Raw genomic sequence first — 60,948 nt, forward strand, 5'->3', positions numbered from 1 at the left:
CCTGTGTTGTTGCTTTCACACATTCAATTAGATGGGAGAGAAGAAACTAAGGTGCATCCTACAGGTAATGAAGGAATTCTGTGTTGACCACCCAACCATTACTGAACTCACTCAATTAAGCAACGCTGGAGCTTTGGAATGGTAATTTTATACTATATATAGCATGAATGTGTCTAGGACCTTTTAAAGTTTTTTTCAATTAATCAATCTTTATATATTGGTACAAAACAACATGGCAAATATTTATTTTTCCTTTATTACCATGAAGAAAGAGAAAGTTAAAAGTGTAACAATTTACATATACCAGCACAACTTTTTCTAATCCTTTTATAAACAGATGAAAAAATCATTACAAAATGTCCTGCATTTCTATATGTGAACTGTACGTACGTTCAAAAGATGGTATCTATTAAAACATTCTGCCTGAGGCATCAATAAAAAAAAGAAGCTTCCATAAGAATACAGTGCCCTCTGGTGACCAGGTGTGAAAGTGCATCACACATGGAATTAGCTAAATGAAGCACCCAGAGAGCTGATGAGAGACCTTGTCACATGTGACTTTTTTGATCCAAAATTAGTAAATAATTAAATAAAAGTGAACTGTAAACAAAAAGTTTCAATTCGCAGAATATATTTAGGCAAGTTTATGAAATGAATTACAAATATGTGCTTATGTTATTTTTTCGATATAAACTTACCAAATTGATAAAAGTCATAGATGCATTCAGGATCGTGAGGCCACACAATGGCAGTTAATGAATGCGTACAAGCACATAACAAGAGTATACAACTGAGCGTACACCTTCTTGCTCCATTACATGACCTTCTATAAACTGTAAGTGCGGGAGGTCTTATTGTTTGTAGCTCAAGTTCTCCATCCCAGACTTCAGTATAACAGAGAACTATCAGGCTGTTCCGATACCAACCAATTCAAAAGATAATTCTTGTAGTTGTACTTCATTAACATCCAATGTTACTTTTAACACATTAGCCAAAGGAGCATGTTTCATGCAAAAACAAATAGGTCTTTTTTTTTTCTTAATAATGACATATAATGATAATAAATTTCATAATTGCTCTGGAATTAGATACATTACATTAATTTGTAATTTATTACAAATGAATTGCTCAAAAATTATTTAATACTATTAATAAATCAGTCTTAACACTCAACTAATTTAAGAAGAATCTGTCGGATGACAGAGGACACTAAATTCGCTGCTGTTCAATAAAAGGTATACGGTTTCAATCCCAACACAGCGGAGGATTTCTTAGTCAACCCAACAAGCCAGGGTCTGATGATGCTTGGAAGGATTCTGGCTCCCTATCACCCTTAATTGTATAAATTCACACTTATGAGCTGATGAATAATAAACAGGGAAAAATGCAAACAAAAAGTTTGAAAAATATGATAACTTGTCTGGAGGCTTAAGGTTTTACTAGGCACTTAACTCCTTTTATTTGAAGCAAATATTTGCCTATGTACAGAGCAATGCAGATTTTTTTTCACTTCATTACTTTCATTTATCTACGTAATCACTGTTCTGTACAATTATTACAAAGGCTGAGTGGTTTGGGTTTTTTTGTAATTTATCTGTGCTATTTCACTTTCTCCTTATATTGGATAATTAACTTATTGGAAATCACTTTGGATAAACAATGTCTGATGAATGAATAAATGAGTGCATCTGCAGTTTAAACATGCTGTGAGATTTGGTCTCAAATTAAGATTTTTGAATTTAAAACCAAAGGTGTTGGCCACAAAAATCCTTTAAGACGTAGAACCTATTGGACCCGTGTTGTCATCAGTACATAATGTTGATGCAGTTTGAACACTGCACTGCAGAGTGGTGTACAAGAGGTCACAGAAGTAAACACAGTCTTTTCATGACAGCCTTAAAATATAATGCTTCTGTTGATATATAACATAATTTTAAACACTATATGAATATACAACTATATAAACACAAGTTTTAATTTCTTGGATGATTATACAGGCAATATATTTTAAACTTGCACAGGATACTTGCCACTCTGAACCCTTGATTAAGTTTCTGGCCCATGTCTCTGTTAAGTTTGCTCTTTTGAGCACTGGAAGAACGCCTAGTTTTGTTTGCACCAGGATTGATAGGTGACTTGTAATTAGACGGATGTGAGTGTGTTTGGGTGTGTGAATGATTGTGCCCTGTAATGAACTGGCAACATATTTAACATGGATTTCAGGCTCCATGGCTTCTTGTGACCCTGAACTAGATAAGTAAATTGAAAACAAGTTGATGAGTTGTAAATTGGTGGGGAACATAAGGAGTTAAAGTGTATCTAAACTACCAGAACCCTCCGTCTTACTTCAAACAAGGTTGACCAATAACTCTAATACAAAATAAACATTTGCATTAACTGAATTCATTTTATTATTATTTTTGTGATATGAAAACTAACTGAAGATGTAGTTAAGTGTATTGAGGTCACTTTCAAGGAGAATGTTCTGGGCTCAAAATCTCAACAGTAAACATGAAATGTTCTAAATAGGTTATTTAAATATCAAAATATTAAATAAATTTATCTTAGGTTTTTTTTTATTTATAAAATAATATGTATATGAGAAAAAAAGATGTTAGGTGATGAATCTTAGGAATGTTGTTTAATGTACAGTAGTTAAAATATGTTCACAAGAAGAAATGCTAAAGAATCATTACTAATATGATGGAATGTTTTTGATTCAAAATGAACAATGATTTGGTGTAATAAAAACTGCATGAATTCATAATATAAGGAGAAATCACAGAATCTTAATAAAAAAATATCTAAAGACTTAACGGTATTCTATCCTGTACTATTATGAGAATACTATAATTCTCATTTGTTATGTGCTTGGCATCTACAAGCCTAAGTTTTTATATAGTTTAAATCATGCAAGAAGTTACCTGTGTGTCTTTCTTTCTTTTTTTTTATGCTGAAAATATCAAATGATGAACAGATTTCTGCCTATAAAAAGTGTGTAAAACTGCATGCATGCTTTTTTCATAATACTTTGTACATAGGAAATTGATAAATACATTAAAAGTACTTTTAACATGTGTTGCTTTCATTTGAATCTATTTAAAAAAAATCTTTAATGCTTACATAAATACAGCTACATGTGTAAGGAAAAATCATTAGATACACAACTAACACACAAGAAAGGGAATTGTACTGGTTACAAATTGAGAGATTATATCTATCTATCTATCTATCTATCTATCTATCTATCTATCTATCTATCTATCTATCTATCTATCTATCTATCTATCTATCTATCTATCTATCTATCTATCTGGGTTGAGTATAGGGTACAGCTAAAGCAACTAAATAAATATTAATTTGGATGGATGGTTTTGGGAGTTTTAGTGAGTTTACTTCATTGTAAATCTTAAGTGTCTTCTGATTCATATTCCATCCTGCCTGCTTATTACAAAATAACACATTTACAAATTATTCAAAAATGAGTGACATGTTTGTGCAGTACAATGCTGAGATTAATGTAGTGGGAGCCATTCCCATAATGTTCACTAAATTCCAGGAGATGAGTGCGAGTGAGAGTGGGATGTGAATGTCTGGCATTTCATCTAGAAAGAGTTCCTGCCTTGCACCAGGATATTGCATATGGTATATGCCTTTCTGGAGGTCTTTCTGCCAGAAATGCCTGTAATTTTGTTCCCTAGGTTTCTGACAGAAATCACAATCCATATACATAAATGGCAGCAAGATGACGGAAGTCAAGTGTGATTTATTCATTCATTTTTCAAATTTACATATTCCAGTTCACACGTGGAAAGTTATTTTAATACAGTTACACAAGAGTTTAACTTTTCAAAAGGTGTCTTGATGCACCTTACATTCACAAACGCATATTTAACAAATGAGCAGCAAATACAGTACAATATGATACAAAAAATATCAATCCAAGAACTGGCATATTACAATTGTGTTGAAAGTGTATGTTACAGCTTTTAGGATTACAGGGAGTCAGTATGAGACTATCCAGCTCGCACCCGGCCAGTTTAGAGCCAATTATTTATACACTGGTGGGATATGGAAGGAAAACAAGTGCAGGAGTGAGGAGAATGTGCGCACAGACAGGTATTCAAGGCCAGTCTCTTGGAACCGTGTGACAGCAGCACTCCTCACAATTGACTATGTCCCCTTTGTATAAAGTAATTTGTTATTTATTTCTCTTTCTCTTAGTTTTTGTTAAGCAGGATTTCCTGGCAAGGGCCAAGGTCACAAATTTCCATTTGAGACTAGTTGGGAATCTGTATGGGCTTGTGGTGAAGGGGGAGTTAAATGTGAAAGGGTTTTTAGGATGAATCCTCAATATGCAGTTTAATTTCACACATTGTGTACAAAAGACAAGATTTTGTTCATTTGTTATTGTTTAAGGGAAATATCTCAAGTGTGAAAAAGAAGCAAGGCTTTTTATTTATTGTGAATTCTCACAATAAAAAGAGCCACTATTGTACAAATACATGTTTTTTTATGTTTTGAAGATCTAAGACACTGTGTAAATGTTTCTAGTTAGTTCAAATGTTATTCTTTACAGTAACTTTCATGATTAAAAACCATACTAAAATGTATATGAATCCTGTAATAAAGTTTACAGTGATAAATATTGTGATTGAAAATGATCATACAATTTACACTGGCAGGTTTGTATCTTTGTTCACAGAGTTAAAAATTAACATATTTAGCCATTAAGCCACAATTCCACATGTTAGTAAAAGGAGGATTGTTAACCTCTGCAGCAGTGTTTGTTAAGCATAAAAAGTACAGGCTTCTTATTGGGGAAAAAATGGCACTTGAAAGTGTATTTGTCTGAATACAGAGGCTTACCTATCAGCTTCTCCTGGGCAAGATAAGTATACTGTTTTAGGACACATTTGTCTGGATATCTTGTTAGTATTCATACAGATATCTACTGTAGGTGATAAATCCAGAATGTAAAAAGCATATTCAAAGTACTTTTCTAAAGTGGCCTTCAGGGGCCATAAACTACTGATCTTATGATTCTTATTAGAACAATGTTTTCTTCACGCTGAATTAAATTGGACCTGAAGATGAACTATGATATTTCATAACCGCCTATCAGCACCACTAGGACTGGGAAGGCACAAGGACATTCAACTCCAAACTGATGGCCAGAATGTACAGTATACTTAATGTACAAAAACTTTATGAAGTATTGCTTTAGAACATTTCATGTCTCAGTATATACAGTATACTAAGTTATGATAACAGTATGTAAAATACATATTTTAACCCAGATTGTACTTTGAGAAAAATGCCAAAGGTATACAAGTTTTACTAATGACATTTCAATAAAAGAACAAAAATCAATTCGATTTATATCAGTTTGTTTAGAGGGAGCATTAGCTTCATGAGTGGGCCAGGTTCAACACCAAGAACTGCACCGTGGAAAGGTTATTCCACATACAGTACCTCTGCAAAGATACAAAAGTGATAAAACAACACGAAAAAAATCATGGAAAAAATATATACGGAATATATAAGGAATTAGCACACAATGCCATGTCAGGCTCTGCTGGGAGATCCCCATTGTGTATTCTCAGGGTGAAAGCTGCTGTAACAGTTAAGACCCACACTATCTGCCTGTCTGTGTGTTAGCCGAGGTTCACCCATTACTGTAGCCATCATCTTCTCCAGGTGCTGCTGGGGCATGCAGACGTTGGGATGATGGTATGTTACTCGTATGTTCCAGGGTTGAGAATGTCAGGGGTTGTGGTGCTACAGTGTACCTGGAGTCTAGTGGTCGTGAAGTTCTTCAAGTGCTAGGTTAAATCTTTTTATAACCAACATTGTTTTGGAAGTATAATCCAGCCATTCTTTAAAGTAAGAACTTCACCCACATTTGCAAGAAATTTCTGGGAACACAGAAATTTCTCTGTATTTCTCCTAGAAGCAGAAAGGAAATACTTCTGCTACTGACTAATAAAGCATAATGGATAAAGCAAAACAAGAATGTATAATAATGAAGGAAAAGAAACCAATGTAACATTATAATAAAAACAATAAAAACAAGTATATTGCATACAAAACATAAATCATAAGCAGGTTATGTACTGTATATAAGTGCAAAGCTTAGTAAATACACAGGCCATAGTGATGCATGGAATATTGGTTGAACTTGACTACTGCCTACATACTGCATTGCAAAAGAATTATTTAACATTAACACAGTATAATATTACAACCATCACTTAACTTGTAAATGTAATAATGTTGTGGTTACATTTAGAACCTTCAAAGTACATGGTCAGGATATGATATGTAACTCATGGAAACAATAGTGGCATTGCTAAATAAAAGTAGATAGTTCAGCAGGTCTGTTGCTTAGAATGATGGAAACATTGTTTTTATTTATGCAGTCTAACCCAATTGCAATCTTGTAAAGTTTAAGTAGAGAAATGACAAATGTGTGCTGCACTGTCTTTATACAAATGAGGCAAAGGTCACGTGAATTCAGAGACACTTTATCCTCATTTGTGGCTTCCTGCATTGCATCTCTCCGTCAACAGCAGTTTCCCCACTCAGTCAGTTGATTGAATTCATCACAGGCACCCTTAAGGTAGAGTGAACACTAGCTCCAGAAGTCACTTACAAAGTATAATTTCTGTGGGAAAAAATACCATCATAAATATTTTGTACTCAAAAATACTGCATTATCATTGGCCTTAAAGAGAACAAGAACAAAGGAGTTGGACCTTTACTGGGCAGTTTATAAAACACAAGTTTAAAAATAACTTCTACAGATATAATTAAAATCAAATGAATATCTGAATTTGAAAAAATCACTTTTTAGTTTTGGTCTGAATCAGTAAAATACATTTTTGTTAACTGGAGGAACACCAGTTTAAGCAATTTTTGCTAAACCTTTTTTTTGTTTTGTCCATTTAGGCGTAAAGTTTACATATGCTCTTTTGCTTATAAACAGTGATGGTAAATATAAATTAATTAGTGAATCAAATTCAACTTAGCTGAGATAACAATGCTTTTTATAAGGAGTAAGAAAAGGACTGCTTCAGTGCGTATCTGATAAAAGGAAAAACAGGTGTTTTTTCCACACTGAAAAAATAAAAAGGATAGAAATTTATTTTGCAATATGGAAAAACCTTTACTGATTTTTTTATTTATGGATTTTTAAATATATATTTAGTACTGTACAATACTTAAATTAGAAATATTCGGAATTTCACTTGATTATTTTAATAATCATATTTAAAATGAAAAATATGTGTAATATACATATATTTTGTGCCATTACAAGATGCAACTGTCTATATTTGATTTAATGGTCTCTTTAAAAAAAACATAAAAACATCAAATTTTTCCCCCTTTTCTTTCTCAAAAATAACAGACTACAGAATATACTCATTGAATGATCAAAAGAAGGTGATAATACTTGTGAGCTTTAGTTGTATAATTCCCTAAAATACCTACTTTATATCAATGTTTGTACAGCTCTTAAGTGTCTTAACATGCTACACCCTGAAATAGTGATGAATGAACCCCATAGAGTTTGCTTCTCAGTGAGTTTGGCAAAATCACAGAAATGTTCAACATGGTAGGAAGCCTGGGGTTTTGCCACTCCATTTATTGATTTACTGTGTGTATATTTGTTACATTACAATAACTAAGTCAGCACTAAATCAGAGAAAATTAGTCTTTTGCCAGGAATGTTAAAAGATGCTAGTATGTAGAACAATTTGCAGACAAGTTCTACTTGTAATTATGAGTCTTCTCACAGACAAAAATATTCTTAGAATGTCCACTAACAACTACTCGGTACATGCTGATCTTACAACAGTTTGCCTAAATACAGCACTCACTTAGGCACTATATCGTAATCAAATATATCTCTTGGCAGTAACAATTCTGCAGTACTGTATATGTTTTTAGACAGAAGGTTGCAGACTCCAAGATTAAAAAGACTTCTGAAAAAAGATTTCTGTTCATTATAATCTTCTTTTATTGGGAGTTATCTAACTGACCCAAGTGGTCCCTAGACAAGAACAAGTATAATTTGCCCCTTTAAATAATTTTTTAATCACAGTTTATATCGTTATTAATACTTTTCAAAATTATATTGCAGGTTTTATAGCAAAGCTAGAATATCCAAAAACTCATTCTGGGTTTGCATCCAGCAAAGTTAAGAAAATGTTTCTTAGCATATCTTTATAAACAATATGGAATTTCAATATTTCCGTGAATTATTTTTTTACTTAAGATATGATGTGGCCCAAAGTTTTGTATACAGTCCCCTCTCTCATCATAAATAGGCTGCAGTATGCAGAGCATCAAAACAAATTTATTCTCGACTGGTTTAAAATCAGCATAGGCTGATAAGACCAATTTCTTCTTTTTAGACCCTTATTTGGTATTTCATTATTATTTTTTTATTTTCTTTTACTCTTCTTCTACATGATTTGCCTTTTTTATTTTTTTTTCCCCAAACCCTAGCAACCAGACAGACCGACAGATACACAGGCACAAACATAGACACTTGGATGGATACAGGGTGGATAAGGATACATATTATTATGCCATCATTTTGTAATTTAGGTATAAGTAACTGAAGAACTCTGCAATCCTTATTTACTATCAGACCTTATTTTGTTTTTCTCAATTGGACTCATAAGGCTGTCACAGTAAGCACTCTTTAATCCAAACTGCATCAGGAAACATACATTTAAATGCAATAGACATTTGAAGAATTTAATCAATGAAAATACAGCTCAAGCCTTTGACTGTGCAGACCGAAACAACAAAATAAGGTTCAATTGTATATAAACTACCACTTGGTTTCTAAATTGTAAATCTATCTGTCCTTGAAGTAGTGCTATTAACAGAAAACAATATAAAAATCAGTTTACCAAAATAATGTTGTAAAGTGGGGAGATTACTTTAAAAAAATGAGAATCTATTTGTGTATTATGTGGAAAATTGTGGAAAATCAGCTGGCATATTGAAGTGCATAGTAAAAGTAAATAAAAATAGCTGATCTGAAAATAAAATACAATTTATTTTAAGAATATGTGGAAGTCAAACCTTTTAAAGGTTGTATCAGTTGTATTTTTTTTTCCTTTTTCTCCAAAAATATGTCTTAAGTTTTAACTAAAAGAAAATTCATAAACAATATTATATCTGTCGAGTTATTTCTAAATCTCCTCATAACAACTTTTCTTTCATCCTGCACTTTTAGTAAATTTACTCTTTTCTTTGCACCGATGCAGAGAATACTGTTATTTCATATTAACCATCATTCTTGTACTATGTATATTTTCCTTGACTGTTTTGGGTTTGTTCTATACACATAATATTCTGCTACATACAGTATATGTGGTATATATACTTTAAATGCAGCTGCACAGTAGTCACAGGGATGAATTCCACCTTAATAAAGCAATAACCCTATTACAAACATATGCACATTTTACAGTTGAGGGTCATTCTCCTGTTATTAGATTAAGTCCTTTTGGATGACATGTTGGCTTCACTTATCTTTTGTTTGCTGACAGACATTACTTCTGTATGAGGAGTGGAGACAGCTGCTTATAGAACTACAGTATGCCTCAAAATCTTCTAAAGGCTGTGGGCAACTTAACAACAGCCTGCTGAGACTGTATGCCTCAAATAAGAAGCATCTCTTGGAGATTGAGAAGGTGTTTTTGTGGAGACCTGGAATGCATATATTTGTGGAAGTAAGTGCACAATGTTAAGCATAGTGGAAGTGTAGAAGTCATATTCAAGTATGTGTTGCTGCTGGTCTAATCCATTTATCTCTATGGATTCTACGGGGTGCTCTTGAGACATCCCAAACACAAAGTACACAACAATATGGTGATTTACCAACACTATAACAGTATTTGACTACTTAACTTCTTGCTATTTGATTACATTTCTGAAGCTAGGCTTATATGTAACAGCTTTAAAAAAGAAAATGAAAGCATACCGTCATTAACTAGAATTGAGTTTACTAAAGGGATACTGAGAAACTGAATGGGGGATGTTGGCATTAGAAAATGTTTGTGATAACTGGCCTGATCAAAAATGTGAGAGTTGCCCGTGCCATCACTACACCATTTAAGTGTATATACACTGCTCAGAATAATTAAGAGAACACTTAATTATCACAATCTTAACACCAAGTCAGTTAAGCTTCAGGGATCTCACTCTGTCCAGTTAGGAAACATAAACAATTGTGAATGAGCTTCACCTGCTTTGGTGCAAATGAAACTGACAACAGGTATAATGAAGCGGCAACAGCAAGACAACCCCCAAAAAGGGAATAGTTTTGTAGGTGGTGGACACAGACAATTGTTCTCTCCTTATCCTTCCTGACCGATTCTTCTCTAGTTTGCTACTGTCCTTATCACTACTGGTAGGATGAGGCGGTACCTGCAGCTGTTTCAGGTTTCATAAGAAGTTCAGCTCCTCCAGGATGGCACATCCATATGTGCTTTCACAAGAAGGTTTACTGTGTCTCCCAGCACTGTCTCAAGAGAATGAAAGAGATGGGCCATTACACAAGAAGGAGCTGAACAGGACCATAGAAGGACATCAACCCAGCACCAGATCCAGTGTCTGCTCCTTTGTGTGAGGAGGAACACTGCCAGAACCCTACAAAATGATCTCCAGGTGGCTACTCAAGTGTATTGTTCTGACCATACTGTCAGAAACAGACTCCATGAGGGGGGCAGGAGGACCCGACATTCTTTAATGGGACCTGTGCAGCTCAACTGACATTTATTTGCCAGAGAATACCATAGTTGGCAGTTCTGCCATTGGAGCCCTTTTCTCTTCTCAGATGACAGCAAGTTTACAATGATAGATAGATAGATAGATAGATAGATAGATAGATAGATAGATAGATAGATAGATAGATACTTTATTAATCCCAATGGGAAATTCACAATGAGCACATGTGACAGATTTGAAAGAGTCTGGAGATGCCGTGGTGAACATTATGCAGCGTGCTACATCATTCAGCATGACCGGTGTGGCTGTGGTTATAGATGGGCATATCCAAACCACCATGTGCTAGGCAACAGTACACTGACTGCAGTTAGGTACCAGATGAAATTCACAGTGTCATTGTCAGATCTTACACTCGTGCAGTGGGCCCTGGGTTCCTCCTGGTGCAGGACAATGCCCAGCCTCATGTGGCCAAAGTGTGTAGGCAATTCCTGGATGACGAAGACATTGATGCCATTGACCGTTCCACATGTTCCCCAGACCTGAATCCAATGGAGAACCTTTGGGATGTTATGTATCAGTGCAGCTGACAGCCCTAAGTAGCACCACACACTGTCCAGAACCTCACTGATGCCCTGATCCAAGTCTGGGAGGAGATCTTCCAGTACACCATCCACCATCTCATCAGGAGCAGATGTTGAGTTGCCGTGATGCAATTCACACAAGTTGGATCAGCCTGTACTTTCAATTTTTGACTTTGATTTTCAGGGTGATGCGGAATTCAGCCATCCATGGGTTGGTGTTGTTGATTTCCATTGAGCATTGTTACATCATTTTGTTCTCAATGAATTACACAGTATTACTCAGCAATGATTTTCCACTTCATTATTTTGTTCATCCAGATCTGATATGTGATTTAAGTGTTCTGTTAATTTTTTGAGCAGTAGGCCTATATACATGGGAAAAGAATGCGTTGGAAATTACCTTCATTATTTTGATTTTTAAGAATGCAAATATGTTAAATATGCCGTTCCAAATATAACCAATTCGTTATTTACCTGCCATGTAAACCGAAATTGACGTCCTTGAGTCGTGTTTGTCTTGCATCTTTGTACTGTATATTGTTCGCACAGACTCTTGTTGATTCCACAAAGTAGGACCCAGTATTCCCTGGTTGAAGCCACTCATCTTACTGATGCCGCATGACGGCAGGATCTTGATATAATTGTATGTGACGGTGCTCTTTGCTCCACGCAGCACTCAGGTTTTCTAGCGGCAGAATCGAGCGGGAATCTAACAACTCCGTTCCCATGACAACGGCTTGGCAGGTGCCACTTATTGGGTACGTTTAAGCAGTGGTTTTACTCACTTGGAGCTGAAGATGAAGCAGAAGTGCCTGTGTCATGTTTGCACCTGCTCACACGCAGCTAAGTCACACTTCCTTAGCCCGCCTACCACCTCCACCCGCCTTGCCTGGCAGGTGGACCTGCACCTGAGCACCGCGAGCACTCAAGAAAGTCATTTCCTTGTTTGCTCGCGAGCCCGCAGACTCCCATCTCCTTCGCGGCAAGTTAAGTTGTATGCTTGAGGGATGAAAGGCTATTGGTGGCTGCTGCGTTTGCCTGTCCGTTGTGGTTCTGGCTCGCAGCGTTATCTGCGTTCGGGATTTTCGCTCCGCAAGCTAGGTTTCCTGTAAGTATACATTATTAAAAGAAACTTGTACGATTGCTGCAGAGACGCTAGGTGTGGTTGCTTTTAGCAAAACGACCGACTTAGGTGCTTATTGTCAAATCAGAATCCCCGGTAGTTTTCTATTTTAATCCGTTTTGTTTCGGTCGGGTTCAACGCCTTTCCCAATAAAGTCAAGTGAATGAAGTTGTCACCGGCATTTTTTTTTTTACAATAACTGTAATTATAAACCACATGCATAGGAGGCAACCCACTGAATTCGTTGTAGGCACGATTCTCAAACTAAAAAAGTGTTTCAGCTATAAGTTCCTATATTTAATACACGACAATGTCTGAAATCAAATAATGGAAAAAGAAGTTAATCCTACTTTAGGACTGTCTTGTTTGATTGTATTGATCAGGGGCTTTCTAATCATACATGTATCATCCAAGGGTGTTTGAAGCCTAAAACGGATGAGTAATTTTTGAGTTCTTCACTTTTTCTTCAGTTTCCTTGTGAGCGCTTAATTAAACCAAATAGTGAATGATGAATACAAACAGGTGGACATGAAGACAAGCTGTATGTAGAAGTGCTGCTTCCTTTGTTATTTGATTCTTACTGCTAATAAGGAGCAGTTTAAACAATGAATTCAGCTGTTTAAGGCTAAAGTAAGGAATTAAAGGTTCAAAATCTTCACAAGCAAGACAACTTAAATGAAGCAGAAATACTGTAAGTCACTTGAGCAATAAGCGCTTCATCGGCAATGAATGATTCCTCATAAAGCAATTGGTTTAGAACAAAAACCTGAAGCCACTGTGGCCCTCTAACACTGACGTTGCTCAGCCCTGATTTAAAGGGTCTGAGTCTTAAATAGCAAATAAATGAAATGAAGTTAATTAGCAGCAAAAACTAAACACTAATTAAGAAAATAGAATGAAAACCTGTAGCCACTGTGGCTCTCCAGATAGGATCGGAGTTGGCCATCCCTGGTATTGACATTGTGCAAAGAGTAGTCCCCAGCAAACATGAACACAGTGACCCCAGTAGGCAGTGTGGGCTTGGGAAAACCCAATTAAAAATATCACACCGGTCCAAGACTGGGGCTGATTCAAGGGTCCCCAGCAAACATACATAAAGTGGCCCCGTGTGGGCAGACAATGGGCAGTGTGGGCTTGGGAATAAACAATTAAATACCACACTTCCTGACTGTGTGGGGGATGCTACAAGTTGCCCCATAAAGAAAGTTTCCCAAGTGGCAAATCATTGGCAGTACAAGTTCAGTAAATCTTTCATTGGCACACTGCTGGTTTGGTAGCGCTGGACCAATGTAATCACTACCCCTATAGTTTTCGGCTTTTTAATATTGTCGCAGAGTAAGCAACGCTGAAAATTACTATTGTTGGTATGTTTTAAATTTTGATTGTAGTACATCTTCACAAAATATTGCTTTTATATTGACTAAAATTGCACAGTTTATTATTGGTTATGTTTTCATGTTCAGGGTTGTAACACTGCAAAATAACTGGTCTAGTACCAATTAATGCACAAGTATTTTGTGTTTTTTAAGAATAAACTGTTTAAAACCACATTAGTGTTGTGTTTCCTACTCTTTTTCATATTAATTAATACCCTGTAAGTTTTCAAAATTACACACAATTCAATTTATAAAAACAACTGAACTCTAGAAAAAAGTTTCAAGGAAGGACTAGCAAGAGGGGGCAGCAGGGTGGTGCAATAGTAATGAAGAAAATGGGGTTCATGTCCTGGGTCCTCCCTGCACCGTTCTTTCTTTGTCCACGTGGTTTCCTCCCAGAGTCCAGCCATGCTGATTATGTGCACTTGTGATGCTAAATTTTCCATAGTGAGTATATTTACCCTGTGCTGGGTTGGTGCCTTGTCCAAGAGTTGTTTCTACCTGTTTCCACTGCTTTCTGGGATAGGTCCCAGCTGCCCTGCAACACCACCCTGGATAAGCAGGTATAGAAAACAAATAAACAAATTGAGTAAGGTATGAACTTTTTCAGGTTCATGACCAAATTTGGGCTCCCTGTCTGTTTGCTCAGTATTTTTGAGCCAATGTTGCTTCTATGTGCAAATCCAAACTGTATCATTGTTGGCTGTCCACATAGGGGCCAATATGTTTGCCCTAACAGGGCTTCCTTAATCCAACCATTGTCGTGCTCTCTAAATCCAATTCAGGTTTCTGGTCACTGGAGCATAGCTTTGCAATAGTTGTATGCAAAGCAGAAACTAATGCTGAGCAGGAAGTCAGTTCTGTGCAGGGTACATTTATGAACATGTCCTCATTCTCTCACATCAGACCAATTTAATGTCTTCAGGTCGCTTCATATTCATGTTCAAGATGTGAATGGGAATGATTGTACCCAGACAAAGTAACCCACAGTGGGGTCCTGGGTAAACATATAAACCTGATCATGATTCAAACCCAGGACATTGGAGTTATGAGGCAACACCAGCAACCACTTCTGTTTCAGCCCGTTTTGGTCCTTTCTGCTTAATTATACTGATTATTCTGCTGGGCACATTTCAACCGTGCTTTTTCTAAAATGTGTTTCATTGTGTTAATTTTGATAGTGATTTGGAGTTCTCCTTAACAGTGTAATGTTAATTTCTCTCTAAATTTAACTGAAAAAGTGAGGTCTTTGAAGGGTACTTTATAAAATACACCCTATCTAATACCCAAACCCATTTGTTTCAGTACAAGGCCACAATAAATCAGTCTATTGCAGCAATGTCAAATAGAAGGCAGAAAGCAATCCCAAATTAAGTTCTATTGCACTGTAGGAATGTATCGACTGTGAAAAACATAATGGTAAAGTTAGTAACTTTAGTGACTATAATAAATACAATTAAAAGTTTAGTTTTTACTAAATTTTATCTTACTAGTTTATACTGCAAAAGATCTCTATCAATTTTGTTTTAGGAAATTATATTAGCCAGAGAGGACAATTTCCAACTTTAGCTGATACCACTAGTTTATACACAAAGGATGTGTTTTATTAACAGGAAACTAATTAAGTTTAAAGATATTAAACAATACTGAGCACCACTTAACAGAGTATCTAATACTGAATTCAATGCTTGAGCATTTGAGCACAATTAAGCCATTCTGTGTTATTTGTACAGTAACGTCTTTCGTAATGATCAACTTTGCAAATTGTCTTACTCAGTTCAAGTTACAATGCAGTAGGGTCTTGTGTTTCATGTTTTTATAGTTTAGTTTTTTTTCAGTAAGTTCCATCACAAGGTGCTTTACAGGTCAAGGTAATAAGGTTGGTTAAAAAAAGATCAGAAATAATAAATTAATGTCCAAAAAATGTAAACAAATGTGATTGACAGTAGGAGCCAAATAGACAAGATGGAATTTAAAATAGGAACAGAAAAGCTAAATTCAAAAGATTTTAGTAAAGAAATAAGACAGAGGGACATATAAATAATTAATCGGTTAAAGCAGACACAGTCAAGTGTAATTTTTGGAATGTTGCTATTAAGCCGTGCTCTTTATCACCAGAGACAACGACCTACCCAAAAAATTTTACTAAAGAGCTGGTCATTTGTGACTGTACTACTTTTCTCATGCACCAGATAATGCAGTCTGCCAAGTAACCTCTACTATATATAGAACTTTGCATGAAGCACAACATTTAAAAACACTGGCAGGCAGTTTAGTATAAAGAATATGGAGATTAATTATTAGTTTGTGACCGATGGCTTAATGTCATTCTCCTTAGCAAACCATCTAACCTGCCTTTGTTTAAGCTGTATATGAATATGATAAAGAAGTTGGTGTTTGCTTTGGTTTCAGAGATACATTTTTGCTGAGGTACAGTCTATATGGTGTTTGCAACTTCTTTCTCCATGTGTTCAGCATTGTCCTCACTCTGTCCGATATTCAATCATGTTGATGATCTCAAGGCAGTCTGTTATAAAATGACCTTCTATCAATGGGTGTCTTTTGTGACTCTGAATTGTAAACTTAATTCAGGACTCACTTGATGCAAATTAGGAAGCAGCTTTGGCCAGGGAGTTAGTCAATCATAGATCACATTCCAACAGCACCCATACATTCATTCATTAGAGTTTTTGATGTTTTGAAATTATATTGTAAGTAGGATAAAAACCATAGACATAGCCATCCAGATTGTCAGAAACAGACTCCATGAGAGTAGCATGAAGGCCTGATGTACCTGTGCTCACAGCCCATCACCGTGCAGCTCGATTGGCATTCGCCAAAGAGTACCACAATTGGCACCTTCAAGTGCTAGGCAACATTGCCCTGACTACTGTTAGGTACTGGGATGAAATCCTCAGAGCCATTGTCAGACCTTATGCTGGTGCAGTGGGCCCTGGGTTCATCCTGGTCCAGGTCAATACCCAGCCTCATGTGACCATTGATGAAATTGAATGGCCTGCATGTCCCTCAGACCTGAGGGGACTGGGCGGTCTCGTGGCCTGGAACCCCTGCAGATTTTATTTTTTTCTCCAGCCCTCTGGAGTTTTTTTTTGTTTTTTCCGTCCACCCTGGCCATCGGACCTTACTCCTTTCTATGTTAACTAATGTTGTCTTATTTTAGTTTCTTATTTTGTCTTTTATTTTTCTTCTCTTCATTATGTAAAGCACTTTGAGCTACTTTTTGTATGAAAATGTGCTATATAAATAAATGTTGTTGTTGTTGTTGAATCCAACTGAGAACCTCTGGGACATTATGTATCGGCCACAGACTGTTCAGGAGATCACTGATTCCCTTATCCAGGTCTGGGAAGAGATCCCCCAGGACATCATCTGCCATCTCATCGGCAGCATGCCCAGATATTGTCAGGAGTGCATACAGGCATGAGCGGTCCATATGTACTACTGAGTCACATTATGAGTTGTCATGATAAAATTCACACAAATTGTATCAGCCTGTGTTTTTAATTTTTGACTTTAATTATTGGTGATGTTGAATCCAGCCCTCAAATTGTTGGTAATTTTGGCTCCCATTGAGTGTTGTTATATCATTTTGTTCTCAATGAATAACACCGTGTTACTAATTTTCCACTGAGATCTGATGTGTGATTTAAGTGTTCCTTAGATTTATTTAAGCAGTGTATATTATAGTACCTTTTATTTTTGGTAAATTAAACTGAAAGAACATTAAAAACATTTCATATTTAAACTGAAAATTAATACTTGTCTGTCATACACTGATCTGTTTCTAGGACAGTAAATTTAGAATAAATACGATAGTTCTCTTCACTTCAGAATGTGTCCTGACTATGACTGCTATTTGGCAGAATGATAAACAACATAGAAGTCTGAAATACTATCGAATGAGTTGTGAAAATAGTACAAAACAGCATACCATTACATCCAAATGCTGACCCATAACAAAGTATCACAATCACCATCATCAGAAACTGTTATCAAGTAGTAGCATGATAAATGACACCTGCAATTTTAAAAACTGTTTTTACTACCATGTAGTACATGTCATGATGATCTAAATACTATCCTTTAACAACTTTACTTGAGTATATACTGATAATGTTTGTACAGTTTTATATATTGTATTGCTTTATTTTCTTTTTTTTTTAATTTTATTGATATTATTGGTGGCGCAGTGGGTAGCGCTGCTGCCTCGCAGTTGGGAGACCTGGGGACCTGGGTTTGCTTCCCGGGTCCTCCCTGCGTGGAGTTTGCATGTTCTCCCCGTGTCTGCGTGGGTTTCCTCCGGGCGCTCCGGTTTCCTCCCACAGTCCAAAGACATGCAGGTTAGGAGGATTGGCGATTCTAAATTGGCCCTAGTGTGTGCTTGGTGTGTGGGTGTGTTTGTGTGTGTCCTGCGGTGGGTTGGCACCCTGCCCGGAATTGGTTCCTGCCTTGTGCCCTGTGTTGGCTGGGATTGGCTCCAGCAGACCCCCGTGACCCTGTGTTCGGATTCAGCGGGTTGGAAAATGGATGGATGGATGGATGGATGATTTTATTGAAATCACAAAACATTCCATACAAACAGATCAATTTTACAAAAATAGGATTGAAAACAAATCAACCCCCACCCGTGAGAAAGAGAGAATGGACAGCAGAATAAAATTTAAACTAGTAAAAATAAGTAAATAGATTAATTGATAAGTGAATAAAGATAAATGGAGAAGAAAAAGAAATGGGGAAAGAATCTGCTTTCTCAGTGCTTTAAAAGATTATTCTAAAATGTTATTGATTAGATCCTGCCAGGTTTTAAAAATTTTTAAAATTTCTGCACAGATCCTATAAGTGAGAATTAGATTTTTTCCAATTTCAAATAATATACTGTATAACATCAGTTACCCACTGACTTAAAAGAGGAGAGTTAGGATTCTTCCAATTTAGCAAGATAAGTCTATGTGCCAATAGTGTAGTAAAGTTAATCACAGTTTGTTTGTCCTCCTCCACTTTAAGCCCATGTGGGAGTACACCAAAAACAGCTGTTAATGGGTTAGGAGGGATTGTGACACCAAGGCTGTCTGAAAAATTTTTAAAAAAAATTTAAAATTTTGGTCCAGAATGATATTAATTTGGTGCAGGCCCAAAACATGTGACCCAGTGAGGCTGGGACTTGATTGCAGCATTTGCAGGTTGGATCTTGCCCTGGAAACGTTTTGGACAATTTTAAACGAGACAGATGTGCTCAATATATAATTTTGAGTTGAATAAGTGTATGCTTTGCACATATAGAGCTTGAGTGAATTCTCTGTATTGCTACCTTCCACTCCTTTTCGGAGATATTGAGTGAGATATCCTTTTCCAACTGTCCTCTTGGACCTTTGAAAAGGGAGCCAATGTAAAATGGTTTTATATATTGCAGAAATGCTGTCTAAGTCCTCAAAACTGAGCAATATTTTTCCAGCATAGAGGGAGGTGGGAGGTGAGGAAAATTGGGCAGGTTCTGTTTAACAAAGTTTCTAATTTGAAGGTAGTGAAAGAAATGTGTTGCTGGAAAGTTAAATTTGGAGTGTAATTTTTCGTACGATGCAAAGACATTGTCTTTTCTATGCTTTAATTATATTACTTTATTTTCATTTTTACATTTTGCATTTTTGTTGCTTTTTTTGCTGAGAGGGAAAAAATGTAAAAAATCCATTATATTATCTGCATAAGAAGAATAATTCTACCCTTTTCCTATGAATTAATTTGAAAGTTCTCATCTTTCAAAACTCCCTAATACTTAATACTTTAAAAGTAAGTCCAAATTTTAACTGTAGTTGCATCATATCTCTGCAGCACCTCAGAGTTACAGTTAGATCTTTTTAACTTGATTTAACTTACAAGTAGTTATCACTAAAAACTTATACCATACTATTTTCCCAACCCCCTGAATCCTAACACAGGGTTACGAGGGTCCGCTGGAGCCAATCCCAGCCAACACAGGGTACAAGGCAGGAACAAACTCTGGGCAGGGCGCAAGCCCACCGCAAGGTACACACACACACACACACACACCAAGCACACACTAGGGATAATTTAGAACCGCTATTACACCTAACCTGCATATCTTTGGACTGTAGGAGGAAACCAGAGCTAAAAATAAAATTTAAAAAATTGTCTATTTGTACTTTTAAATTTGGATTTTAATTAATACAATAAACTGAATAAGAGTTAAAGATGACTGTAAACTTTTAGTGTAGTATCATTTTTTTCTCCAAAATACTCTTGTGAAAGTCATATCAAATCAATTTTTTTAAAATGATATTTTAATAAAAAAGGGGGTGGCATAGTGGCTCAGTTGTAAATGCTGTTGCTTCACAGATTCAACATCATGGATTTGTATCTCGCCTCCAGTTATTTTCTTAATAGAGTCCTCCCTGGTTTTTATGCAAATGGGTTCAGCCTGAAGGCAAGGAAAAGTAGTTAAGCAGCATAGGATGGTGGTCTGTACAATGATGTTGGAGATTAAAAAGAGGAGGAGAGTGAGGGCACAGCCAAGAATCAAATGTTGGAAGTTGAAAAGGGAACATTGTTAGGTGGAGTTCAGGGAGAAGGTAAGACAGGCACTAGGGAGTGTTGAAGAGTTTCCAGATAGCCAGGAAACTACAGCATAAGTAAGGTAGACTGGTAGAAGGGTGCTTGGTGTGACATCTGGACAGAGGAAGGAAGACAAAGAAACCTGTTGGTGGAATGGGGAAGTACAGAAGAATATACAGAGGAAGAGGCTGGCTGGCAAAAAAGAAGTGGGATACTCAGAGTGATAAACTAGACAGGTGTACAAGGAGATAAGGCATGAGGTGAAGAGACAGGTAGTGAATTAGTGGTAAGTAGTGGTTAAGGCTTTGGACTGCAAACCCTGAGGTTGTGGGTTCAAATCCTGCTACTGACACTGTGTGACCATGAGCAAGTCACTTGACCTGCCTGTGCTCCAATTGGAAAAAACACAAAAGAAATGTAACCAATTGTATCATAAATGTTGTAAGTCACCTTGGGTAAAAGCATCAGCCAAATAAGTAAATATAAATGAGAGGAGGTGAAGGCAAAAGAAAAGGCATATGATGAGTTGAATGAGACACAAGGTTGGATGATGTGGAGAACCAGGAAGTGCAACAGATTAGCAAGAAGGAAGTAAAGACAGCTATGAAGAGGATGAAGAGTAGAATGTTGATCCAAACGACATACCTGTGGAAGCATGGAGGTGTTTAGGAGAGATGGCAGTGGAGTTTTTAACCAATGCCATCTTGGAAAGGATGCTTGAGGAGTGGAGAAGAACTATACTGGTACAGATTAAGATTATGGGTGATGTGCAGAACTGTAGTAACTACAGAGGGATAAATTGATCAGCCACAGCATTAGGTTATGCTAAAGAGTAGTGGAAGCTAAGTTAAGAAGGGAGGTGATGATTAGTGAGCACCAGCGTGGTTTCATTCCGGGAAAGAGCACTACAGATGCAATGTTTGCTCTGAGGGTTTTGATGGAGAAGTATAGAGAAGGCCAAAAGGAGTTGCATTGTGTTTTTGTGGACCTTGAGAAAGCATATAACAGGGTGCCTAGAGAGTAGTTGTGGTGTTGTATGAGGAAGTCAGGAGTGGCAGAGAAGTATCTAAGAGTGGTACAGGATAGGTACGTGGGAAGTGTGACAGTGGTGAGGTCTGCGGTAGGAATGATGGATGTGTTTAAGGTGGAGTTGGGATTACATCAGGGATTGGCTTTGATCCCTTTCTTATTTGAAATGGTGATGGACAGGTTGACAGAGGAGATTACACAGGAGTCTCTGTGGACTATGATGTTTGCGGATGACATTGTAATGTGTAACTAGAGTTGATAGCAGGTTGAAAAGACCCTGGAGAGGTGGAAATTCTGTATGCTGTAGAGAGGAGAGGAATGAAAGTAAGTAGAACCAAGACAGAATACATGTGTGTGAATGAGAGGGAGGTCAGAGATATGGTGAGGATGCAGGGAGTAGAGCTGGCGAATGTGGGTGAGTTTAAATACTTGGCATCAACAGTACAGAGTAACGGGAGTGTGGAAGAGAGGTGAAGAAGAGAGTGCAGGCAGGGTGGAGTGGGTAGAGAGAAGTGTCAGGAGTGGTTTGTGACAGATGGGTACCAACAAGAGTGAAAGATGGTAGTGAGACCAGCTATGTTATATGGGCGGGAGATGGTGCACTGTCAGAAAGACAGGAGACAGCTGGAGGTGGCAAAGTTAAAGATGTTAACATTTGCATTGGATGTGACAAGGATGGACAAGATTAGAAATGAGTACATTAGAGGGTCAGCTCAGGTTGGATGATTTGGAGTCAAAGCCAGAGAGGAAAGATTGCGTTGGTTTGGACATGTGTAGAGGGGAGATCCTAGGGCTGAAACTACCATGCAAGAGGAAAAGAGGAAAGCCTAAGATGAGGTTTATGGATGTGGTGAGAGGAGACATGCAGGTCGTGGGTGTGGCAGAGCAAGATGCAGAGGACAAGAAGATATGAAAGCAGATGATCTGCTGTGGTGACCCCTAATGGAAGCAGCCGAAAGAGGAAGTATTCCTTGTATCTGTATGTGTTTTTTTGAAGGTACTGTACTACAGTTTTCCTTCTATAAATATGTGGTAGATTCAATTGTGACTTTTAATTAGCCCTATGTAAGCGTGTGTGTGGGTCTGAACTGGATTAATAGGTTTGATAATGTTGTGCATTTAACTGGATTGTCCTGGTTGACCAGAATTATGCAGATTATTTTGTGACTTTTACATTTTTTTAGTATTTTATCTGTAAAAATCTTTAAAATGTCAAATGAATATTTGGACATAAATATTTAAACTGCACAGACTATGTTTATACTCTCTCAATTGTTCTGTCCATTTTTACACCCATCTCAACCCATCTTTGGTCGACATGCCTATATATAGTATTCTATAATTTAAATAATCAATCATTAACCATATTGTAAGATATAAATAAGTATTTGATTATTATTTGTGTTGATCTTATGAACATTGTGTATTTTAATTAATAGTCTGTGAGATTTTCCAGAAGTTGTTTGGTCCTTGCTAAAAGCTGCCTAAAGCTTTTGTCTTTTGATCACAATGTAAGCCAAATGGTGAACACATTGTTGGTAAAAGGGAGGGGCATATCCATTGTGTATGTTAAAAGATACATTTTTTAAATCTTCTCTAAATTTGTCTGGATGCCAAATTAAGAGCAAGAGGTATGTGGTTACATTTCCTTGTTCTAACAATGGTCCATGAAGCAGCCTTCTTCTTTTAAAAGCTTTGTTTTCATACTCTGAATTCTCAGATTCGAATTTCAATACTTTTGTCCTCTCGCAATCCAACGACATACAGGTTAGGTGGACTGGTGGCCATACATTGGCCTTAGTGTATGTATGTAGTGTGTGCTTGTGTTCCCCCTTTGGTGGACTGGCACCCTGTGCAGGGATTGTTCCTGCCTTATTCCCTGTGCTTGTTGGATAGACTCCAGCCCTTCTGTGATCCTGCTCTGGATTAAGTGTGCTTAGAAAATGTATGGTGTGGTATGGTATGTAAGGCAGCATTATAGGTTTAGTAAGTTACTTATTTATCTTAATTGGAGGTAATGCTTGGAAGACTGTCAGCTTTAAAGACAGATAATTGACTCAAGCTATATGTTAGTGCATTCTCACTGAGCTTTCATTATGCATTTGTATATCCATCCATCCATCCATCCATTGTCTCCCGCTTATCCGAGGTCGGGTCGCGGGGGCAGCAGCTTGAGCAGAGATGCCCAGACTTCCCTCTCCCCGGCCACTTCTTCTAGCTCTTCCGGGAGAATCCCAAGGCGTTCCCAGGCCAGTCGAGAGACATAGTCCCTCCAGCGTGTCCTGGGTCTTCCCCGGGGCCTCCTCCCGGTTGGACGTGCCCGGAACACCTCACCAGGGAGGCGTCCAGGAGGCATCCTGATCAGATGCCCGAGCCACCTCATCTGACTCTTCTCGATGCGGAGGAGCAGCGGCTCTACTCTGAGCCCCTCCCGGATGACTGAGCTTCTCACCCTATCTTTAAGGGAAAGCCCAGACACCCTGCGGAGGAAACTCATTTCAGCCGCTTGTATTCGCGATCTCGTTCTTTCGGTCACTACCCATAGCTCATGACCATAGGTGAGGGTAGGAACATAGATCGACTGGTAAATTGAGAGCTTCGCCTTGCGGCTCAGCTCCTTTTTCACCACGACAGACCGATGCAATGCCCGCATTACTGCGGATGCCGCACCGATCCGCCTGTCGATCTCACGCTCCATTCTTCCCTCACTCGTGAACAAGACCCCGAGATACTTGAACTCCTCCACTTGGGGCAGGATCTCGCTACCAACCCTGAGAGGGCACTCCACCCTTTTCCGGCTGAGGACCATGGTCTCGGATTTGGAGGTGCTGATTCTCATCCCAGCCGCTTCACACTCGGCTGAGAACCGATCCAGAGAGAGCTGAAGATCACGGCCTGATGAAGCAAACAGGACAACATCATCTGCAAAAAGCAGTGACCCAATCCTGAGCCCACCAAACTGGACCCTCTCAACACCCTGGCTGCGCCTAGAAATTCTGTCCATAAAAGATATGAACAGAATCGGTGACAAAGGGCAGCCCTGGCGGAGTCCAACTCTCACTGGAAACGGGTTCAACTTACTGCCGGCATTTGTATAGCACTAAGAAATTGGTCCTATTAAATGTATAGTTATTCTGAATTCCTTGTATGGGAATTGGTTGTAGTTTTCGGTTCATCTTTAGGTTCCAATGGTCAACACACATTCTTTTTGTGTACTAAGAGATGGAGCATCCTCTTGATGACATTCAAACTAATTGCCAGTACAGCAAATGGTATGTTGTCTTCGAGCACACTAAAAGAGTTTGCAAAAGTGAGGACACAAAGTAAACAGATAACAGAAGTAAACACTTGGTGGTTTTGTCTGTGTGGATCTTGACCCATCTGTACCCAGTAAGGTAGCTCACACACACCCTTATCCATTTTAAAAGTAGCAGCAAAGCTGTCCTTTATGCATCCCCCCACCTCATCCCCTTTTCTCTCTCCCAATTATGTTCCTGACTTCTTCCCATTAAATCTTTGTCAAAAAGCAGCTGTCTTTTACCTCATTGATCAGGATTATTTCCAACCTCCTGCCAACCATCTGTTGCCTTATTCTTTTTATTCATATAAGGCCAAGTATGCACCCCTCAGTCTACTGTACTGATACCTCTGAGTTTTGTGCCTCTTGGATTCTCAGCATATGTGAAATGGTATACTCTACTAGTGGCTCCAGCTTTATCTCACTACCTTGTGCAAATCCTCTTTTCCTCATTGTATGTGTGTGTTTTTCTTTCTACAAAAGTTATGTGGGACCCACCATGTACTTTGTCACCTTGGTGGTCTGGTTATTCTGGTAGCCTCCTGTTAATTGAACAAATATTCTGTTTAGACTGTAGTTTACTCTAAATTAATCTAAATTAATGCATGATAAAACAGAACTCTTAATAAAGACTAAATTGAGATTTACATTTAATTTCAACCTACATCTGAAAAAGGTTAATTTATCAATTCATTCCTTCATTTTCTTTACTCAATATCTTACTTACCTGATTGTCAGTGAGGGGAAACCTATACCTACAAAAATGGGAGTAAGACAGGAACCACCTCTGGTGTAGTATGCATAATTATACTTACTAATTATGTAAGGTTTAGAACATTTCTGATATCATATTATATTTGTAAATCATCTATAAAGCGCCCTGAAGCTATACTAGGTGAAGAGTGATATACAAGAATAAATTGAGCTGAACTGATTTGAACATGTTTAAAATTGGTTAATTCAGAATTAGTAATTCACCTGGCCTTTCTTTTGACATGGTGGAAGAAAACTAGCATTGATATGCATTTACTGTAACTGAAATTATCACACTTTTCTGTTATTTTTTCAGAAAGCTGAGAAGCTGAAACATGATAGTTATATATTTTTACATTACAACATTTGTCTAGATATAAACTATATTCTTTTACTTGTGCATTTGAATTCAGTTTGTTTTACTGGACATTTAGTTGTGTTGGTAATTTACATTCAGGGCTGCACTGAAAGAACAACAAAATGAAAAGTGATATTTGTACTAAAGAAAATGTTTTATTTTATGCAGGATTTGCACCCAAGTTTTAATTCTGCTGTTCCTTTGGAAGTGGGGTTCCTCCTCTTTATTTTCAAGGTACAGTGCATTCTCAGATAATTTACTTTAGTTGCAATAAAATTATAACTTTCAACTATATTCTTATAGGATGCCCCCAAGATGACCAAGACCCTTGTGAAGATATAGTCATTTTTGTTTTTTGTTGTTTTATTTTTTTTTCCTTAATCATTTGGGTTAATCTTTACTATATGTAAGCGAGAAAAATGTCACAATCAGAAACCTAGTTGTTCTGTTTAGGGCTAGAGGTGTAGTCAGCTTTATTGTCTGCTCATATACTCAGGTTCCACTTTAAACAAAAATGTGCTGTTCTTATTGAATGTTAATATCTCTTTGCCTTGTCTTTGAATGTTTCTCCCTGTGATCAGCCTGAAATGTTCTTTGGCTTCCACACCTGGGCACCAAAGTCTTTTACTGTCTGTGAGCATACTGCACCCCAGATCCTTGGATCATATTTATATTACCAGGAGCACAGGAATAATTCAAGGGTGCCTACCTTGTGTCATACTCTGCATATAACCCTTGCTGCTCTCTAAATGAAAGAAGGCACTGGAAAGACAAAAATGACTTCTCATCAGCACAATAATTTCATTGCTTATTTAAATAATATAAAGTGAACTTTATTTAAAGAAAATTGTGTTCCTTTGATATAATAAAATATTTGCATAATTCTATATCTATCCTTAACTGTAACCTTTAATATAGAAAAGACTGATTAGTAACAGCAGTATAACATTGCAAATGTTTCCTGTTTTAATTTTCATTATTTATTTATTTTTTTTACCTTTTTCCCTGAAGCGTAGCGTCAGCTGAGTCTGATTTTAAAGAGAGCTTAAATCCTCTACTTGACACATCTGGACTACCACATTTCTCTGCTATCTCAGTAGATCATATTGTGCCTGGCATTATTAGAGCAGTGGCAGAACAAGAAAAAGGCCTACAACAGTTGGAGCACAAGTTACAGTCATCAAGTAAGTTAATCAGTAGATATGACATTTAGTTATACTAAATTGATTAATTGTTATACACATTAGGTATTACTAAAACACTAAGACACTAACACTAAGACACTGGCCTTGGCTTGGCAGGAGGACTTGTTCCAATGAATCTTAGAATTATGTTGAAAGAAACCTTTGCTCCTGTGAGGGTTAATCTAGGTAAATCAGTGTAGGAGAAGGAATCATGCAATGGATATGTTTTAAGGTATGCTGGATCATGATTATTAATTTCCATCACAGTATGTGCTACCCTGACAAAAAACCTGAAGTTCATAGTTCGTAATAATTCAACTGAGATTACACTATCAACCATATTCATATCCATCCTGAATAATCTTGAGTGGCTTTGCACGTTCTGCAAAATTGAAAGCCCTTTTCTGCCAAACTGTAAAGTCTTTTTACCATAGACCTTGATGTTTTTTGTATTTCAAATTCTTGCTCCCCATCCACTTCAATTGTGAGCTTTTCCTGTTAATCGGCTGCAAACAAGATATGTGAAACAGTTACGAATCTTGAAATGGACTGGCATTGTCAGCTTATGAGTCACTGGAACTATATGTTTTTAGACAGTAGTTGTATGTGGTCCAATTAACTTAAGTGCAGTTTCCAAAAAGCAACCCTCAGGATGATATCCTCTGTAACAAATCACACCTGCTTTCTGACCCTAAAATCTTGAGCCACCTAATACAGGTATTTACTTTCCATAAATTCTTTAGCAGAGGTTTTTTTCAATTGACAACTTCCTCCAAGGATGTCCCCAAGCTTCTTTTGGATGTGTCGGGTATTTTCTTAAACTAGAAATCGAGGAGCCTACTGAAGATAGATTAAGGCAGAATTGTTTTAATCCATAACAACACTTGAATGAAAATGTTTTATAGTGGAATTATGAAAAGCATTCCTTGAAAATTCCGTCAAAGGCAGGACTGAATACAATTAAACTGGAAAGTATCCCCAGTACATCTTAAAAACTTTTTAAAAATGTCTTTAATACCTCCAAAAACATTAAACAAGCTATGGCCCCCGAAAAGAAATTTCATCTTTTGGAATACCTAGAAATTAAAATACAAGTTAATTCAACTCTTACCTTGATTTAGTGGAATTGCATACTTCACAGGTTAATCATTAATTTTTTTAATATTTACCAAGACATGTTGTCCCCCCAAAATTGCCTCCTTATTCATTCAGTAGTCTGGGTAATGCTAGGCTTTCGAAACATCACCGAAACATGTGAACATCAAAGAGCATTCTCTAGAACAAATGAAAGTACAAATGATTTCCTTTCAGGTGTATCATAAGGAATGTTAATATCAGAGTTTGCCTCCTCAGCTAAAGACAAAATATCATCTGAACCTTCTTTGGTGTCAGTTAAAAATGTCTCTGGGAAAAGAATAATTTTAGGTTCACACTGTTCTATATTTGTGATATTATCAAAAAAGTGTGTCCTGGCTGATAAGAAATTAAAATGTCTGATAATGAATGACTGGAAATGTAAACATTTAGCAGGCTGTAAATATTCATTAGAACCCTGATTTTGCCTTTTTGTAGGGACTAAATCAAATTAAAGTGTTAAATGTGGGAAAGTGTTAAATGAGGAAAATTGTCACTGATTTGGTCAGGATCCCATTCATATAGGTCTGGGCTAACTGAGTTTTTACATTTTTTTGTAGTTCCACTGCAGTTGTTTTTGTAATAAATTGATATAATCTAATTTGAATGCATTCTCATTTATTATGGTTTATTTATGAAATTATTATTGTCCTCCTAGGTTTTGTTCAGCAGTGGTCATTTTTTTTAAAAACTAAGCATATTGATGCAACCTCCTTACTATGAAAATCTCTTGAGATAACACTGCCCCCACACAGATACAGAAGGCATCAGCCTCCATTCTGAATTGTATTAAGCATTTGGATAAAATAAAACTGACACAGAAGTGAAATTTATATTTAATATGTTAAAAGATGTCTGAGCATCTTAAGCACATATAAATTTGAGAGAAAAATGTTATAGTTAAGGAAGTAAAGGAGAGGTGGAACTTGTATAAAATTTTCTGGTATCCTTTAGTTCCATATGGTGGTAAATCCACTGTATGTGTCTTTTGGATGTGTCTTTTGGGATACCTCATAATTCAAGAAAGTCATGGAGGGCTTATGAAGTTAATTTCTAGTTTCACAAAATATTTTTCATTTAAAGTTTTTATCACCTCTCATACATAAAGTGCATGTTGTTCCAGATCCTGAGAAAGAACTCAGTGTGTTGTCAATATAAACTACAACAAAAATTCCCATTGTGTATTTTAAAAATTATTGTTAATGAATGACTGGAAAACTGTAGGCACAATAGCCAAACCATAGGGGACAACATGGTTCTCAATATGTCTATTAGCTGTGTTAAATGCAGCCACATCCAAAATCTCTAAATCAAAACGTGTGCACATTTACTGAAATATTTTCTCCTCAAATGAGCTACAAATAAAAGTATACTACAGTACTATAAAAAATTTAAACTGGATTTGCTCTGATCTACCAAAAACTCTATCTGACTCCTCTTAGACTTTACCTGAGATCTTAATTCAGAAGATTAACTCAGAAAAGATTTTAGTAACTTCATACTAATTGAAAAAAAAGTCTTGATGCTTTCTCTCTCTGACTGTAATCTGAACACTGATCTTAGTCTCTTATTAAAGCTCATATATCAGTCATTGGAGCAAAAGGACAGGAACAGTTTTAAAGTCTATTGTGGCCTTTGACGTATGGTACTTACTTGCAATAACTACACAGACAACACCAAGTTAAAAAGAAGCAGCAATATTTGATAACAGGATAATATACTATGACAGACATAGATGTGAGAGAATAATTCAGATGATAAATGTCTAATTTAAAAAGAATTTGCATAATTAGATTCTCAGTAAATGTGGATATTTTTGGAGAAAGTTTGTGAGTTTGCAAGGCATACTGTGGCATGAATCATCGGAAGTTTTACACCTGTGTCTGAGACAGATTTGTTTCAACAGTGTCAACCTGATCTGCTGTAAATACCTGAAAAAATACAGATATTCAGAGATGTTTCCTGAGGTAAAGAAACCTTAGGGTTTTTAACTCTGGAAATACGCTATAGACAAATTCATAGTCAAGGGAGAAGGCTTATAACCAGAAGAAACAAAACTAAATTAATATACAAGAACCTAAAACACATTGTGAGAATGAACACAAATACAATAATTTCAATACAGAAATCCTAATACCATCTTGGGTGTCTATCCTCTATTATTAACATAATATTTGTTTTTAGAAAGAATCCAGTGCTTGGATATAGAGCTTCTGCTTGCTCCACTAATTATAATGGTTGTGGCCTTTAGAAAAAGATCACAAGTTAGTTGCGACCAAAACTGTCCAAGATGGTGCTACAGGGATATAACAATCATCACTGAAAATAAATCTGACGTGTTCAAATAATAATACTGAAACTATGGAGCAGCCCTCTAGGTCCTATTTTTCCAGGTGAACTATTTAATCCGTTCATTAGGATGATATCCCAAATGACTACAGATCCATCACCTTGGTGTCTATCAAAATAACCATATTTCAGTCACTTATTTTTTATAATATGGAGTAGGACCTGAAATCAGTTTGCTAATGTAATAAATGCATCAGTGGACCACACAATTTTTCGGAAGTTTTCTAAAATTCCTCAGTATCTACAGTAACATAGCATATATGTTTGGATTCCTTTTAATCTTTAAAATAATGTAATATACATAGATATGTATCTGCCCTTGTGTTTTTGGCTGTTGGATTTCCGTTTTATCAGGAAACTTAAACCATAGGATGTCATGTCTCTAAGCCACCCAACTTGACTACAGGGCTATATCTTACCATCACTATTTCTTTCTGTGTAAACAACAGCTTTTTACGTAAAGAGGTAAATTGTAGGTTAAATAATTCCAAAATAAAAGTGAATACAACATAATAATTGTGATTTTTATGAGAACAATCTCCTTTATAACCATATTGTAGAGGTGATGAAGAAGAGTCTGTTCAGGAAAAGCTGTGTTATTAGCTAAGTGGCAAAGTCTGCTGCTGGATAACAGATATTTTCTTTAGCTAAGCAATAGAATTAATGATCTGTGATTTCACAGTCCCATGTTGATATCCCTCCTCTGTCATCCTAAGAAATTCTACACTGCTGAAATTGAGAATCAAAATTCTAGCATGGTAACTTTCATTTTGGAACAAATCTTTATTGAAAGGGATAGAGACAAACATCTTAGAAGAACCAAAAGCAAGTTACATATAACAAAATAAGAACCTTCTACATGATGTCCATCCCCAATCCACCACTAAAGAGATCAGAATTCTAAATTGCAACAAATGAGCCTGAGTAGATCAACAGGTGAGACAAGCAACAGCACCAGATCCTCACCACTGAGAATTCTAGAACAGTCAAATTAATTAAAGGAACATTTCCAACTGGAGAAAGAAAGGTAAATAAGATTTCCAGCAAGAGGCACAGCACATTTTGCAGTAATTGTCTCTAAGGCAAAATCCTAGCAGGAAGGTGAAGCAAAAAGATGTCTAGATGGGGGGTACTATTGCACTGAACTACTGCACAGAAGGCAGACACTTACTGTATTTTTATAAATACAGGAATAAGTTCTTTCAGACCTTGATGATTGCCAGACAGGAGGCATTGTATTTCTGCACCCTGTGAGAAGGTAGTTGAGATCTGCCTTATTAGTCCTCTCTTTGTGAGTGTATATCCCTGTATTACTTGGGCATTAATCTAAAAGCACAAATAGTTTAATTTGCAAGCAAGTGAGTCACTATGAATATATGCCAGTTTATTACCTTTAAAGGCATTTAGACACAAGACATCAGCCTGGGTGCTGGGGAAAGAAAAATGGAATTGCAGAATAGAAAACAAAGCCACACTTTTAAAAATACACAGAAAATACTTATGTGGTGACAAAAGTTAACTAGTGACTGTTCTGCTCTGAAACAGATTCTTTTTCACAATGTGTTTTGACTTTGTCTATTTCTGTGAGTTATGCCAGTATCTGTACCTAGGATAAAAAACAGCTAGAGATTTTAGATGCTTCTAAAATCACATACTGATATCTCTGTAGAATCAATCTACTGTTCTAGATGAAAGCATAAAACCTTAAAATTATACTCTACCTATCCTTTGTTCACTTCTCTTTTCATCTTTTAAACAATTTAGATCTATAATGACTAGAACTGAAAGTTTCATAGCAGTATTTACCCTCAAGATGTGAGCTTCATTAATTTAGTATCTTTACTATAGAATCTTGCAAACTAATATAATGAATATACTGTACTTAAGTGTTTTTTGTTGAACTGGTTACTTGTAGGGTATTTAAAAATGATTATGACTGTTGTCCATATGTTTTATGTTTGCTTTGATATTTTGTTTATATGAACTTCATCAAGTTAAAATCCATGCAATTGGTGTTATGGCAATGAATTAAAGTATTAAATTGTAGTAGTAGTTGCATTGTCACATGTATATAATTCAGTGCAATTCCTTCATGCATGTGCAAACACAATGTAGCACTTTGCCACTCTCTGGCACCTTGATAAACAGGGATATACCAAAATACAGAGGCTGCTATTACATTTTGTCCAATAATGCACACCTATTAGCAATTCAAGCATGTCCATACATTTATTTTGTGGTCAGCTTTCTGTTTTTTTTTTTCATATTTCAGCAGTAGTTATATTGTCTATAGCAAACACAGTTTTTGCATACAAGGTTGTTCATAAGTGAACTTAGTACCAGACCTTGATTGTAAGTTCACCATTTGACTTTATCAGACACTATGGTGAAATGGCTTATACAGCAGGAATGTTAGTTGGCCAAGCCTTTTAGACCGAAATGAATAATGAGGGTGCCATGTAAAGGCCAGGTACATAACCCTATTCATTTTCAGACCAGCTTTCACCTTTGAAAGGAGGCCGTATATTTTATGTGAGGTATTCTCAAAGACTCATGAATGTTTGGCAGGATGACCATCACATTATTTTCAGAAAGAGTGGATTAATGTGTTATTTTTTATTGAAAAGCTTCTCTTGAAAGTTCTAATTATGCAAACCACTGTATAAAATGCACAGGTACAAGTACACCTTTTCACATACGTATGCTCCTCCCATATACAGAAATTGATTGCTCTGTCATATGTGCATGCAGTATTATTTAAAGTAGGCAGGTGGCTAAAAAGGAATTGTGTGTTTACAACTTAAAAGTGAGAATGAGCAAGACACATGATTTAAATGGATTTGACTACCCCATGGTAGTAGATACCGGTCTAGACAAATGTAACAAGATGAGCAAATCTATTGAGAATTTCATTCTTGACTGTGGCTGAAGTGTATCAGTTATTTGTCACCACTCAAAAATAAAATTCAAGATAGCTGTTATGTTTTCTGAAATAGATTGACAATATTGACAGTGAAAGTAGGTCATAGAGGCCATGGAGACTTATGTACTGTTTATTAAGAAAATGGCTGGCTTCTTGATCACTTAACACCTAAGTAAAATAATAATTCTGTTGAAGAGATATTGGAACGAAATATGAAGATGCAGTTGTGCTAATTGAAGTTCGTAATCAACTAGAAAAATATCACCTTGTTTTATGAATCCTGCTACTTTGCAGATTCATGCTTATGAAATGGCCAGGATGTACTGAAAACTTCACAAGTGCTCGGAAGTCTTGGATCAGACTGATAGAATGTCAGCAATACAGACTGGTGGTGGCAGTGCTATAGTTTCTGCAGTTTTTTTGGGTCTCCTCGTACAAAAATAACAAATATATAAGTGTCACTGATTTTCTAATCATTACTGCTAATAAGGATTTCCCTTTATAGCAGCAGTGTACCCACCTCCAAATAGGCCTTTCCATAACACCTGACTTAAAAAAAAAAAGTTTAGAATGATTCCAAGGATATAATAGTGAATCCAGTTTAATGCAGGGGCATCGCTAATTACCCGATCTCAATGCAGTCAAACATCTGTGAGATGAGCTGAACTTTAAACACTTTGTTAAGTCTAAACATTAAAAAATGTAAAGTGTTCTTATTTGGATAAATTGATTCTCTATTAGATAGGTGTGCCTAATAATGTTCTCCACGTAAAAATGTATAGCTAACACATTATGCAGGAACACTGTAGTCAGACTGTTGAAAGAATTTAAATTGTTCCTATGTTAGATTCTAACTATTCATTGAGAAACATACATTTATAAGTACTAGTATGTTTCTATTTTTTTCATTTCACTTTTAATTTTAACTGCTTTAAAATACTGCAATTTGAAAGCCAAAAAATGTTTTGCCAAAGTGCTTTTTGACATTTTTTACAGTTTTTCTTCTGAATGTGTAATCATATATATAGAACTGATTTCTTTTCCTAGCTTCCTGGTTTTTGCTATTAGAAGACATTTGACATTATTCAAAGAATTATCATCTGTTCTTTCTTTTATTCCAACAATTGCTAAATATTTTATGGGTTTTATTTTATTCTCCTCGAAAAGTATAATGCTAACACATTCACTATTTCCTTGTTTATAGATTTTCCCACGTCATGGGCCTCTATTGTAGAATTCCTAGAAGTATTATTAAGACCCCTGGAATACAGCTGGAGTGTTGTAACCCATCTAGAAAATGTGAAAGACTCTCCACAACTCAGACATGCCATAGAGAAGGTTGGTTATTTTGCATGTACAGCATTTGTTTAGCTGATAAAAATGTATTGTCTAAGATATAATGAGCAGAAAAGCTTTGAATGTGATGTATGCTATCTGTGCTTAGAGTTATTCATTTTCTATAGCAGGTACTGTAAGTCTATCCAATGTCACTTATAAAATATCAATGTACATCCAATACGATTAGCAAGAAAGTACAAAGAGAGCTAAAAAGAAAAAAACAGATTATCCTAGAGTACTAGAAAATAGTTTTAGGACTAAAGCTACACGAAACCTTGAAGTCTGACAAAGCCACCATTTGTTGATAATTGATAGGGTCATTAATATCCCTGGGGGCGGCACGGTGGCGCAGTGGGTAGCGCTGCTGCCTCGCAGTTGGGAGACCTGGATCCTCCCTGCGTGGAGTTTGCATATTCTCCCCGTGTCTGCGTGGGTTTCCTCCCACAGTCCAAAGACATGCAGGTTAGGTGGATTTGCAATCCTAAATTGTCCCTAGTGTGTGCTAGTGTTTGTGTGTGTCCTGCGGTGGGTTGGCACCCTGCCCGGGATTGGTTCCTGCCTTGTGCCCTGTGTTGGCTGGGATTGGCTCCGGTAGACCCCCGTGACCCTGTGTTCGGATTCAGCGGGTTGGAAAATGGATGGATGGATTAATATCCCAAGATAATCAGTGAAATTGTGTGTATTCAATATACTTCATAGCAGCATTTGGATACCATTTGAGAGAGCAAAGCAGAGGAACAGTATGAGTGAAATAAAGAACAGAATATCCTGGTTTGACAAAAAACATTCTGGAGTTTTAGAGTTCATATAGCAGTTGATGGAAACTCTCTATTAAAAAGTAGTATAGTTTGCTTTAGAAGGAGAGTAAGGTAGTGAGGAAAGTTCTTATCTTTTAAAGAAAGAAAGGTCATAACTGGGTTATTTAAAAATATTTTTATTAAAGGAGGAGTGAATTATCCAAGGTTACACATATAGTATATTTCTGATAGTAACCACTTAGAGAATGATCTGAGGATCGTAAAGCAGAAAAATAAAGTTATAGTGTATAGAGCTAGACCTAGAGGGACACTCAAGTCACCTATCTCTCTTTCCCAGGAATAGAGTGAGAAATCTTAAGCCAATGGTGACCTTAGAACCATTAAAATTCACTTCAATCTCTAGGCGTAGCACATGGTGATACAGGTTTATAGGTCCTGAATACCTTTTGGAGGCCTAAAACCTAGTCATCTCCAATCATACAAAAATTTCCCTGTAGGGTTTGGTTGTTGGGATCAACTTATGAGACAGAAGAATAGACTAGTTCTTTAGACAATGTGTTATGTCCCATGCCCACCACCCAAGGGCACAACCTTCTACTCTGGGGACATCAGTAGTCATAACTGAGATGGACCAGGGTGAGTGAATAGGCAGGCAAGAATTTTTGTTCAAAAACAAGGCACAGTTTATTAAACAATAAGAATTAAAGTACTCAATAATTCCATAATAGTGCATTTCAGTAAATATTTTTTTTAAATCCATGCCACAAAATAATGAGTGCCCTCAGGTGTTCCAATAAATAATGAATAAATAAATAATTTTAAAATCAAATCACTCCTGCATGACATTATCCACTCCTGAGTACATCCTTATAAATCCACACATGTAGTCTGTCACACCCTGGTCCAGCACAAAGACCCAAACTGCCACCTCTGCCAGTAACCTACAGTTCCAGGGCGCCTCACCTTTCTCTGGATGCTGCCACATTGTGGATCTACCTCTTTTCCCGTACCTCTCAGTCTGTATCTGCACCTCAGTTTAGCAGATTAAAACTCCACCACACATTGTAACCTTCACTCAGCCATCGATCCTGCTCTCTTTAAATTACTCACAGACAATGCTGCCTGTTCTGTACACCCACTGTACAATACCCACACCCACAATACTTATGCCCAAAAAGTCAAAAGAAGTGATCAGTTTCTCTCTCTTTCATATTTTTCCCCAGCAAATCTTCTGTCATTAGCATATCAATGTGAGTTAAGCTGCTGGGTTGTACTAAAAACTGTTGAAAACACTAATTAAGCGAATGCCTGTATAAGACTCACCATACTGCTGTCTCTGACAGATTTAAAAATTGTGTAACATACGAGAGAGGAGGGGACATAGAAGATAGATCTAGTTTAGAAGAGAATGCCAGGCACAAAAAGAATTTTGATTTTACATGCTTTGTCAAGTGGCACGGTGGCGCAGTGGGTAGCGCTGCTGCCTCGCAGTTGGGAGACCTGGGGACCTGGGTTCACTTCCCAGGTCCTCCCTGCGTGGAGTTTGCATGTTCTCCCCGTGTCTGCGTGGGTTTCCTCCCACAGTCCAAAGACATGCAGGTTAGGTGGATTGGCGATTCTAAAATTGTCCCTAGTGTGTGCTTGGTGTGTGGGTGTGTTTGTGTGTGTCATGCGGTGGGTTGGCACCCTGCCCGGGATTGGTTCCTGCCTTGTGCCCTGTGTTGGCTGGGATTGGCTCCAGCAGACCCCTGTGACCCTGTGTTTGGATTCAGCGGGTTGGAAAATGGTGACGCAGTGGTAGTGCTGCTGCTTTGCAGTAAGGAGACTGTGGAAGATTGTGGGTTTGCTTCCCGGTTCCTCCCTGTGTGGATAGCGCTTTGAGTACTGAGAAAAGCGCTATATAAATGTAATGAATTATTATTATTATTATTATTATTATGGATGGATGCTTTGTCAAGGCTTACTGTCAGAAATTTCTTAATGAATTAAGCAGGTGTTTGCTTAATTTTTAATCTTTAACTAATATTCCAGTAATTTCTTTATTCTATATTTGGACCTTGTTATGAGCTGAATTTGTTCTTAGGTTTAAGTTCTCTCTAGTGGGCCAAGGTGGCTTGTCTTCTTGAAAACAGACCTTGGAGAGGTCACATTTATATTAAGATTATTATTCATGTATGATTAGGTGCCAGAGACTTAGAAAATAAGAAAATATATTTTTCTTATCCAGAAAAAAATTGCATTTTATGGAGGAAATTCAGTAAAATTTTGATAATGTTGATCCCTTTTCTTGTAGTAGAAAGAAATGGGGGGAAAAAAGCCATTTGCAACAAAATTTTGTATTTGACTTTGTGGTGGAATGAAGAAACGAGGCAGTTTAAAAACAAATGTAAAAAATGCAAACAAAGCCAAAGTGATTCTTTTTAGTAATTTATAATCCATAGTTTGTTGTCTTCTTTCAACATCTAATCATAAATATATGTATATATATGATTTTAGACACAACCTCTTATTCTTGAATTGTCTTCAAGACTGCAGCAAAGCCTTCCAATCTATAATGTATTTAAGGTAAGGAAAGACCTTGAATACAACGTTTTGCATACAAAACTTTTATCATTTTATCCAATGTTATCTTTTTTAATGCAATTTTATGTCTTTTTAAATAAAGGAGCTAAGCTTAAGTAATGACCTGGATGCATCACAACAAAGAATTATTGAATTTACTCTAAGAAACATGAAACAAAATGGTGTTGAATTAAAGGGAGAGAAGAGGCATCGTTTTAACTATATTAATCAATGTTTGACAAACTTATCTAGAGCATTCAGGTAAATATTTCATATTCTGAATCTTTGACATAACCTTTTCATGATTTATCCATTCTTACTTTACACAAGGTCCACTATAACAGACTTTAAATATTTCATATTCTGAATCTTTGACATAACCTTTTCATGATTTATCCATTCTTACTTTACACAAGGTCCACTATAACAGACTTTGAAATCTGGCCATATTGATCACAGTACTTATTATAATCAAAAGGTATTTTTACTTTCATATTCTTTAAACTCATATCCTTACTATACTGCTGTGCTTCTCATTCAGTCAGAAAAGAAAAGAGCAATACATTTCTCTGTAACCATGAAATTCAAAAAAAGTTTACAGATGACTTATTATATTTTAATTTCAGTAAAAAGTACTTTGAATATTCCCAACTCAGTAAATTGTATTATAATATGCTATATGTGAAATACCTATTGTAGATTTGACAGAACATGTGTTGCAACTGCATAACATTAAATGAAGAGCTTTTTTGAAAATACTCTTCCTTATGTAAATGAAGAAAAAAATTTATTTTGTCATACCAGGCAACTAATATAATTAATATCTATTGTACTGTAAATGGCATGCTAACTCCAGTGTTACTTACAAATAGAGTATTTTTCATGTTTTTGCTTATGTTATCTATTATCGGTTATCTCCCATACTCTTTACTTTGCTAGTACTGCAAAGAGCATGATGGCTCAACTATCCCAAATGAGGTAAAAAGTGACAAAGTAGTTGAAGTAGGGGACTTAGGGTCTGCGGTGGGCTGGCGCCCTCCCCGGGGTTTGTTTCCTGCCTTGCGCCTTGTGTTGGCTGGGATTGGCTCCAGCAGACCCCCGTGACCCTGTAGTTAGGATATAGCGGGTTGGATAATGGATGGATGGAACTTAGGGTCTGTTACGTTTATGGAATGTGGCTCAACAATTGAAGCAGAAACCTTTCATGATTGCCAAAACACTGTCTTAGAAATCCTGTTTGAGACTTAAATAAAATAAAAAATAATTGGTTTTCAATGACTGAGACCCTGGATTAAAACTTCTATTGCCAAAAAAAAAAATCAACCTTTGAATAATGTCTAATGTAAGTCACTTGACATACATGTATTTGAAATAAGTAAAAAGTAATCTTTTTCTCATGTTTCAGAAACAACATACTGGATTCAGCTTCAGAATTTTCCATTCTACTTAAAGAAAAGAAAAGTGTTGAAGAGCTCCCAGAAACTACCCTCAGGTTTATGGCTAATGCAGCAGCCATGGATACAAAAAAACGGTAACAATCAGAGATTGCGGTTAAAACCTTGGCTTTAAAAGAGAGTTAATAATTGGCATAATTTAATGATGCCTTGAATAGATTTTTTCTATTATTCGTCTATTTGCAATTCTAAACTTAATTTTGCATACCATTGTCTTTACCATTACATTTCAGTGAAGTATGTAATATTCATGCCAAATGTTAATGTGGGAAACATATGTTTAGTTATGTTCCACCTTCTAGCTCATCAAAATCACTGAAGGCTGAGCCTGCACACTTCAAGATAGTTTGCACATTACAATTGTAAGGTTTCCTCTGATTACTGTCTAGAGCAAGAGTAGAACATGAAGAATGAATCCCTTTAGGTTCTGTCTTGAGTTATATACATTTATTTCCAAGCATTTTTCAGGTAATTAAAGTAACTTATTTAGGGAATACATCTTCTATTATGCAATCCTGCTATGTCACATATACTAAAAATGGTGTGCTGCATAATTTAATCATGTGTTTGTCTTTCTTTGCAATCATATGAAATCAGTCCTGACATTGAAAATGGTCCTTGGAAAGTGACTCTTGATCAAACAACATATGAAAACATACTGATGTACAGCAGTAAGCGATCACTGCGTGGGATGCTTTACAAAGCTAAAATTGGACTGGCAGCATCAGCAAAATATAATAATGAACTAATCTTGAATGAAATTCTGAAACTCAGGTAACCTTGTTTCACCTATTCACCTTTTGCACAAATTTTTGTATCAGATGACAATTTACTGCTTATTAATATATTATAGTATTAGCAAATACCAATCAAAGTTTCCTGTAATTCTACCCCTTTGGGGAAATTCCTTGCATGATTAATAGATGTTATGTACAGAAATGCAGTCATAATTTCATCATAATAATTGCTAATATGTAGAAGTAATATATGAAATATAGTACATGAACATGTACAGCAGGTCCTATTAATAAAGGTATAAGGTCAATGCATCAGTCTTGTTTGGACATTATCAGGTCCATTATTTTCATGATGTCCAAAACAATATCAGTAGGAGGCAAAGGCCATTCCAGTACCATTAGGCAAAGGGCAGGAACCAACACAGAATGGTGTTTATTTCATCACTATAAACACTCACTCACATACTCACTCAAATTCATATCAGGCCAACTTTAGTGGCCAGTTACACTAAAGAGCACATCTTTGAAACTTAAAATGAAACTGTAGTACATGGAGGAATAATCTTGAAAGTGATAAATAAGTAAAATAGGTCTAAGCAAGGTGAGAATATGACTGCACAATGAGGGTGTTCCAATCAGCTTCTGTGAGCCATAACTTTTGTACACTTTAGCAGAATTTATGTACTGCAATTATCCAAATGAGTTGACAAGAATAAAGATATCACTCTTGACATTATAGCTTTCATTCACCAGAAAACTCTTTAGATCTCATTTAGTAAAAATTCCCTTTGTAAAGGTAATTATAACCCTAGCGAAAAAAAAAAAAGAATACATTTTTATTAACAAACTGATGAAGCTGTTCCCAGTCCAATGGACATGGCTTAAATCTCTGTTCCTTCATCGTTTTTGTGGAGTTTGCATATTCTCCTCGTGTCTGTGACATTTTTCTCTGGGCATGTCTAACTATGTCAGTGAAGAGTTTAATAGTGACTCTGAATTGGCTCCATGTAAGTGCAAGTGTGTCCTGTAATGCTTAAGCCCCAATGGCCATTCTGAATTGGGCTAAGCAAGTGGTAATGAAATTGGATGTGTAGAACTCGAATTATAACTATTATTAGATATATAATCCCAGATTAATATTCAATTTTTGCATTATGTCATCTTTTGAAAGACTCATTTTCTAAACATTACAGAAAAAAGTGAACTGAGTCTTATTTAGCATTCAAAGACATGTTCAATTTAAATATTGTTCATCTATTTAATAACTATTTGAAGGGGAGGGGGGGTTGTTGTTTATTATATTTATTTATTTACTTATTTAGCTTCTGTAAAAAGCCAAATGTCACCCTAGGACAAATAAACTGACATCCATCTATACAAATGCTATTCCTCTTTGCAAAATAGGCCTTCTTAGAATAATTGAGATTTATAGTATGTATAAATAATCCAATCTGAACTTAATTAAACAATACAACTGCAAAAGTACAAAATAATTATTAAAGGGTGCTGTCCATTAATACTCACCAACATAATTTTATTTCTTGTCTTTAGGCAAGAAAAGGCTCAGATTTTGGACTACAACAACTATGCAGAGCTCTCCCTCTCTACAAAAATGGCCAAGACTGTCGACAAGGTGTGGAACTTGATTGACTTTCTTCATAATAAGACTTACGCAGGTGGGAATTTGCTGACACATTTTTATCAAGGATATAGACAAATAAGGTTCTATCTATCTATCTACCTATAGAATCTAAATGGAAAGTAGATTCCATTGTTTTGTTTGGAATTACCTCTAGTAGTCTATGTTACAATACACAGTGCTATTCACTGGCAGTTCTTTTATTGATAAGCTTAGAAAGGACCCTTTATAAAGTAACAATATCTATTACTGTTTAACAGTATATGTTTGTATTCTGTTGTTTCATTAAACATGATTAACTAGCAAGAGTTCCACAAAATGAAATAAATACTTGAATATTATGAAAATAAAGCTTACAAAGAAGGAAAATACTCAAGCTACAAGGAAATTTGCTTCTATGAGCCTTCTTAAAGTGGTTTTGAACCCCTGTCTATAAAGTGGGATAGTTAGCCCATTTCTACATAACCATGAAAGAAATTACTTTTCTCCAATCCTCTGTCTCTGTTCAAACACTGGTCTTTTCATCCCACCAGTGAGTCCAAGCTCTCTTCCTCACTTTAATATCCCGTAGCATGAGGTGCCTTTAAACTTGCACTTAGGGTTACCTGCAGCAAAGTCCTAGAGTCATGTCTGGTGTCAAGTTAAGCCTCTGTTTGTTCTTGTACCACTATGGATCCAAATTAAAGGGCCAGATCTCGCAAACATATTTTGAACCTTCTACATTTAAATGGGAACACAGCCTCTCCCCTCTCAGTCAAAGACCATGTTCTGTCAACTAACAGATTTGAGTGTTTATAATTTATAATAAAGGACATGATCCCAATTCTCCTGATTTGGCACAATGTTGGCATGTAGATTTGCATTGTCCAGTGCAACTTGGATAGGCACCAGCTTTCTGTGACTCTGTAATGGGACCCATTTGTGTTTACATTGCAATTGTTTATGTGTTAAGTAAATATATATTCCTTATATTGTGTGCATACTTCAGTATGTTCAGCATAGCTACACCAACTGACTTTACAGATAACTACACTTACTAACAGTAATTTAGCAGGGTATGGTTTGTAGGAAAGGAATTTGTAAATACAGGTGTTTTTCTACTTAACAGACACAAAAAAAGCATTAAAAGTGAAAGACGTAGAAATACTTCTGACAGAAATTAAAAGATGTATAAAGTAAATGCAGTTACAATACAGAATGATACAATAGCAGTACAGTAATGGTTACTGTCTTTAATTGTTACTTTGAATTATTTAAATTTACTTTGTTGTATTATGGATGAATTAGAAAAAAATGTTCACTCATTTAAGTAGTGATTTATAAATAGAGTACTCAATAAAGATACTATACACTGTATTTTAGATTCATATATATACAGCTTTTGTTCTGTATTTAGTACCCAAAGTCTTACTTTGTTGATGTTGTTATCGTTTGTAGTGGCTATCAAGGAGCTGGAGTCCTTGACAGAATTTGCCCACACCCATGGTCATAGAGGGAAATTAGAAAACTGGGACATTGTATATTGGAAGCAGAAACAAATGAAATCATTATTCAGGTATAAGTGATTTGATGAACTACTGTAAAAATATTAACAAGTGTTGATTTTCAATCAAGTTTATAGGGTAAAGTACTACTTCACAGTTTATTTAAAATAGTTGTAGACTTTTTGAATTTAATATATAACTGCATTTACATTATTTTACTTGCTTCTTTTAGTATTCCAAGTGAAGAGTTACCACTTTACTTTCCAGTGGAGAGGTATGTTATTAACATTTTCTACTGTGCAATATTCAATTTTAATATTATTTGATATGCTACAAAAACTAGGCCACACATTTGTAAAAGTAAATGGGCTTTGAAGTAAAGATGACATTTTCAGTTGCAAGGGAAATATGTTTCTGTGGCAAAGGCCAAACTCGCAGGTAATATATGCACATCAATTCATCAGTCCTCATCCACTTTTTGACTTCCTACATGGTCATACGTTTTGGAGATGTAGAGCCTAGTTTAGCAGCTTTGGTTACAAGGCACAGACCACATCTTAGTCATGCAGGGTCAGAATGCAGATTTTGAGTTGTGAGAGGAAAACTGAATGTTCAGAGAAAATCTATGCAGACACAAGAAGTGCAAACTCCAAACAGATATAGTGCCAGGTCTTTGCTGCTGTGGTGCAACAGAGATTCTCAATGTATTACCATACCGTTGTACAAATTAACTTTTCTTTTTAAATAATCAGTCAAGTGGAGAAATGTTGTGGTTAATAATTATGAAAGAATATTATAAAGAATAAGCTGAAAGCTGCTTATTTTATGATTGACAAAGTTGTCAATGCCTGTTGCAAAGAAAGTTTATCCTTGGCAAAAACAAACCACACTTGTGTACTATTTGACTTTAGCAAAATAACTATTTCTTCTAGTTGTTTAAACTTTAATATTCATTTCTGTTTGCACCCCTTGTAATTCATTCATCAGAACTACTAACCTAATTTTGCAGATTTCTACAAAAGCACAATGTTTAACTTAAATTGTGTAGAGAACTATTTAAGAGAAGTAATGATTATATGGAATGTACTTGTCTCCATGTTATAAGAAGAAAATAGCTATTGAGAAAGCCAATAGAAAAGCAATGAGACTAATTCCAGATCTCCTGGTTATGTGCTTCAAGAAAAGACTGAAGGAAGTACATCTTGTCAGTTTAATCAAATGGAGATTAATAGATGACACTATGAAGTATTTCTGCAAATTCACATAGAAAATGGTTTGTAATTATGATGCAATAATAAATATACTGTACACGATAGCAAACTATTAAAACTAGGCCTTTTTTTTGTAAACCTGTAAGCAAGTATTAAGAGTACTTTCACGTAAAATATGTTAACATGGTGACTACCAAATTTATTTTTCCATATTATCTCATATATCTTGTAAATGTATTAAGTACAGTTAAAAGAAAGATACTAACCACTGAAGTACAATGTCAAACCCTTTCCTCCATTAGGGTCCTTGCTGGTCTATTTAAACTGTGTTTGGACTTATTTGGAGTAACCGTAAAACCTGCAGATAGTGTTATAGAAGTCTGGGACCCCTTGGTGAAAGTCTTTTATGTATACAATGAGGAAGGTAAGAGAATGACATTTTTACCTGTGCATTCTTCCTTTCTTGCTTCTTTCACAACTATTTTTGTTCAAAATTGGAAAGGTTTTATAAAAGGACTTTTTGCAGTAGTAGGTCTTAGAATAAAACACACACATTAATGAATAAACCATTAACACAACATATAATTAACTATTTGTCCTAATTATGCATTCCCAGTACTGACTGCTTTTTCGCTTTCCATTAAATGTTATTTCACACACTTTATATTTTTTTATAATCCACATTTTGACGTTGATATATAAGCAGTTTTATATTTTATTAAAGAATACAGACAAATCAGCAAAGTGTGTGTTTCTTTGCATTCACACTGAAAGAGTATCAGCAGGCCTTAATGAACTAAAAAATGCTAATGACAAATTTCTGATGTAAGTACTTTGTTATAATTACATAATTACTGATTTTTTTTTGTTTTTAACCAAACAATTGCAAAGGTGTCATGTCTTTCTTTTACTCCGTGCAATTTAATATTTACAGTTCTTTAGCTGCATTGGTAATAATTGGACTGTAGGCATCATTAGGTTTTTTTTGCACTGAGGTTTTCACTTAAAATAACCCAGTTACTAGTTTAACGAAAACCAGTTCTACTTGTAAATCTCTGTATTTTAAAGGATATATTTTCAATGTTTGTACTCTAACTTAAACATCACACCTGACACACAGTGCCTTTTGAAGGAGAACAAAGATATTTTTCTGTACTTAATTTTAGGTTTCTGTTGAACACCTAATGTGTTTTTATTTATAACAATGTGTTCATTGATAAAACTATTTTCCATAGAAATCTGACATCTGATATATGTATTGCCTAAGTTTTTAAAGAAGGCAAATACAAAGTAATGTAAATATAGTTAATTCCTTTAAGCATTAGAATCTTCAATAGACTAAATAATTATATTTATTTGTTTAAAGTCTGCTTGGCTGATTTTATGCATAACTTTAAAGATAATGAATTTTTAATAATTGCAATCTCTGACTAAAAATAATTGATATTTCATAGAGATACATATTGCATCTCTTTTTCTGGATCTTTATTCTCGACCTAAAGAAAAGCAGTCTGGTGCCTGGATGGATGGTTTACAATGTAAGTTCATTAAAATTTCCTTTCTTAATAATATCATTTGTAATTGACAATAATATATGAAAATATCTAAGGTAGTAAAAAGTGATACATTTTGTTTTCTTTTAATTCTTTATTTAGCAAAAAGTGCTTTACTGAAAGAGAAACCTGTTGCTATCATTGTTTGTAACCAGATTCCTCCAATTGGATCTGCACCTTCACTGATGTCATTTGACGATGTTGAAACATTATTTCATGAGGTAAAATGTTTAACCTTCGGTACTAAGCAAAGTGCTTTACTGAGCCACATTTTGCTTACATGTCAGTAAAACTATATGACTGAGTTTGGGGTCACACAGTGGGTTCAATAGTCAGGACTGATCTACGAGTATACATATATAGTTCAGCTTATTAGTCAGTAGTAGTCATATATTTGCCAAGTGCAAAGCTGATTTTACAGTATAAATATGCAGAACAAATAAATGCATTTTTTTACAGGTCACTTAATATATTAAATATTAATATATTAAATATATTATTAATATATTAAATCTTTATGTGTCTACTGCATTTTGCACTAATGATTTTCAAAATTCAGGCAAGAATGAGACATTACATGCTTGAAAATGGACAGTCCACTGAATAAATGCAGAGAGATAATTTAAAATGATAAGGAGTAACATGGCAGTATATAGATCAAAAAATGGGAGGGATCAAAATGCTTATAAAAAAATCAGTTTTTATGCCAAAACAAGCACACTTGAGGAGTTTATCATGATGTAAATGAGTTGCTTTATATTTTTCAGTTTGATGATGATAATAATAATAATAATAAAATATGTTCTTTTAGAGATACATAGTTGCCCTGGATTTCCACACCCATTCATTATCTGTTATGCAACTATTGTAACTTCAAATCATGCCTCGCAGAGATTTTGAGATGTACTCCACTTTGGATTTGTTGTTTGCATCTCTAACAAGGCATACCTGAGAGTTCAAATAATATCTTACTCGGTATATAACAGGAATGAACACATAAGCAGGATGCTAGAACTGATAGAATGAGTTGGTAAGATTAACAGGAAATATGTGTGAGTGCCCATCACCAGTCTTTAAAATGAATGGCTTGTACTCCTGATCAAATCTTATCAGCGTTTTTCAGAAAATGCTAAACTGTTGTTACCTAAATAGAATAATTTTATTATGAATAGAGTGAAAACAGAAAGTAAGATATTACAACCGTAGATATTTAAAGTGGAGTGTGCAAAACTAAATTAAATGGAATTTACTGAAATTAAAACACTTCTGTATTAAGAACTATTAAATAAATTTGGTACTTAACAATTATTATTTTAACCAAACTGATATTCCAGCAAATCCAGACTAAGCAATATTGGAAATGCTGCTAGCTTTATCTGAAATTTCTAGCACTATAAATTGATTACAGAATGAAACTTCTATAGATCAATATATCTATCCAGACCAATTTTTAAAAAATAAAAAAAAAACTATGAAATATACAGTATCACCGCTGATGCTATCAATGTTTCAAAAAAAAATTAAAAAGTGTTCATACTGCTAACATACTGCAGCAGTCTACTATACAGTATATGTTTTGCTTTAGTTTGATGAGTAGTGATGCTTTCTTTTGTTATACTAGACCAGGCAAGGGCCAGGTAAGGATAATTATTAGGGGCAGACACCCCTATTTTAACCTTTGCTGTATATTTAATGCCATATATGCCTTATAAGTATCTGTATGCCTCACATATTACTATCTCTGACTACAGAAATGTTTTGATAGGAGACTACCTATTGGCCCACCTGTGTAGGTTCAGGTTTGGCTCACAAATCATAGCCTAGATAAAATTCAAAACTTCAACTTGTAAAAATAATGTAAACTTACATATTTTTGCTTTTGAGCTCAATTTCTTTCTCTTTAACTGCCTGTCTCTTTTCCCTCTGTATCTGCATGCTTAATATTGTCTTGGTTTAATGAATTGAGGGAAACTTGATTATAAAAGATTTCCTTGTACCCAAATGATATGCTTCTCTTTCTTTCAATACATGTCATAGATAATGCCTGATTTTATAGTTTAAGATAAACTAAAGTAAAAGCACAAAATATTGTCTATGAATATTAGCTTTCTTTAACCTAAATTGATGTTTCCTTTTACTGGGACCCACAAAGCATGTAGTTAGAAGTCTTTCAAGCAACATTTTACAGGACCTTTGCAACTAGACCACTGTATATCTTTCAAGTCCTTCTTTTTTCAATGTATTGCTCTAATTATAGCTATGTGCCCTCTTAAGAGTATACATAGAGCTATATCTTAATTTATTTGAAATAAGAAATGATCTTGTTTAACAAAACCACTGCTCCACAGATCCAAGACACAATAAGGGTTAGCATGGCTAGATATTTTGCTGCCTTACTGGGCAGCCCATGTTTGAGCAATAGGATTTTTCCATGAGTTGCTGTATTCTCATGTTGTAGTTTCATGGAAAATCATATCTGGTATTTCTTCTTTTTTGTATGCTCTACGTTGAGCTGTTATCTACAAACTGTTATACTGTATACCAAAATCCCACTGGATTAAAACTCTCTGAAAATCTGGTCCCGACACTGAAGGTATTTTATTCAGAATCATTATTATGAATCGCATCTTTGAACTCAGCTCATACATTTTCCATTTATTTAAATTTTCCAGTATTAAGTTTTTAGAATGAACATAAGATAAAGGTAAACTGTAAGAGAAGCATATCTTACCACAGAGCACATAAACATAAGAAGCATATTTTGTATTACTGATAAACTAGCATTATTATTTAAAATGGGCTTAATGATACAATGGTAAGTCCATCTGTTTCAATCACACCCAGCATTTATGAATCTTTGTGCACCGGATATGCCAACCTTTACATTCCAGTTTCTTTGTACTTCTTATTGCCCTTCTTCATTGGACATTCCAGCCCTGTTGTGGACAGCGTGATGCCTAGACACATGAAGGTGTGCTGCAAGATTTACTATCTTACACCGTGTGCTTCCCTTTGTTCATCAGAAATTCCTGCCTTCTTGTGGATGCCAGATGACTTACAGAGATTAGGGAGATTGTTCATTGTACTATAATTCATAAACTTCCAAAACTACACTTTCTATCCACTGTTGAAACACTGCAATTAAAAGATTTATCCAACTTAACATTGTGCACCATATACATTTCTCTAAACTCAGACGTACTAAAATCTCCTCCCACCTGAGTGGTGCTACCAAGCCAAGGAAGCCCTAAGAATACTTGGTCACATGCTTTGGCTTTGTTCTCCACTCACACTCTATCAAACATTTAATTTTAATATGCTCTCAGTGGATTTAGACATTCTGAATTGCAACAGATGCACACTCTTTCTGAATAGTCATTCTAAAGTAGTTGCTTTTGTTACATTGCTGGCTTGCCGCCAGTTTGAATTATTGGACAGTTTGAATTTTTGGATGTAAACTGCACCACTTTCTATTTCATAATTATTTAGTGATGTGCTAAATCACATGCTAATAAAGTGTATTCAACAGAGATAAACTTCAGTAATCTTAGAACATGAGGCAATCCACACTCTTTGTGAGCTAACCTGAGTGAACAACCATTTAGTTGTATGGTCTTGGTTTTCCCATAGTTATGAACCAAAGCACTTCCTTTGGACGTACATGTACTTCTGTACTAGTACTTTTAAAACTATTTTCACCTGTGCTAGCTGTCATGTTTGATCTAATTTCTAAATCTTTTTGTTAACATATTTATTATGATGCCTTGACTGGTAAATATATTATGTGTGTAATTTGTTATTTAATTAATTTTCTACAGCACATTAACATTAAAAAGCATTTATAATAAAATTTGTTATATTGTATAGGTTGATTCGATAAAAGTCAATGCAAATCCTCAAGTTAACAATGCTTTAAATAATTTAGTAATGTCTCTTTATTTAGTTTGGCCACGCTTTGCAGCACATGTTGTCAGTGGTGCCCTATGCAGGAGCCTCTGGAATCAACAGCATTGAGTGGGATGCAGTGGAATTCGCCTCTCAGTTTATGTCAAACTGGATCTATGACAGATACACAATTTCAGCAATCAGTGGTCACTACCAGACAGGAGAACCTCTGCCGTCACACATGCTGGAAAGCCTTCTCAAAGGTACTATCAGCCTTTGTTCTCTGCATTTAGATTCAAAACATGCAGACAATTGTATTGATGAATAAACTAAAATGTCCATGTAACAATGAGAAGATGTGACAGTGTAAGATTTAGATTGTTGTAGTAGAACTGTAGTGATAGATAGATAGATAGATAGATAGATAGATAGATAGATAGATAGATAGATAGATAGATAGATAGATAGATAGTGGTAGTTGTAGAAATAGGAGTAGTACTGTCACGGGCACAGAGTTCTGTGATATTCTTACTTAAATTCAGCGCTTTGAGCATGGGAAAGGCACTATATAAATAAAATGTATTATTATTTCCAACCAACATGCAGCTAGAGAGCTTATATAAATAAATTCCATCCATTCATCCATTTTCCAACCCGCTGAATCCGAACACAGGGTCATGGGGGGGGAAATTGGGGAGGGGGGATAGCGGGTCTGCTGGAGCCAATCTCAGCCAACACAGGGCACAAGGCAGGAACCAATCCCAGGCTTGTAATTTTTGGATTACAAGCTAAGTACTTCTCATCAAACTATATTAAAAATGGTGTCCACTAAGCATCTACTCATTATGAAATAATGAAGTTTTGGCAGGCATTGTTCCTTCAGATTTTTACTTTACTCATGTTCTGTGCAGTATTGGCTGAAAGGACTGAATGGGAGTAATTTTTAATGATTTCCATTAAGTATCTCCAAAATCAGCACTACATTCTTTGAGGTTCTAATGTTAAACTTTAAAAACTAGTCAGTAATATTTATAGTACTTTATTTATAGTATTAATTTACAGATCTCCAAGACCATATATTTTGTTCTTAGTGTAGTTTAGCATCTTTTTATTTGATTTATTTATAAATTATGATAAAAATAGTTTTGATGTTGTGAAAGAATGAGTCTCAACACAATGAAAAACTTTTGGGTCAGCCACCCATATATTGTTCTTGGCTGCAAAAGATTACAATTGTACACAATGCTGTTGCTCGTTTGAGTTCCCAGAATGAACTTACTTAGTTTGGCAAGATGGAGGATTTATAGTCTGTAACCCGGAAGTGACTTCAGTCTGGGTGCCGGAACCGGAAGTGACATCAGTCTGGGTGCCAGAACAGGAAGTGACGTCAGTCTGGGTGCCGGTACAAGAGTGGCGTCAGATCAGGCAGGTTTTCCTGTATTTGATCTGCAGAAATAACAGAAATAGGTTTAGAGCACCCCGCGGCCCAGCGGGTAATCACCTCCACTTGGTCTATTCAGCTCACTCCTAGTCGCACGTGTGTGACACGGCACTCCACTCAGCCCAGACTTATCGGGTCGGGCGTACCTTTTTGTGAGGTCGTGGCACCGGGAAAAGGCATCAGCATTGGCCTGCAGCAGACCTCGACGATAAACGACCAAAAACTTATAAGGCTGTAGGTCCAAAACCACCTCGTGACGCGTGGAGTTGAATCCCTGTGTAACCCCATCCACTGCAATGGTGCATGGTCAGTCACCAGGGTGAATTCCCGACCCAGGAAGTAGTACCTCAGCTGCATAATCGCCCATTTAATCGCCAAAGCCTCCCGCTCCACTGCCGCATACCTGGTCTCTCAGTCCAACAGTTTCCGACTCAGGTACATAATGAGGTGTTCCACTCCATCAATGCTTTGGCTCAGCACGGCACCAGGACCTGTGCTAGAAGCATCCATCTGGAGAATGAAAGGCAAAGTAAAATCAGGTGCTTTCAAGATAGGAGCTGACGTAAGGGCCTGCTTAAGGTCACTAAATTCAGTATCAGTATCATCATCCCAAACCACATGATTAGGTTTCTCCTTCTTTGTCAGGTTTGTCAAGGGCGTTGTTCTCTCGGAAAACCGGGGTACAAACCAGCGATAGTAAATGCTTGTACCTGCCGCTTGGTTATCGGACAGGGCCAATTCACTATGGCATCTGTTTTGCAGCATTGTGGTTTGACCATACCCCGGCCCACTAGGTAACCTAAATATTTGGCTTCAACCAACCCAAAATAGCATTTCTTTGGATTAATACGAAGTCCGGCATTCGCTAGTGTCCGTAATACAGCATCAACCTGCAGTAGGTGTTCCTTCCAGGTCCTGGAATAGATGACAACGTCATCCAAGTAGGCAGCACTGTACGAATTATGGGGTCGGAGCATTTTGTCCACCAGACGTTGGAAGGTAGTGGGTGCCCCATGTAATCCGAATGGAAGTACACGATACTGCCAATGTCCGGTAGGAGTGCTAAAAGCAGTCTTTTCCATTTTGATCCCTCCTCCTTAACGGAATCCATTAAGGGAACCTGCCAGTACCCTTCGTCATATCAAGAGTAGTCAAAAATTTGGCATGTCCTAGCCGCTTGAGAAGGTCATCCACTCGTGACATCGGATAGGCATCGAATTGGGAGACTTGGTTAAGCCGACGGACGTCATTGCAAAACTTCCAACTTCCGTCCGGCTTTTTGACCAACACGATGGGACTGGACCAGGGACTAAAACTTTCCTCTATCACACCTAGATCCAGCATTCGTTCCACTTCTGCCTTTTTTGCTTTGGGAATCCGATATGGGCATTCACTTACTATAACCCCTGGTTTTGTCACTATGTCATGCACAACCAGGGAGGTTCGTCCAGGATTTTCACTCACTACCTCTGGGACAGACAGGATAACTGCTTCGAGGTCCTGTTGCCGTTGGCGAGTTAAATCATCACCGAAGTTAAGGTGTAATTTATGAGCGAAGAGTGAGCAGGGCTGTCCGGAGGAGGGATCCCTCTGGGTTGTATTCCCAATTCATTATCTCCCTCACCTGCCGACCCAGGGCACCCCCACCTTTCTCAAAGAATTTTTTCTTTGTGGGTTTTTTGGGTCGGTCCCCATCCTCGGGAGCCCATAATAGGTCTCCACTGTGTTCCTTTCAGAACCTGGCCCTCGTCTGTAGGTCTTCTGCCTACGCTCCCAGGCTCTCTTTAAGGAGAACTGGGTCGGAACATACTCCAGATCCCCCCGACACACACCGTCAGACCCCAGCTCGGCAACCCAAGAATGGTACTCTCCTACCTGATAGGTCTTTAGTGGTTCAGCACAATGGTGTATTGAGACATAATGTTGGTTTGGCTTCCGATACCACCAGGAGGCCATCCTGCCGGCTACACCACTGTGAAAGAATGAGTCTCAACACACTGAAAAAGGTTTGGGGCAGCCACCCGTATATTGTTCCTGGCTGCAAAAGATTTAAATTGTACACAATGATGTTGCTCATTTGAGTTCCCAGAATGAACTGACTTAGTTTGGCAAGATGGAGGATTTATAGTCTGTAACCCGGACGTGACTTCAGTCTGGGTGCCGGAACCGGAAGTGACGTCAGATCAGGCAGGTTTTCCTGTATTTGATCTGCAGAAATAACAGAAATAGGTTTAGAGCACCCTGCCACCCCCTGGCCCGGCGGGTAATCACATCCACTTGGTCCATTCAGCTCGCTCCTAGTCGCACATGTTTGACAATGTATATTAATATTACTATTCAAAGAAATTGAGAAAAGGATATCCTTATTCAAAAATGAAATTATATTATTAAAAACTCTCAGGATAATATGTTATATCTAATTATGACAAATAATGTTAATGTTAAAAAATACATTTTCATTTTAATAAAATCATTACACATTATTATTTATTAACTTTAGGTCTACTGTAGCTCTTGACATTAAATGTGCAAATAAGAATTGGAACTAGAAAGCGTGTAAATAATACCAATACGTACTTCAAGCTTGTTGATACTCTGATAACTACAGACGTAGGTTATAGAACTAATGCAGATCAGCTACAACTAATTATAACTCTCGTGTAAAACCTACATAGTATTTTTAAACTTGCTTGACAAAATTCTTGGTTGCCAGGAGCCGGAGCTTATCCACAACGCACAGTTTCTCTTAAAAAATGGAGTAAAAAATAATTTTAAAAAAATCAGCATTGTTTACTTAAAAAAACTCTTAATTCAGAATGATAAGCGTGGTGTGTATACAGAGAACCACAAAACCGCATTATCAGCAAGCATGGATTAAAAGAAATAAACAGTATAAGAAAGTTCTTTACACTACCCACCTTGAACACTACTCCAAGTTAATAGATGAATATGGAAACAACCTTCTTGTGTTATTTATGATAATCACTGACCGTTATCTGCAGTTTGATATGCTGTTCCTCGGATTTTACTGAGGTATCAATTATAATTTACATTATATAATGCTATTAAAATATGTCATAGAGAAATACTATATTAATTTTTACATCATTGCTGATGACATTCATTTACTGTATATCAGTCAGAAGCATCAAATTGCACTTCTTTTTTCTTGTGTGATTAACTAATTGGTTTAGTGAAGTGAAACAGTAGTAACAGTAGAAGAAGTATTGTCACACGTACAGTGAAGCACGTAGAGTGCAGTGAAATTATTATTTGCATGTCTGACCAACATACAACTGTTTCCGCGATAAACAAGAATGTATTAAAATACACAACTTCATTTTATTTAACACAAACACAAATCAGCTTATGTTATTTATACCTTACCTGTTATGCAAGATAAAGAAAAAAAAATCTCAAAGCCTTATAATCCAATTCCAGTTCATGGGGAACTGGAGCCTATCCCAGCAAGACTGAGCTCAAGGCAAAGACCAGCCCTGGACAGGGTGCCAGTCCTTCATGGGGCTTGCTAGTAACATGCACAATTTACACAAATATTTATTCATAAATACTCCCCAGTCATCAGCAAAAAGGATGCATGCATTATTGAGATTGTTTCATCAAAGCTCAACACAACACAATTACGCTTCAGAGAAACCAGAGAATGAACAGAGGGAGTTGTCTTTAAGGCCCATTAAGTACTAACGTATCTTTAACTCATTTACAAAATGTTTTTGATTTCAGCTCACCACTTCATGATGGCATTTGACTTACAGTACCAGCTCTACTTAACTGCCATTGACATAGCACTACATAACAGGTAAGATGGTGTATTTCTATGAAAATATGCTATTCATCAATATTACATTATATTATGCTTAATTAATTTATGTATAATAGAAACAAATATGCTAGGTTAGAAATATGAAGTTATAATTTTGAAATACAAACAATTTAAGAAAAAAGTTAACTAAATTATTCAACTTAAAAGTTACAGTTTATCTAATTAATGAATTATGAAACAGATCTGATACTTTCTTGCTCAGTGGGTGTGTGCTTACCTTTAAGAAACCATTCTTCATTATTCAGATTTACTCAGAAATCCAGGATTTGCTTTTGCTAAACACATGATTTTAAAATTTTTAGTTAAATTGATGATTGGTTGTGATGTAGTACTTCAGTTGCTTTGCTTAACATGTTTTTTATCAGCCTGAAACTTCTTCTTTTTAATAGTTCAGAGCCATTGGAGGTAATTAAGAAGCAAATATCTGACAAATATAATGTGGTAAAGCCAATAAAGGTAAGACATTTTATGTTTTCTAAAGCAACATAATACAACTTGAACATGTTTCATAATAGTGCTGCATGAATTGCTGACATTGTTAAGGAAAAATAAAGAATTAAAAAAACTGTAAATTATAGTTGTTTAGACCTTAATTATACAGTATAGTGTAGAGAAAAAGTATTTGTCCATTTGAATGTCTACATTAGCATATTATTTACAGTTAATTTAGTCAAATGTTCTTCATATATCATAGCAGAATATAGACTAGGTTGCATTTGAGGAGGAAACATGAAGCCAAAGTCTCGTTTTTCATTTATTTGGTGTACAAGATAAATGTTGCAGCCCTGAAGCACGAAAAAAAGTTAATCCCCATTCCAAAACTAGTGACCTCAATCAAATAAAAGGGATTAGTAGATCCCTTTTGTTAAACCATTGATATGAACTATATGAACTTGAGTGCTTACCTCAAGTTTTCCAAAGTGCACTTGGATGATTCTTGGAGAAATTTCTCAAGTTGGCTTTAAAAAAAATCTGTGGAGTATTTTGACACTAGTCCCATCAAGGCTGGAGAAAGGCTCACACTGCATTCCACGCTAAGGGCCTCATGTCAGCAGTCATGGAGTGGGATTGCTTTGTTACATCAGGTCTTGGAGGATTTCCATCACTTCAATAACTATGAGTTCATCTTTGTATCAGTGAAATATTAGAGAGAATGTCAGGTCATTTGTCAGAGGTGTGAATGTACAGCACAAGAGAGTTATGCAACAAGTTAAAGATATGAGACACGCTAGTAAACTGGCATCAGCATAAATGAAAATAAATTTTATACATTCGAACCTGCCTAGTCAAACTTCACACCTGACATCCATTGTGATATTGTGGCAGGACTTAAAACGCTTATAACAGTTAAAAGACACTTACTTAAAGAAGTCCTATAAGAACGTGGGAGCTACAATTTCTCCACAGCACTGTGAAAGATTAATTACTAAAACAGAAAATGTCTAGTTGCAATCATTGCTGCTAAGGGTGCCAATATCAGTTTTTAAATCTAAAATAGAAATTACTTGTCGATATGGGTCCTGAGTATTTATATAGTTTACATAAATTTAAATTTTTATTTAATTTATTTATTAAATTATCAGAAGATTGTGATATTATGTGGTCTGTCAGGTTTCTTTTAATTTTTAGATTGATTGACTACTTGTTAAAATCTGCCATGAAAAATATGTAATGATGCAGGAAATCAGATGAGCTAAAAAAACCTTCTCTTTGCAATGTCATAAATGTACACTGTATATAAAACCAGAACTAAAACCAACTTAATCCAAGTTGGGGTCTAGGGAGGGCATAAAATATCAGCAGCACTGGATGCAAGGTGGGAAAAAAACTCTGAGCAAGGCATCACAAGGCCCACTCACGCTCATACCCACACAGAATCAATTAAGAATTGCCAATTAATGAAGCATGTTTTCAGAGATCTGGGGGGAAACCTAGCATACCCAGTGGAAATCCACCAAAGACATGCAAACTTCACATGATAAGTGACCCTGTTGTTGGATTTGAACCTAGAACACTTGTGTTATGTATTATCACTAAACACTGTGCCACCCTTAACCAGAGTTCTTATGTGAATAAAATAAAAAAGTATACTATTCAGAAAGATGCTACTTCCATCACTTACAGTAAAATTTGTAAGTTGCTGACCTCAGCTGGCAGGATGGTGGTACAGCAACTTTAAGTAGGAATAGTACAGTATTTGAGCCCATAGTTTTCTTTGTAAAGATGCTGTGATATGATAGGTAATAATGTTTTTTTGTGCCCACATTTATAAAGCATTGACCCTCATATGTAATACTTAAAAGATATGTAAAATGTGTATACAGTAAAGGGGATATCAAGCATTTTCCAACCTCAAGAAAGGTTTTAAAAGGTGCTGGATTACAAATGTACACATCTTTTTCCAGTTTAATTTTTTTTTTTCCAGAAAATCACATCCTCAAGAACCATTTTTGTCAGCAGATACCTTGGATAAAGTAAAAACTAGAAAATGTTGTTTGTGTACATTGTGTGCATTAATACTTGGTCAAGTCCCTTGTTCAAGTTATTTTTAGGTTTTTGCTGAAAGATGACTAGCAGTTTTAATAGTGATTTTTATTCATATATTCTACTCGGTGGATGGGCCCTTTTCAAATCATGATTCTTGATGGTTGTGAGGACCAGACTTTGACCAGGCCACTCATGAACATTATCCTTTTAACTCTGTTGTTGCTCCAGTGTTGCTTTGACATTTTTTGATTTGGTACCATTGTTTTTCTGACAAATGTTCTCCCAAGCTTCAGTTATTCTAGACTGTTGGCCATTCAGCAGCTTTCCCCACAAGTTCCGTGATTTGGATGCAGAGTCCTGGCAGACGTCATTTTCTAGGCAGTTTCTGGGCAGTATGATGCAGCTTCCATTCTCATTTATATTCATACCTTTTCTTCAGACTCAATTTGTATCCAATTATTTCTAGTCAGACTGGAGTGTTCCTCCAAAAAATGTGTCAGACTTCAGTGTTACATGTATATACTACAACATGCATAAATTGTACAGTGTAAACTTTTATATACAGTAATTACAAGAACAGTCAAAGTAAGATGCATGCTTAAAGCCACATAGTGAACACATTTTGAAGGTATTTTCAGTTTACTTGTTTCTTGATCTGCTTCTAAAGCATTAGTCACGTTTTCTGGGGTATTATAATGTACTGTATATGGATAGACTTAACAATAACATTATGCAATGTTATATAAATTTAATGAATTATTATTATTATTATTATTATTATTATTGACTGTTATACCTGCCTTGCACTCTCCACCTTGCATTTTTTAACTTGCACTGCATTTTTATCACTCTTTAATTAATATTGTTTTTATCAGTATGCTACTGCTGGGGTATGTGAATTTCCCCTTGGGGATTAATAAAGTATCTATCTATCTATAATATCTTAAAGCAATTTCATATTAAACATTCACCACTCCTCATTGTTGTATAGGACGACAGATTTCCTTGTACATTCCTACACGTTTTTGGAAGCGAGGCTTATGCGGCTGGCTATTATTCCTACATGTGGGCCCAAGTCTTAGCAGAAGATGCATTTACAGCCTTTGAAGAAGTGGGATTAGAGAACAGAAAAGAGCTCAGTAAAATTGGGCACAGGTAAACCCTCCAAAAATAAATTCTTTATTTTCAGCTTCTTTAATGATGCAGACTTTGCAGGGTGTCCCAAAAATGCAAAGAAACATTGAAGCTTAACCTTATAACTGAAACAGAGTGATAATCTACCAACAGAGCTATGTATTATTGACAATGATGTTATGTAATAGGCAGGCATCTGCCTTGTACTCTACTAATGGTACGGTAGCACAGACAACTTCATTGTTTTGCCTCAAATTCCACACTGTTCTTTTCAGCACACCTAGTCTTGCAGGGCCAGACATGATTCTCAAACCAGAATACACATGTGGGGACAACTCATTAAAAAGTGTGTAGTAAATAGCAGCAAAATCCTGCACTGCAAAGGCTAAACCGATCGGGTTTCTCCCTAAAATACCCACCTGCAATTCCTTGAGTCCTTGTTCTAAACTAAAACATCAGGGTTGAGAAAGACAGCAAAAGATACTGAATAAAAGACTTGACCCTGAAAGTAAATAAAAAGCTAAAACTGCTGGTATTCATTCAGGAGGTCAGTAGCACAAGGTAAATGAATCTTAATGACAAACACACACCTACACCACCACAGCTATACACATTTGAGATGTGCTTTTCTTTGCTGATATCTTTGTCATTTTGACTATTGCGCTACTATATGACATACTGTATATATGGCATAGCAGCAGCAGTTTAGATGAGCATTGCGGTCTATGGATACCGTTGGGCAGATTTGCTGATTCAGGTATTTTGAGTACTGAATTCTGCATCTCCTGTGACTTTTTGTTACCAGCTCTTTTAACTGCAGTCCTTTTGACAGGATGTGACACACCATTTATTTCAAATGCATATTATTTTGACAAGCATAGCTGTCAGTTCTTTCAAACTCACATTGACTCCTACACTATCGTGGTAATGGTGAACAATAGAGAGCAGACACGGCACCTGCAACGATGCATCATTCTCGTTTAACACTCGTCTATTGAGGTGTTTTGAATGTCTATGTATGTATAATCTGATGTTAGAGAAAAGTTTTTGCTTGCAACAGGTTATGTTTATTTTTAACATGTGCAATGTGTTCTTGGCACATCTGACACATTTTTATGTTTAATTGGGTTTTTTAGGAGATTTTTAACGCTTCATCGTAATTAGAAGTGTGCTCACTTTCAGACCCGGTTAACAAGAGTACCTCTGCTCTTTGCTGTTCGAAATCACTGGCCCATCTCTGAGCGCCACCTTCTTCAGGCGTTGAAAAAGTTTACAAATGTGGCAGTCAAGGGCCGTCTAATTGTTCCCACCCACCTTTAAACAAGATTTACTCATGGTTGTCCTCACATGTATATATTATAAACCGAGCCTTACTGTTCTCATGCATAGCTGCAAAATGCTTTGACATTGTTATTACTCCTTATATAGCATTAGCATGTGTACCGAACCGATTTAAGCATGAAATCTTTACCATAAAATTGATTGCAGAATGTTTTTTTAAATAATACATGCAGCACCATATTAAAAAAAAGTGTACACTAATATTCTTGTTCTAATATTTTTCTTACAGGTTCAAGGATACCGTACTAGGTCTGGGTAGCAGTAAATCTGCCTTAGATGTTTTTCGCATGTTTAGAGGCCGGGATCCATCACCAGCTGCACTCTTAAAGACTTATGGCTTAATTTAAAGTACTGAAAAGGAAAAATAAAACTCTTTTCAGATGTATTTTTTCCCCAGTGCAAATGGGGAAATAAATACTTGTGCTAATTGGACATTGTGTTTGTGTTCGGATTTAGTTTCTGCTCAGTGGTTAACAGGTGAAAATGTTCCTGGTATATAGAATTGTTGGTAATCCACCATTCTCTATAGAATATGCTGTAGAACAAAGGAGATTTTGTTTCCAAGCAGTTTTTAAGAGATAGTATCTATTTCCTTGCTAGGAATTTAGGATTTTTTGTTGGTAACAACCATT

General features: G+C 36.2%; 1 protein-coding gene across 1 annotated transcript; it reads left to right on the forward strand.

Moving 5' to 3' along the window:
* The first annotated feature begins 12,090 nt into the window (after positions 1-12,090).
* LOC114642666 (uncharacterized) lies at positions 12,091-60,699 on the forward strand. Its single transcript, XM_051933780.1, has 19 exons — positions 12,091-12,441; positions 26,027-26,092; positions 26,870-27,042; positions 34,653-34,786; positions 38,041-38,109; positions 38,210-38,367; positions 39,512-39,637; positions 40,158-40,334; positions 41,849-41,973; positions 43,374-43,491; positions 43,653-43,694; positions 44,934-45,055; positions 46,086-46,169; positions 46,287-46,405; positions 50,128-50,332; positions 55,255-55,330; positions 55,744-55,810; positions 58,833-58,996; positions 60,546-60,699. Exons 1-19 carry the CDS (start codon positions 12,341-12,343, stop codon positions 60,661-60,663), a joined length of 2,244 nt encoding a protein of 747 aa, XP_051789740.1. The 5' UTR covers positions 12,091-12,340; the 3' UTR covers positions 60,664-60,699.
* Positions 60,700-60,948: the final 249 nt, after the last annotated feature.

This window comes from Erpetoichthys calabaricus, chromosome 11, assembly GCF_900747795.2.
Source record: "Erpetoichthys calabaricus chromosome 11, fErpCal1.3, whole genome shotgun sequence".
In the NCBI taxonomy this organism is placed as follows: Eukaryota; Metazoa; Chordata; class Cladistia; order Polypteriformes; family Polypteridae; genus Erpetoichthys; species Erpetoichthys calabaricus.

Coding starts and splice junctions, on each gene's coding strand:
- LOC114642666 (XM_051933780.1), top strand. CDS start 12,341: ATGAAAGGCTATTGGTGGCTGCTGCGTTTGCCTGTCCGTTGTGGTTCT. Junction 26,093..26,869: donor TCCTCCTCTTTATTTTCAAG/GTACAGTGCATT, acceptor TTTTCCCTGAAG/CGTAGCGTCAGCTGAGTCTG. Junction 43,695..44,933: donor CTTTACTTTCCAGTGGAGAG/GTATGTTATTAA, acceptor TTCCTCCATTAG/GGTCCTTGCTGGTCTATTTA.